This window comes from Ixodes scapularis, unplaced genomic scaffold, assembly GCF_016920785.2.
Source record: "Ixodes scapularis isolate PalLabHiFi unplaced genomic scaffold, ASM1692078v2 PGA_scaffold7__128_contigs__length_106722199, whole genome shotgun sequence".
NCBI classification, from domain to species: Eukaryota; Metazoa; Arthropoda; class Arachnida; order Ixodida; family Ixodidae; genus Ixodes; species Ixodes scapularis.
The window spans coordinates 89,410,362-89,482,450 of NW_024609882.1; the positions used below are offsets into that span (position 1 = coordinate 89,410,362).

Consider the following 72,089-nt stretch of genomic DNA (forward strand, 5'->3'; position numbering starts at 1 on the left):
AATAACCGGATTATCAAAATACTCTCCGGGATTATCGTAGTAGACATGCTTTGTAATCTGTTACTGCTGAGGGTTCGCTGATACTGGAAGCCTAGGTTGCGGAGAGCGGCGCGCTTGCCCAAATGTTCGATCACACGCCCCTTTATGGACGGTTTTTGGTCCATGTGACCATGTTCACGCTGCAATATCTCGTTAAATAACCGGATTATCAAAATACTCTCCGGGATTACCGTAGTAGACATGCTTTGTAATCTGTTACTGCTGAGGGTTCGCTGATACTGGAAGCCTAGGTTGCGGAGAGCGGCGCGCTTGCCCAAATGTTCGATCACACGCCCCTTTATGGACGGTTTTTGGTCCATGTGACCATGTTCACGCTGCAATATCTCGTTAAATAACCGGATTATCAAAATACTCTCCGGGATTATCGTAGTAGATGTGCTTTGTAATCTGTTACTGCTGAGGGTTCGCTGATACTGGAACCCTAGGTTGCGGAGAGCGGCGCGCTTGCCCAAATGTTCGATCACACGCCCCTTTATGGACGGTTTTTGGTCCATGTGACCATGTTCACGCTGCAATATCTCGTTAAATAACCGGATTATCAAAATACTCTCCGGGATTATCGTAGTAGACATGCTTTGTAATCTGTTACTGCTGAGGGTTCGCTGATACTGGAAGCCTAGGTTGCGGAGAGCGGCGCGCTTGCCCAAATGTTCGATCACACGCCCCTTTATGGACGGTTTTTGGTCCATGTGACCATGTTCACGCTGCAATATCTCGTTAAATAACCGGATTATCAAAATACTCTCCGGGATTATCGTAGTAGATGTGCTTTGTAATCTGTTACTGCTGAGGGTTCGCTGATACTGGAAGCCTAGGTTGCGGAGAGCGGCGCGCTTGCCCAAATGTTCGATCACACGCCCCTTTATGGACGGTTTTTGGTCCATGTGACCATGTTCACGCTGCAATATCTGGTTAAATAATCGGATTATCAAAATACTCTCCGGAATTATCGTAGTAGATGTGCTTTGTAATCTGTTACTGCTGAGGGTTCGCTGATACTGGAACCCTAGGTTGCGGAGAGCGGCGCGCTTGCCCAAATGTTCGATCACACGCCCCTTTATGGACGGTTTTTGGTCCATGTGACCATGTTCACGCTGCAATATCTCGTTAAATAACCGGATTATCAAAATACTCTCCGGGATTATCGTAGTAGACATGCTTTATAATCTGTTACTGCTGAGGGTTCGCTGATACTGGAAGCCTAGGTTGCGGAGAGCGGCGCGCTTGCCCAAATGTCCGATCACACGCCCCTTTATGGACGGTTTTTGGTCCATGTTAACGCTGCAATATCTCGTTAAATAATCGGATTCTCGAAATACTCACCGGGATTATCATAGTAGACGTGCTTTGTAATCTGTTACGGCTGAGGGTTCGCTGATACTGGAACCCTAGGTTGCGGAGAGCGGCGCGCTTGTCCAAATGTCCGATCACACGCCCCTTTATGGACGGTTTTTGGGCCATGTGACCATGTTCACGCTCCAATATCTCGTAAAATATTCAGAATATCAAAATACTCTCCGGGAATATTGTAGTAGACCTGCTCTGTAATCTTCTTTTACTGCTGAGAGCTCGCAGATACTTGAACGCTAGGTACCTGAGAGCGGCACGCTTGCCCAAATGTTTAATCACACGCCGCTTTATGGACGGTTTTTGGCCCATGTGACCATGTTCACGCTCCAATATCTCGTGAAAAATTCAGAATATCAAAAGACTCACCGGGATTATGGTAGTAGACCTGCTCTGTAATCTTCTGTTACTGCTGAGAGTTCGCTGATACTTGAACCCTAGGTACCTGAGAGCGGCGCGCTTGCCGAAATGTTGGATCACGTGCCCCTTTATGAACGGTTTTTGGTCCATGTGACCATGTTCACGCTGCAATATCTCGTTATATAATCGGATTCTCAAAATACTCTACGGGATTATCGTAGTAGACGTGCTTTGTAATCTGCCACTGCTGATGGTTCGCTGATACTTGAACCCTAGGTTGCGGAGAGCGGCGCGCTTGCCCAAGTGTTCGGTGACACGTCCCTTTTTTGACAGTTTATGGCCCATGTGACCATGTTCACGCTGCAATATCTCGTAAAGTAATCAGAATATCAAAATACTATCCGGAATTAGAGAAGTAGACCTGTCATACAATGTGCTGTTACTGCAGCGAGTTCGCTGATACTTGAACCCTTGGTTACTGAGAGCAGCGCGCTTGCCCACATGTTCGGTGACATTCCCCTTATTGGGCAGTTTTTTGTAGTAAATGTGTGCTAAGAATGAATTATGAACATCTATCATCAACTATATATAGTAATATTAATTCATTTACTGTCATCATGCGCGAGAAACAGCTTTTTACTAATCCAAGCAGCCCTGAATTCATATCGAGAGGCCTGTCTTTTGTTCTTGTATTGACCAGGACACTTCGTACAATTGACGGATCACGAAGAAAATAGTACCAAGGTGTAGTTAGAGAACTGGAGCTTATAGTACCGTAGAGAGAAACTCGATAAATGGAGTGGTTAGCTTGTAAATCGATTTTGAACGAAAAAAAATCTCTGTATATCTCCGTACTCTCATAACGATAATGAATTCGTTTTCCGATTGCCAGTTGGCTCTATTTATTCTAGGCTTACAGCCTTTCAATTTTGCACGATGGTCGAAAAGTGTAGTTATAAAAAAGTTCGCTGAGAGCAAAATATTGCGCCGCTTAAAATTTCGTGAAATAAAAAAAAAATCTAGCTCGTCCGATTAAGTTACTGGTCGTCCCGCAGCCGATAAATGGCGCAAGTAGCGTTGGCGCGCTCCTGTCCAGGACTCTTGGGTATGCTCACGTATTGTAGGCATGGCAACTGGCGGGCTTTAGTTTGGCGGCAGGCTCGGTTCATGACGCACTCCGCAATAAGTTCGCAATATGCCTTGTTGCGATTCGGTGGACTGGACTCAGAGTCCGGCAATGCATATTCCTAACAGCCGAACTAGAAGTTGATCAGGCAGCGAGACTTGATGATGAGTACGCGAGTGAATGACAAACGAGCACGCACAGAAGAATCATTGATTAGAGGACAGCTGCCTTTGTCGCTGATCAACAACCAAGATGGAGAATTTTTTCTCCCCAGCCAAGGTTGAGAAAAGGCGCCTGTACTTCCAAACTGTCAAAAAAAAAAAGGAAGGTCGAAGGGGAAACAAGTAAGTCCAATAGTATCCACGAAACCACTTTCGATCCCTCTTTCCACTTGGCGGAAAACTGGGTTAGCGGATTCTCAGAATGCAACAATGCGTGCATTCGGAAGGACATAAACGAAGCGTTCGTGAAAACCGTTTTTTGTGATTTCTCTAAAATCGTTCATACAGGTAAAGCGAGCGAGCGCAGCTCGTTTAAGTACGTTCCCTGCATGCTTCTTGGTGCTTGGGTAACTTAGCAATAGGTCACGTGACCGCACCAAGCGTTCGCCTCACAATCTTCCGCTGACGGCAACACTCTAGCTTCAGACAAATGATCGAAAATCCCAATGGCGTTACCAGAAGTTTACTAGCTCTAAAGATAACGTGTCACTCAAAGGCAACGTGAAAAAAAAAAATGCAGACAGCAGGGCACGTAAAGGCGGGCGTACTTTGGGCTATCCATTATGCCTTTTGTTGGCACTCGGAGACTGCGTTTTCCTCGCGCCTTGCATCCTGCTCCGTGTTTGGTCGCTTGCCTCTTAGTCTGGAATCGGTTCAACTTTGCCCTGGAATCTGACAAATTCTAGTTCCACAGGTTATTCCAGGTGCAATTATTTCCGAAGGTTGAAATATATATTTAACATATTCACTACAAGATAATGAAAAATGTAGTTAACATAGAGTAGTAAATACTCCAGACGAAGTGCATTTGCAATGTACCAGAACGCTACCAAAACTATTCGAAATACGGTATCTTGTGTAGAGAATTTGAGATTAACGGCAGGTCTGGAATGTCTGTGCTTGTTTTTACGATCAGTACCATCTTTTTTTCTTTTTTTTTTCACCTTTCGTTTCCGAACGTAATATGCTGTGTGCCACACGAAAGGCCCCCAGGTGTTTCTGGACACATAAAATAAAGAATATTAGTAATAATAATAATATTATCAGCTGTTTTTGTCTCCGAATATTTTTATTTTGTAATAATTCATTGTTTTTAAATACACGTCTGATTCACATTGTGACGCATTTTAGCGTGTCCAAGTTTTCAATTTTCAGCAGTTGACTGTCAGCGCAGTCCGCACATTGAGAGGCCACCACTAAATTGTGTATTCAGTTAAAACTAGAGTCGTGTAATGCTTCCTTGAAACCTTCTCTATTTTAGATCATGTATTTTTGCTCCTGACGGAATAAAAAGCGGACATACATTGACGAAGTTTTCTTTTTTTAAATTGAGATGGTGTTTGTTTGTCTTCCTTCTTATCCATGTTGAATTAACCTGAGACTGGGGTAGAGAAGAAACATCAAAACGTGGAAGGGACAGAAAATAGACAGGACGACGTCTCAAACTCAGCTAACTGGTTTATTTGTTCGTTCTCACAACATTAAAGTATGAATTAGATTCACCAGCCTGTCATTGCTTTTCCACCTCAATCGTACTTTTGAATATTTTATTCTGAAAATTTGCGTTTTTATTTCGAAACAAATGCGTAACTTTGAGTTCCATTCCTGCATACTCACAGAAGATATTAAAAAGTTCTTTAGGGGCGTTAATTTTTAGGAAATTAGGTCACTCAATTAGGTAATTAATACCTGAGACGAATGCGACTTTCTCACACGGTTTCTCACCAGTCTAATTCTTGATTTCCTTACCTCGGAAATATTGGAGAACATGACACCTTCGCATTCTTCTCCAACTTGATAGTATTCGTCGGAGCTAGTAAGCCTGACTTCAAAGAACACAGCCGCCAGTGTAACCGACACTGCGAGCGTTTTGTTTCCAAACAGGGAAGGTTCACTTTCGATGTAGTCCAGTGAGGTCACCTGTGCAAATGCACCGAGTTTGAGATGACGCTCAATAAGAATATGAAAAAAAAACGGCGTTTACACCTTGTCCCGAAACATTGACAGTGGTTCATAAAATCCATAACTCTTTCTGGGTTAAAAATCGGTATGAGGTATACAATATGGGCGCTGGGTATTCAGAATTTTGTTTTTCGCATGGGAGAAGAGTACAAAATATTTCCATGAACTGAACACACATTAATTGGATATCTCAAAATTTATTTTGTATCTAAACACCCAGATTTTTTTTTCAATAGTGGACAAGATACACTCGCAGAAAAAAAGGGTATATTTTTACACCCCCTTTCTCGTACACGACACTCCAAAACGTTATTTGGACGTACAGCGCGCTGACATTGAACAGAACGCTTCCGAGGTGAGTGACAACGGTGAGGTGTACCTTATTAAACAACTAAAGCACTTATCAAAGACAACAGAAAAACACTGAGGTCTTGTAGTAATACTGCCGCGAGCGCTGCTGACCGAGAAGGCGGCGCGCCCGTGGTCTAACGGTTTTCGCGCGTGCTTTCCACGCAGAAAGCCAGGGTTCGATTCCTGGCCGCGGAGGCGCATTTTTGTTGACTCAGTAAAGTAATGTTCTGGTAAATTCGAGAACCATGTTGGGGGGGCTTGTTCGAGGTCACAATGTTCTACACGCCGAACCTTCTACGCCGATTATTCCAGAAGCCCACAGGTGTACACAAGGGGCTTCGCGTGGTGATTTGCAAGCAGTCTCGCCCCAGCGCTCGAACCAGCTGTTACGCCGACTTCGACGCCCGCGACGCTTTGCTGTTTTCTTCTGTTACCTTTTTGTTTTGTTTAGTTTCGGCACAAGTTCGTCCCTATTAAACGTTTCAGTTTCTCCAGTTATTCTTTGTCTCCTTGCGTGTTTATTCGTGACATTTTGGTGGAGGTGCGGGGTAACGCATGTCCCTGCAGCTTACCCCTCCGAGGCCCCGCAGTACAAGTTCGACAGCAAGCCCCCGACGTCCCGACGAAGACACTACACTCTTAGAAAAAACGGAGTCCAAAGGGAGTCACTGCTTCCATGACTCTCTTTGACGCTTCACGACTCTCTTAGAGAGTCAATTCTTCGTGTGACTCTGTTTTGACTCTTCCCCTTCTCAACGGGAGTCACATGTCAGCAGCATTTGCCCTACCGAAAAAAACAGTATGAATGCTGCTTCGCGGCGTCCATCCGGCAACCCAAGCCCCACCGTTTCCCTATGCACTTCTAGAAAGGGAGTCCGACACCATTTAGTTCAAAGCTTTGTCGACATTGTATTTTCAACAATTGTGAAAAAAATAATTAAAAAGGAAAGGAAAAAAAACTAATGCACAAAGTTTCGTCGACATTCATTTTTCTCAAGAATATTTGTAAAAACAAAAACAAAAAAAACGTATATTTATTTTTTGCATCGAACCTGGGTTCGCTCCGTAAGAAGCGGGCACCTTTCGACATAGCTACACCTGCGAGTACTCGTTTTGAGAATTCGTTTTATACGAGATTCAACAAGTTTCGCGTCGTGCACATTATTCGAAACCGAATCCTGCGTCTGCATTTTACATATTTCTAGAACTGTCGTGGGGTGCGTCTCTGGGAGCGAGTGAAGGTGCAGCAGCTTATTCAAGACTATACTCCGTTTCATACGTAGCATGCAACGCAGTCAAAGCTAGCGCACCGAGAAAAGAAAAAACTGCGCGTCTAGTGGGTTTGAACCACTGCCGCCGAGACGTCGATATCGCCAGAGCAGCCCTACCACTCGTCCATGAAACGCGCCCAGGAACACATTTTTTTTTCTGTATTTTCATGCGCACCACTTCAGTACCTTTGACCGCTATGCACGCTATGTATGAAAATGAGTGTAAGTGCCCATTTTGAGAACCACACCACCACACTGCGAGTTGAAGCAACGCCGAAGGCTCGCGTCTCGCAGCGCCGCCTGTTGAATAACCATTCGAAGAGTTTGCACACTGTGAAGGTAAGAGCGCTCACACCGAAGAGCTCTCTTTACAACGCCTACACACACACACAGAGCTCACAATTGAAGGGGGGCCACTGAGGTTTTTGAGAGCCACTGATCGTAGCAATCGCATTCCAAAGACGCCGCGTTGTCGTAGATTGTTTTTCACCAGCTAGGTCCTGTAGGGATGAGGCCAAGGCCAAGGCTGGGGGATTCATCGCCGGAAACGTAAAGGAACCAAGCAAACGACGTGAAGCTCGCGGAAGCGGTTCGTGGGAGCCGACGACGTCCAAGCCACGATCCAAGCAGCCCTAGTAGCAGCCTTGCTTCCGAGAAGACTGTATATTATTTCCGGCGGGCACACAATACTCCGACAGCATGCTTGCGGCTGATGTGGATTGTAGGAGGTGGCTAACAGGACGACCAATGCACAGAAAATAGGTTGAGCACAACACAGCACGCAACGATTGTCGCCGCCATGTTGAAATAAAACCAAGCTGAGACAGGCCAAGCTACAGTTTAGTATACGACGAAGCTGAGACAGGCCAAGGTTCAGTTTAGTACACAACCAACATACTTCATTACAAAGAATTAGATAAATGTTTAAACAAATTGTTTTACGTTTAAAAGTTCTAATGCATGTCGATTAAAACAGAAACATTCACGTTGCGTCAAATGAGTTTCGTCGTAACCAGCGAACGTCGCCGCGTCGGCCGCGACGCCATCGCCAGCGTAACCACAATCAAAAACAAAGCAAGCTGCAAACTTTCGGGCAGTTTGCGGCCTTTAGCTGCGTTTAGTGCCTTCGAAGAACGTTTCCGAAAAACAAAAAGTGTCTCAGATGTCGCCGTGCCCATGGACCGAGCTGTGGGTTTTGTGTCTACTTGGTGAGTACTCGTCTATTCGCTTAACTTTTTCAGTGCTTTCTTTTCGGAGCGTTTGTAAAGTGTCCTTGTGTGTGTGTGCAGGAAGCGTGAAGGCGAACGCGGCGAACGTGTGGGGCTCCTTGTCGCACACGTGCTTTGCGCATGGGATGACCTTCGAGCTTTTCCCGAGGAAGTCCCGCAACCGACCTGTCACCACGGCCTGTCACTGAGCGAGCAGTCAGATTGCGGGAACGCACACAGAGGCGAAGGTCCCACCGAAGCCGGAGGGGGGGACGGGACTTCGTAAGTGTATCGGGAGCTTTATCTCGTGGATCGGCGGACAAGGCGAGTTCTACAAATCGGGTGGCGCCTTTGTACGGCTGTGGTACCACCTAATTAGGCGGTGTGTTTCGCAGAACCCATGACTGCTATGGTACCCATTATGTGCTGGCGCTCGAATTTGCACCCCGTTTGTTTTCACTGCGGGTGTTCGAAATCAGGTTCGTTTCTCTGCATTGTTGATGTTGCTTTCGAAGAGGTCTTTTTTTGACTAGGGCACAAACATTTTATACAAAATGCTGTATATGTTGCAGTTATTTGGTAGCCCTCTGGCTGTAGTGTATTGTGAAGGTTGTGGGAAAAAACGCGCATTGAGTAATTACAAAAAGATATACCGGGTGTTTTTGCGAAGACTTTCAAAAATCCTAAAAATTGGGGCGATTGAAAAAAAAAGAAACTCTCTTCGGGAACAAACTACGAGCCACGGCGGACGGCAGGAATTGCCAACAACCTACTAATTAGCCAGATAATTAATTAAAACTTGTTAATTAACTTTTTAATTGGTGGAAATAGACAAGATTCCAATGAGAAAGTTGCTGAACGTTATCGAAAACCACTAAATCAGTCATTTTCAGAAAGACTTTAAGCGCTTGAGAAGAGTAGTAGCGCACTAAAATTACCACTCGTGGAGCAGGTACAAGGCTGGGGCTAGATAAGAGGCGGAAAAATCGCGCGGGCGCCTTACCGCAACCGCTAGCATTGTACCTACTCCACGAGTGGTAACTTCAGTGCGCTACTACTCGTCTCACGCGCTCAAAGTCTTTCTGAAAAGGACTGATTTAGTAGTTTTCGATAACGTTCAGCAACTTTCTAATTGGAATCTTGTCTATTTCCACCAATTAAAAAGTTAATTAACAAGTTTTAATTAATTATCTGGCTAATTAGTAGGTTGTTGGCAATTCCTGCCGTCCGGGTGGCCAGGGCGGCTTGCATTGCATTTGCTGCGCGATTAAGGACTAATTTGGCATAACACTTCATTGGCCACAAACTACAGCAAACACGGTGTAAAGATCAGTTCAGAACGGGAGCCACTTCGCGCTGCCATACCGCCAAATGGCCAAATCGCCAGCCAAGCCCGCACCGAAAGCCTTCGGAACGCTCGGAACCGGTCGAATCCTCGATCCGGTATACGACCGCAGCGCCGCCGCGTACATCCGGGGCCTTTCTACGCTCGCTGTTCGTCGGAGCCTCATCCCACAAGCCTTTTCTAGTATGCGCCGTTTTTTCCGCCGCTTGGTGGCGGGTTTGTCGACGAGTCTTTTCTTGTTTCCATACTTTATAAACGGCATTTGTTTCTTTTCTGATCTAAATTACCAAACAAAAACTACTTTCATACATAACTAAAACGGTCCGCGACACTTATATTTTGTATTTCGACTAAAAAAAAGCTTTTAGCGGCTCTGACCAGTGGTAAACCCAGGACCAAAGACGTCACATATTGCGCGCTTTCGGCGATGCCGGTCGCCCTCGTAAATGGAGGAGGTTTCCGCATCTTCCGGTTAAAATATGACTTACTGATAGTTACTCTCTCCGTGCCCGCTGGCTTGCCCGAACCCCAAGAGACGTGGAAACCGCAAAGAAGGTAGGCGCTTAAATATGATTGCAGGGCCCCTTTAACAAAATGGTATGGGCGTCCCTTTCCGGAGGTACATGGGGGACAGCGGGGCTCGGTATGGGACAGAGTGGCTGGACGCTGCGGGGCGTCATGTGCAACGGGGCCAAGTAGGTTAATAGTTTTGTAATTAGCAGCGGCATACTGTTGCCGCGAGGCGGCATGAATGTATGTGGGGGGTTGGTTAACGAGCTCCCCAGGGATACATGCGCTGTTCGACTTTCTTTCGGACGGCACTTGTAGGCACGGGTGGAGTGCCGTCGGACGGCACTGTAGACAGCCAAAAAAACAACAGAAAATGAGGTGTTTTAAACAACTTTCTTGGAGAGATCATGAACTGATTTTTCAACTACTTCGTCAGCTTTCCTCCTCAGTACATAAGGAGAGTGAGAAACCATGTGGTCGTATTTCACTGAAACCCAAAGTTCTGCCAGCAGTATGAGAGCCGGCATGGACAAAGCCCTACATAAATTTCACACTTCACATTTTTGCAAGTGCTGACAACCATGAAGGGAGCGACGGGACAAGCGATGGCGACCCTTTTAGCTAGGGGTGTCGCGAACCGGCCGCGGTTCGAGTTCGCCCAGGTTCGACTTTTTCGAACTTTTAGTGAAAAGTTCGGCGAACCTTGTATTGAGGTTCGACTCGTGTGCGCATGCGCGACAGACTGACCAATTGGCTTCGGATTGGATGGTGATGGCTGAGGGATGAACCAAGGGCAGCGCTGGTTGGTTCTTTCAGTTAATACAGTACAAAAAAATAAGTTATTAGCTTCTTCAGTGATAAGAATTGATTTATTTTAATTGCAACTGTTCATAAAATAAAATAACGCATTGCATAAAAAAAATTCTCCAAACCTAGACATGCTTGTAACAAGGTCTGGCCACAGTGTCCACAAAGTCGAACCGGTCGAATCTGGTGAAAAGTTCGAGGGTTCGTCGCACCGGTACGACTCAGTCGAACCCCGAAAGTTCGACCTAAAAATCCGGTTCGACAAAAGTTCGCGACACCCCTACTTTTAGCTATCGCTCAGCCGCACGATGAGGCACACTGCATGAAAGCAACTGGAGCAAGCGACCAATGTGATGAGCGACGTTTTCTAGTAATACATGGACCGAGCAGCGTTACAAGCGATATTCTGTAAAGGGCTTCACCCTATGCCTACTGAAGACAACATGAATTTAATAAAGTCATTGGGTTTTAGAGACAGCGAAGGGAGAGTGAATTTTAAGACTGTAGAGATTACCAAGCAAAGATTAAGTGAATGGTGGCAGAAAGCGAGAGAAAACTAGGTATTTTCTTATTAACTGATGGCAAGGGGTTTCATAGCGGTGCGGAGTGAATATAGATTTCACATATAAATATTCTAAGCTTAAATGGTGAAACAAAATGGCTAGGTGGCACAAGCTACCGCCCGATCCAAAGGGCTCAGCCGGATTCATCCATCTATCCATCCGTTGTAAGAGGTTTTAAGGAACCCAGTTTTAAGAGGTCGCAAGAGTGTGAACGGGCCTTTAGAGAACCATGCAGTGAACGGAAAACTTAACAGTTCATGCGTTCCTGGCATTTCATCAAGTTCTCGGCAGGCCTCTTCACGATGTATATTATGTGCATTACTTTGGTATTTGTTGATTTTTCTGGAAACAGGTGCCAGCAGGTAGGGCATAGACAATGGTAATTATATTCGTGCATCTGTACAACTTTTTTTGTTATTTTATTTTAAAGCTTGCTATTTTGTTTTGAAAGAACTTCGTGGTTCCCATGGCGAAGTTGCAAACATGATATTGGTGCGCTCAAAACCAGTCCAAGGTCAGAACTAATGCCAAGGCATCTAAAAAAAATAATGTGACCAGAAACAATGTCATTTATTATGTTGTCAAGCTAGGCCTCGCAAATGTTAGCCAAATCGGGTCCACTAATGCCTACCCATGTAAGAGGGTGTCTTTAGTGCCCATGCTTGTTGTTTAATTAGACCTTGAACATGATTCCTTACTACCTAGGACTTGCATTACGAATGAGTTTTCTAGTTAACGGCGGTGTTCCTGTTAACAAACCATTGTATTAGGTCGGTAGAAAATAAGAGTGAAGAAGTGAACTTTGGTCTTTAATGGCAAGTAGGTTCATATGGAATCATTTTTGCTTCAGTGGAGGCTCAAGTATGCACGACACTGAAGGGACTTTCCTTTCAGTCGACGCAGACAAGGGTACCACAAGACCCAGCGAGGGAAAGAGAACGGGACCTCTTCGTGTCAACGCCTTGCCACCTGCGTGGCTGTGCTCCGAACTGTGCAGTTGTTGCTGAGGTAAACAATTGGGCGATTTGAAAGTTTTGCGTTTTTGCGGATAGAAAAAACATGACTCACTTGCATGCCTTGCTGTAAACAATCCAATGCAGCACTGAAATTTGTGAGTTGCAGATAATGTCACAGGTAGGATAGGTAACCTCTGCATTCTAAGAGTTCTGTGGACAAAGGGGCTGCCCAAAGATTACACAGCAGGATGGCGCCCCGCTACAGAGCACCAATATATGTCGTACCATAGCCTCCTTTGTACTGACAAAACCTGGCAGATTGCCACGAGAAGCGGTCGCCGAAATGGAAAAGGTGGAGTGGCATACAACGGAGAAGAGTCTCGCCGTAGCGGACGCGAAACACGAAAAAAAGTATGCTTTGGGTCCTCGCCACTGCAAAAGCTGTGTGCTGACGTCCAGGTCTTGCGAGGAATGGCTCTTTAATGCTTTGTGCTACCAAATCCTCACGCTCCAAAATCTGTGACCAGGCACTCTATGACTCCGTCGTCGAACTGGCAGGCTTTGTGAGTTTAGAGGTGGTATGGTCATACTCTAATCCACTTTACTCCTTTTTTTTTTCAGGGGGAGGGCATCTTTTTGTTTGCATTCTTAAAAAAGAGGGTTAGAATGTTATGATTAAATTGGTGTGGACAACCACTAACAAGCTCTGTTTGCTGTCGTCAGGGCCTACGCTATTCTTATCAATTCCAATCTTTGCAAAAGAAAAGATAGGGGAAGGGACAAAACCGGAGGAAAGTTGTGCCGTTTGCGTGGTCGATGTAATTACTCATGCTAAAGATAAACCACATGTAACTATGGTTGTTTAAGATAAATGTGTTTGAAAGGGTGTCTTTGCTATGCCAATCTGTAAACATATTTTTTTTTAAAGCTGGAGACCAAGTGACAGAAGTATCATCGCTGTCTTCTCAACTGGTTATTTCAATATTTTATTAGGAGTACTTGGCCATGACTTAAAACAAACCAAAGACCAGATTCGGGCTCATGTTGGCCTTAAGCTGAATTTTGCCAGAGAAGTAAATGCTGAAACTAGACAACATAATTCAAAGCAAACTTTCTGCAGCGACAAAGAGTTGGTAATAGTTACTGCAAGAATAGAGGAAGCAGTTTCGGGGCAACGGTATACAGATTGGACCTATGAGAGCCTAACCAGGCTTTTTGCTCTGGAACTAGACAAAGTTCAGAGTAAACGAAAGGGGAAGCAAGAACATAGACCAAAAAGCTGGTGGGACAAAGAGTGAAGCAAGCGATACAAAAACGTCAAGAAGCCTCTAGAGAACACAGGTATTCTAAGCGCAGTGGGGATTCAGAAACGGAAGGAAAGAGAAAATGGGACATTTTTATAACTTGTCGCCGAGAGGCATCCAGTTTGATCAATGCGAAAATTCAGAGAAAGGGTGAGGAATGGATGAGTAATGTAAGCAAGAAAGATAGGAACGCAGCTAAGAAGTTTTGGGAGCACTTGAACTCACCCGGTGAAACGACGCAAGCTAGACAGAGGTTCATACCCTCGCATCAGGGAGATCAATTAGAGGGAGATGATGCGGTACGATATATAAGAGCAGTGATAGAGGAGAAATTTCGGGAACGGGTACATGTGGAAGATAGGAGAACCGAAGGAAGTAGCAGTCCAGCTTGTGATATCGCGGATTTTGGACAAAGAGAATGGGAAAAGGCAGAACGAAGAGTCCCTAGTGGCACGTCGACAGGCACAGATGGGATCCCAATCAAGCTGGTGAAGAATTTGGGTCCTAAATCTAAGGCAAAACTAAGGGATGTAGTGAGCACTATGATAACAAAAGGAAATATTCCAAATGAATGGAGGTTTAGTAGGATGAGTATGATATATAAGGGAAAGGGAGGCTTAGTAGGATGAGTATGATATATAAGGGAAAGGGAGATAATTCTGATATTAGGAATTATCGCCCCATAACCGTGACACCAGTTATTTACAGGTTGGTAATGCAGATTATAAAGAACAAACTGGAGGAATGGGTAGATTGCGAGGGCATACTGGGCGAGTTACAGAACGGGTTTCGGAAACAAAGAAGGTTGGAGGACAATATATTTTCTCTAACACAGTCTATAGGAATAGTTCAAAAACAAAACAGACAGCTCTGGCTGGCATTTCTGGATATCAAGGGTGCCTATGACAATGTGAACCAAAGGAACCTTTGGGACATACAGGAGAGCTTAAACCTAGATTAAGGACTAAAAGCCCTATTAAGGAACATTTACAAAGATAATAAGGTGATTATAACATGGGAAGGAAAGGCGACGGGGAAAATAGAGGTAAGACGAGGCCTTAGGCAGGGATGCCCATTATCGCCTTTGCTGTTTATGTTGTATCCGAGAGGATTGGAGGATAGACTAGAGAAGAGTGGGCTTGGATTCGACCTTTTGTACAGTAAACTAGGCCAAAATATTCAGCAATCCTTACCGGGATTGATGAATGCGGCTGATATAGTACTAATGGCTAACAACAGGACAGAGTTGCAGGAATTAATGAGCATCTGTGGTAAGGAAGAAGAGGAATTAGGTTTAGAATTCAGTAGTGAAAAATCAGCAGTCATGATTTTTAACTGTGATGAAGTTGAGAGGCTGAAAACACAGAATATTACAGTTAAGAGAGCTAGTAAATACAAGTATCTACCCAGGCCGCACAAGGTGTTGGGCCAATATTGGAAGAGCATTGGCAAAAAAGGTCCAATGATGGTCCACTTTAGCCAATCTGCACCCAATGTTGTCTATGCCATTATATAGCATCTTCAGTGATGGCCCAGCTTCTCCAATGACCAACCAATATTGGAAGCACATTGGCATAAAATGGGCAATCTTGGCCTGTCAGTTCCATTCACTTGCGAATATTGGATGAACACTGGCAAAACATGGACAATGTTGGCCTGACAGTTCTATTGGCTTACGAATATTGGATGAACACTGGCATAAAATGGACAATGTTGGCCTGTCAGTTCCATTGGGTCGTGAATATTGGATGAACACTGGTATAAAATGGGCAATCTTGGCCTGTCAGTTCCATTGGCATGTGAATATTGGATGAATAATGGCGTAAGCCGGACAATGTTGCCCTTTGAGTACCCTTGGCTTGCTAACATTGGATGAACACTGGAATAAAATGGTCAACGTTGGCCTGTCCGTGCCGTTGGCATTCCAATATTTGATGGGGACTGAGAATGGGACACTGTTGGCTTGTCTGCAGCATTGGCTTGCCAATGTTGGATAAACACGAGCTTATAATGGTTACTGTTGTCCTGTTAGTACCATTCGCTCATCGTCATTTCAAAAACACAGTGGCATATAATGGTCAAAGTGTGTTAGTCTCACAACACCATTGGCTTAATAGTGGAAGCATGTTGAAATAGGCTGGTTTTGGCAAATTTCGTTTTACCCCAACAAGTTGAAATTGCTCGAGCGATTGTCAATTTAATTTTATTTTTTCAAGGCGCGATTCAGGTGCTTTTCTACAAAGTAAACAAGACAATAACAACGTACAGAACTTAATGGCGATGTTTTGATCCTTCACTGTGCATACTAAGGAGTCGCGAGCGATATGGGCTCATCAGGACCGCCCACTGGGAAAAAAAAAAGAAGAATCGATGTGCGCGTTATAGTCACCATAATACGCTCCGGGCGCTGGTGGTGGTTAAACGTTTTTTTATTGATGAAAGGGTTATGTCAAGGCTTCTTGATAAATATCATCTAGCCTTGATGGGTTAGGGAATAGGGTGATGAGGGTAGGGGAATGGGAGGAAGTTAAATGATTTGAGGAAGGCCCGCCGAGCATACGTAGCCCAACAGAGAGGTTAATATTTGTTTCCTATTGACGTTGTCACTGGCCGGTCTTGTCCATTCTCGGTAGTTTGTGGGTCTGGCTTCCGCGGGCAGTTCGTGTATGGCAGCTTGTCTTTCCTTGCTGGTGGCCTGACAGTCCCATATAAGGTGCTGGCAGGTAGCAGGTACGCTGCAAGTTTTACAGAGCGGGTCTGGGCCGGGATCGTTCGGTGAAGTAGGCTTATAAAATCGAGCACGCCATACTGCGGTCAGGGCTGTGCATGTCTGGAGCCTTCGGATGCATACCCTCTCCCATCTGGTAAAGCCTGGTGGGATGGGGCAGTCGTCCATGGGCAGCAGGGATGCCAGTCGTTGTTTCCTGGCTATCCGCTCCATCTCTTTCTGTTCCTCTGGGTCCGGTGCCACGGGTTTCTCTTTGACCGAAGAGGAGGCGAGTCCTTGTGAGGGTACGTCATCTTGTAGTCTAGCCCTCGCGGCCTCGTTCGCCTCTTCGTTTCCTGGAATTTCCATGTGTCCCGGAATCCATGACAGTTCGAGCCGCCTTCCTTTAAGACGTAGTGTTTTTGCTAAATTCTTGATTTTTCGTGTAATATTGTTCTTGCTGCCTATGTGAAGGCATTCCTTAACCGCTTCCTTCGAGTCGGTGAATATGTACAGGTGTTTGTTGGTGCTTTCTACATGAGCTTCAATTGCTAACTGGATGGCGAGCAGTTCTGCTGTTTTTGTGCTGAGTGTTATTGGTGCGAGCTTACTCTCTTTCTTGGAGGAGCTCTCTGCTAACCAGGCTACGGCCGTTCTCCCGTCATTGTCTCTAGCTGCGTCCGTATATAGGATTTCGACGTCTTCCTATTCCCTAAGTCTTCCGAGATCTTCGAGGTGTTTTTTGCTGCAGCTGCGCGACGTTTCCTGTGTCCTTCACCTTGATTCATGGGTATAGGTTTGAGGGAGACGACAGGTTCGTCCTCCCACGGAGGCTGTGATGGTTGGTTGCTTGGAATGCACCACGTCCTTCTGCCTAGTTTTTCTAGTATGATGCGTCCGTGCCATGTCTTCTTCAGCCTGTTGTACTGACTGATCTTCATTTCTTGTGCGATCTCTTCGATGGTGTTGACCTGAGCTGCTTTGTGCAGTTCCTTGATGGGTGTTATTTTTGGCAGGCCTGTGATTACCCTCATTGCGGACCTGTTGAGAACCTCGAGTTTCTCTCTTTGCGTCGCAGTGAGCCTAAGATAGTTTATTCCGTACACTGCTCTGGAGACGAGCAGTGCTCGGTCTAATCTTCGGAGCAAATCCTCCTGACATCCCCATGATTTGCTGGTAATCCGTTTCAGTAGGTTGAGTCCGTCCTTCCACTGAGCCTTAATTTGCTTCTGCCAGCTTGTAGCTCTACCGTCTTCGTCGAAAGTTAGGCCTAAAACCTTGATTCTGGATTGTGGTTGTATGGGAGCACCGTTAAGGAATAGCTGGATGTTATGCTTGCCTCGGGCTCGTTTGCTAGTTATGGTCATATAGGCATGCAGTCTTTTCGTTAGATATCTGCAGTCCCGTTTTTTCATGAATTTGTCGGTGACGTTTAAGGCTTCTTGAAGTATGGCCTGTTGTTTCGAGGCGGTTCCTTTAATAGTCCATAATGTGACATCATCAGCATATATAGTAAATCCTAGGTCATCGATCTCTTGGAGTTCGAAGGCCAGGTCCGTCATAGCCATGTTAAATAAAGTGGGGGATATTACCGCCCCTTGGGGGACCCCGATGTGGTTAGGTTTGGGGGTTCCTTTGATGCGACCTATGATTACATGAAGCTGCCTGTCCTTCAGGAATGCCTTGATGAAGTTAAGTATGCGTCCATGTAGTCCTCTTCTTTCCGCTGCGCGGATTACTGTGTCGTGAGGTATTGTGTCAAAAGCCTTTTTTATGTCGATGGCGACCATCGTTCTGGGCTTTGCATTGGCAGGGTTTTCGGTCATGTCCTTGTGTATAAGCGCCAGGCTGTCTTGAGTCGAGAGGTTGGGACGAAACCCCGTCTGGTTAGGGTGCAGTTTCTGGTGTGTTTCGAGGATCCATGTGATTCGAGCTAGGACCATTCTTTCCATAAGCTTGCAGAAGTTCGAAGTGAGAGAAATTGGGCGGAGATTCCGGAGGTCGGATGGAATTTTGCCTGGTTTTGTGATCGGAAGGACAGTGGATGTCTTCCATTCTGTCGGAATGATGCCCTCTTCCCAGATCCTGTTGATCCAGTCTAGAGGGTCGGCGGTGTCCTTCTCAGGCAGGTTTCGTAGCGCCGCAACCGTAACTCGGTCTGGCCCAGGTGCCGTGTTCGCCTTTGCTTTGGCGAGAGCTGCCTGCAGCTCTCCCATGGTGAATGGGAGATCCTCGTCGGTCGGTACTGGGATCTTGCTAGGCTCATAGCAGTCCGCTGGGGGTGCAGTTGTTGGCTGCGGAAAGAATATGACTCCCGCGAGTTCTGCAACCTCTTCTTCCGTGAGTCCTAGACTGAGGGCTAGGTTGCCGCTGGTACCTACAGATCTAGTTTTACCCGCCATGCATTTGTACGTGCGCCATACTTTCTTCAGGCCCGTTTTCTCGTTGAATGAGTTGCAGTGTGACCTCCATCTATGCCGGCTTAGCTCAAGTGTGTAGCGTCTGGCTCTGGCTGTGGCTAGGTTAAGCTTGATTCGTAGCTGTTTAGAGCTCTTCTTCTTCCGGTAGCGTTGTAGGGCTTGAAGCCGACTTGCCCATAGGTTTAGGAGATGGAGGTCCGGGGTTGGGGCGTCGTCTTTTATGTTATAAGTTTCCATGGCTTGCTCGAGTGCCGTCTGGATCTTTTGGGCTAAGTCTTGGCCGGGGAGGTTGGCGATGACTTTTCGAAAGTTGTCCCATTTAACGAAGTGGGTCTTCCTCCGCGGTGATGTCTGGTTGTGTAGTTCGATGTGAATCGGAACGTGGTCGCTGCCCATGGAGTCTGGCGAGGCGTGCCAGGACATTCGGAGCCCCTTGGAGGCCCATGTTAGGTCCGGCGACGTGTCGGCCTGCGAAGGGTTTTGGGATATCCTTGTCGGCGTGTCTTTGTCGTTAAGTACGAGATTATGAGTCTCGCACAACTTCTTGATGGACCTTCTTCTCCTGTTCGTCGTTTTGTATCCCCACATCGTGTGTCTGGCGTTAAAATCGCCACAAAGAATTGTTGGTGTTTTGTCCGTTAAAAGTTGGTCGAGCCATTTGCAGTCTTTGTCTTCCGTTATAGTTGGTCTGATATAGACATTAAAAACATTCAGGGTCTTGCTACCGATCTTGATCTTGATGCCGATCACCTCTTTATTATTATCGCTGATATTTGACGTGTCGATTTTTGCGTGGTGTACTCCTTTATGAACCAGTGTTGCAGCTATACCATAAGAACGGGGCGTGGCTCCTTTGTGCCTTGTTATGGTGGGCGTTGTTAATGTGACATAGCCCGGAAGTGTTATGTTCTCACAATCCGCCTCTTGCAAGAGAATCATTGCTGGTTTTTCTACTCTCTTGTCTTGAAATCGAAGTTTAAGTTCCGCAGCTTTGGTTTGAAATCCTCTGCAGTTCCATTGCATGATCCAAGGCATATATTTCTTTTTGTCGGTGTGATTGCGTGTCTTCTGATGGGACTGATTATACATTGAATTTGCTCAATAAGGTCCCTAACATTTGCTTCATTTCTTTTATTGAAGTTTCTACGGAGGTCATTCTTGCCTCTACCTTGCTTTGCCAGATGGCGAGCTCTACGGTTGCTGAGGGTGTTTCTGCCTGTTTGTTGGATGGCATGCCAAGTACCACCGGTGCGCCAGTATCGGTGAAACATAAGGGAGTGCTCCATGCTCCCTTACTTCGTGTGGTTGGTATCACTGGGGACGGGCCCGGGGCTCCTTTTGTGGGGGCCGGTTTGTTTGTTTTGTTCTCTTGTGGAGGCGTGACTGTGTGCGTCATTCGCCTCTTCGGCGGAATCCTGCGCTTGGGACAATCATTGCTGGTGGCCACATGAGAGCCTCCGCAGTTGTGGCATTTGGGTTGTAGCTCGCAGTCGCTGTCCTTGCTGTGGTCGTGTCCACACTTGTCGCAACGGCTAGTTTTATTGGGACAGACATCTGACTTATGTCCGATTTCGTGACAGTTGAAGCAGACTACGGGTCGTGGTCTGTACGATGATACTGGGTAGGATTCGTATAAGAAACGTACGTATTTTGGAATGGACCTGCCTTCAAATGTGATAAGGACGGTCCCGCCGGATCTGCCTATCACTCTGGCCGCAACAATCTTATTTGTTCGACACATGAGGTCTTGCATGAGAGTTTCGGGCGTTTCCTTATTGTCGGAGCCGTGCAGATAGATCACTCCCTTGACTTGATTGCTAGCCATAGCCATGTAAGGTGTGACCTCATACGTCTTGTCATCCTTTTTTTATTTCTCCGATGGAGAGCAGCTTACTTGTGATGAGTGGATTCTTTGTGGTTATTGAAATCGTGTTGGATTTCTCGCTCATATGTACCGAGAAGCCATCCTCGTTGCGCACGCCGGTCTTCTCAATAGCGGCACAGATGTCTCTCCCGGTTAACCTATATACTTCGGCCTTACAGTTTGGCTTGAGCACAACTGTCTGGGTGGGTGCAGTGCGTGATTTAGTATTCTGCGCATTGGCTGAGCTGCGGTGCTTGCGCCTACGAGAGGGCCGCCATTCACCGTCGTTGCCTTTGTCTTCATCCGTTGGTGTCATATTGTTTCCAACGTCGTCGTCTTTCTCGGGAGGATTTGCCGCTGCTTCGCCTTCGGAAGACGTGCTCGATTTGCTTTGAAGAAATGTTTGAATTTCTTGCTTGTGAGCCATGTACTCTTTTAGCTCTTGCTTGAGAGACATGAATTCTGCTACCTCTTCTTGGTTCTGCAAAAACGCGTTGAAGGTTTCTCGCAATTGCTGAAATTCAAGGTACATCTTCCACTCTGCTGGGTCCACGCTCAGTGGTGATTGCGCTGAGCTTTGCATCGCTGCGATGTTTTCAGTTGAGGGTGCCGGGTATGGATTCCTGGCTGCCTGGTTCATTACCTGCGTCTTTGTGAGGACGCGGATCTTGCCATTGAATGCCCTTCTCGGGGTGCAGTTCGGGTTCAGGGAGGCCTGGTCCTCAGCGTCCGCTGGTGAAGCGGGATACCCGGCTACGGCGTCGTCCAGGGTTGACGATGGGGTCCGGGGTGGAACCCCGTGGGGTTCGGATTTCAGCCGAACGAATGCTGGCTGGGGTAGGAAGTTAGGCCTAGTGGAGCGCTTTTCTACCTGCGACCTGCGTCGGCCATCGCGCTATGTCGACTTTATGATCGATTTATTATGTCGACTTTATGATCTCGACAGAAAAGCTTCGTACTCTGACTACGGGCTTGTGGGCTTCACCTCGTGTCAGGTGAAGAACTTCTTTGCGATTGATTGGAACAAGACACTATTCTGAAATGTGGTTTTACAATGACGGCTCTATGACTTTACGGCACTACTGGTGCTACAATAAGAGCCCTAACACCTCCTACATGGCGCCAAGGCACTGATAGCAGACGACAATGTTGGTTTGATTTAGAGTCTAGCCCCTTTTTTCCGCATTTGATTTATCACTGTCTCTTTTCAATTTTGACATTAGGCTCCGAGCGGATTTCAGAGCTTCGTGTCTGTCAGTCCTTCTCCGTCCTCTTGCTGTAGAGTTTATCATGTCTGAGCAATCTCTTCTACATTGGTTTTTGGAAACCCGGATAGCAAATTCCAGCAGAGAGAAACGAAAGAATTCGAGAGAGAGAAGTATGAAGGGGAGGGGTCACGCCGACGGCCTCGGAACTAACGTCCCTGAACGGCTTCTCCTCCCATTTTCCCCACGCCGTCACTAATCTCTCCTTTGTGGGTGAAGTGGACTCGACGACCTTGAGAAAGGAGGAAACTGCGCATTCCTAAGCTGACAGTGCCGGGGAAGCTACGCGCCGGCCGGACCAGTCATCACCTGCACCGCTCTCTGCGCGTGCATATAGGAGAGAGTGTGATCACGGGAATAAAAATAAACCTGAGATTGGTTCACCGAACTTTTTAGCTTCCTCTGCACTCTCAGCTTAGGGGTGATGGAGTCCAAACCGCGAAACACACGCACACGCGCACATACGGACACACAAGCGCACAGAAAGTGGGATCGCGACCACCAAGGCCACACGATAAGGCAACGACTGGAAGGCGGTGGGGACGGTCTCCTCAATTTCCAACACGCGCATCCGCGAACTGCAAGTGGGCAGGTGCGCTTCTCAAATTATGCATGTTTTTTTTTATTTTTATTTTATTTTATTTTATTTTATTTTTTGGCAGAAATAGCTTTTTTCTCGAAGGAACAAGAATGGCAAGATAATCATGCTGATACCAGGACACCGTGGGTCCGTTTCCAGGTTGTCCGAGTGCATTTGATTGCTTAGCAGACTGCTTTTATCGGGCGAAGCGGCTCGGCATCTCCGCCATCCATGGGCAAGGACGGTGGTTCTAGAGTTCCTATCACCAGCAGCGCATTTCGTCTTAGTGCCAAGTGCGATCTTCAACATGCGGATTGCCAAGACCATGGATATTCTTTCGGCAGCGCCTACATACCGGTGATCTTCCTTTGTTGTGGGCATACATGTGACCACTAGGTTCGACCGACCGAAGACACCACGGACCGCTTTCTCTTCCATGTGAGTGACAAGGAGAGGTCCTCTTGATTATTGGGGATGGGTATTCTTGCTACGCAATGTACGTTTTGTCACTTTCCGATGAATTTGAACCGTGTCGGACTCTTGTGCCAGGGATCTCCGACGAGTTCAACGCGGAATCCACAGCGATCGGCCCGAAAAGCCCTGTACAGCGCTATTTGTAGTGCTTTTTATTCTAATAGACCGCGAGAGACGTTCTGATTGGTTATTTCTGTGCTCGAAGTTTTTTTTTATTTCATTTTTCTTGTTAAAATACGGCTGTCATTTTGGCGGAAGATGTGTGCTGCAGTAAAAAGTCCTCCAGGTATGTCCAAAGCCGAATACCACAAATCGTTGGGTAGTGCTTATTTGACAAGGTTCGGCTTGTTGGGTGCAAGTTGAGTGTCAGCTATGTCACCGCGCTCTGCGAGTGTAATTGCCACTAATTTTCTTTACACGGCAAGCTATTTCATATGCGTAATTTTTTTTTTGAATTCTTGATTGATTCAAGCATAAAATTTTGTTCAACTGTCATGTTCTTACCAGTAGAAATATCGGTGTGATCTTAGATGGCGAGATTATAATTCTTAAAACTTCTTAAAGCTAGATGAAAGGTTAAGGGACGCCATGATGTTGCAAGATTAAAGCTAAGCAATTGATAAAATAACCTTCGTACCATTCGAATTTTTTTTTTAATCACTATAAATATCTGAATCTAGATCGATCGAGCTTTGAGTAAGGACAAGTCGGACGAACCAAACAATAGTAAGCGCCTGGGCCGTCTTGCTAGAAACAGCGTCTCAGCCGAGACGGGGGAAGAGAAAGCACTGTCAAAGCCAGCGTACGAGCTGAACGGGACTCAAACCTCGACTGAAGACGCTCGCGCGTTCCAGCCTTTACAGTGCTTTCTTTCACCCAGTCTGAGCTGAGACACTGATTTCAGCAAGCTGGCCCCGGTGTCTTACCTGCGCATCTATTTATTTTAGAAGGCAGTACTAAGTTTTTTATATACTAAATAATGAAAAATAATTCACTGGAAAAGGAACTTTATCATATAAAAAAGTAAAAATAAAAAAGTCCGTAGGCTTTTCTGAGATTTTATACTTGAAGAGCAACTGAACCGATTAATCGAATAGTTAATTAAAGAGCACCGATTACTAATGAAGCTATAGTATATATCAGTGTTGCGGAATGGGCACCCCCATTCCATTCCAATTCCATTCCGGGGAATTAGAGTTTTCGATAATTCAATTCCCTTCAATTCTTAGGAATGGAAACACTGAGCCCATTCCCACTCCTGGAATGGCTGAATCGTTCCATTCCATTCTTTTAATTCCTAAACATAAAAATTGGCACTTGACAGCTACATTTTGTTGCCGGCATAAGCAGCATAAAGCTGACATTATCAAATGCAGAGACAATTGCAAAAAAAAAAAATGCTAAATTCCTCAAAAAAGCACCGATTTTTACTAAGCGGACCGCTGGTGGCAGAAAGTGTTTATTTAAAATGTACTGCAAACATCGAGAAAACCCCTTGATATGTCGATGCTCGTTTAAGACATCAGTCTCGCGACCACGTGGCTCGTAACAGACAACAAAACTTAAATACACTAATTTTTTTTTTTTGCAAACTTTTTGCCATTTGTCTTCTAGGACATACACGTACGGCCAGCGTGTTTGCTTGATAAGAGCATAAAAATATCCAGTTCGTGCCTGGCGCAGAAATAAGCTATATTAATGTATTCTTTAAATACCTGCACAGCAACACGGCTAGTACACTGCTGGAAGCGACTCCATGCACAGCGGCAAGAACACATCCTCTGACAAAATGCAACCTCTGCGGTGCAGCACGAGGGACCGTGTAGACCATGTCACGAAACCTGTTTTAAAACGCACAAGTTCACGTTTGCTTTACGAATCTCGATATTTCTTATCATATTCAATTCAATTTTTCGGCTGGTTTGCCTGGCCTTTTCCACCCTTCGCATACTTCTCATGTTTCCTCTTTCGATGGCGAATAAAGTTCGATGATATACGCCGACTGCACCGTGTATAATTTCGTTGCAGAACTTTCAGCGTGCAGCTTGTTTATTTTCTTCGCGACTAATGTAGAAAAATGTCTTCTACGATGCCATGACTCGATCTGTATTTATCTTGTCTTCTCGACCGAATTGTGATGTTCCTCTTCGCGCTGATCGAGTGGCGGGTTCAGGCAGCAGGCGGTACCAACCAATTCATTCTTCTACCTCGGTGTCGGTTGTTCGCGTTGTGGCGACGGGTCGGGAAGTCAGCGTTGACAAAGCTCTTCACATCAAGATACAATTAACGCGGTAATACCGCACCGTTCGAATTGACATTCCCCGTGTTTTCTCAACAACACCGTCCAACTGACTTCTCACCGCCTCAAATAGGGTCCAGGACAAGGAGCACGAATGCAGACGGGACAGCCCGATACGCGAGGAAGCCAAAACCTCAGTGGCAGCTATCACCCAGCATTCCTTCTCAGTTGCCCTCACAGCATCGGTCGCGCCTCGTCTGGCACGGGACGATCTTTCTGCAGGTCTAGTCAGTTCGGTCACACCAAGAGCGGTGAAGATAGTCTACTTCACCTTATGATGGACCTCAACCATTGCCTCAACAAACGGCACGAGAGCTATCGAAAGTGCTTTCTGAGTGTCGCGTGACCCTGCAGTCCCGCTCGCGGTACTGGATTGCCTAGGGTGATTCGTAGCGTCCACAGCGGTCCATCGCAAGGTGAAACGAAGTATGCAGAGAATAAAAAGTCAAAGGAAATGAGCGGGAATCCGCTAGCTTGCTTGTAACCCCAACCCACTAAAATATATAACACAGAAAACAAGCATCGGAACAAAGACCAAGTAATAGGCGGACCTAAACTACAAATGCAGTATATAAAAAAAAAACAAGCCTCGGAGCAAAGCTCAAGAGGAGAAGAGGGAAGTGAATCTCTCTTTGTTTTGATGCCGAAGCAAACCCACATTTCGCACTTCAAAGGAGTGCGCAAGAATAAACGTGGAAGTCAGCAGGGTTGGCTGCCTGCTAAACAACGCGCCTCGAACTATAAGAAAACAATACCTGATCATCTTTCGACGGCGCCCGAGCCAACGAGTTATCAGAGCTCTGCGAGTTATAGGAGTCGCTTCCGCTCCCAGATCTCAGTCTGTGCGCGCGCGTTGTTATGAATGGCCCCGGACCAGACCCTCTCGATCTAAACCACCCGGCACTGGGGAACCCCCTTGAGAATCGTCGCCATATGGTTCCGGTCAGTTGAGATTGAGCCCGGAAACGAAGCGAGCGGCGACAAAGGGATGGCTTTCGACGGAGGACCACCGTGTTGATGCCGCCACACCTAGGCGCGAAGCTGGGCCGGACCCTTACTTCTGGCGGGGATTACACTGGCCCGAAACAGGGTCACCCGACGCAGGAACCGGGGATTATTGTGCGAAGATTCCGGATGACGGTGCGCCAGCTGCGGGACCTCCGTGAGGGTGTGTTCAGCACGGATCATCTTCGGACGCCACTTGCGGTTGTTCCGGCCCAACCCTTTTCGTGCCACAAAGCCGCCTAATGGAGATATCGGCACCACCTCGGCCAGCGTCGTCTCCCAGGCGGAGAGTGGACCCTTTGTTGTCGCCTCCTCGGCGCGGCATTCGAGGGCGGGAGTGACTCAGCGCCGGGATGTGATGTCCGGCCGCTACTACGCTGTGCGCTTGTGCGTGCAAGTGGGCGGGGCCTGACCAGTTGGGGAGCGGCGTCCTGGACTAGAGACGTAGGGAAGGGGTACCTTATAAAAAAAGCGGTTTTACGCGCTCTCGGTGTGTTCTCACGTTGTTCTCATGCCGTACGGCAGACTGTACATAGAATGTAAATAAACAGTTTGAGAAGAGACACCCTGGCTCGCTACCAACTCTGCCCGATGTCCTGGGCGACGCATGGCTCCAGCGGAGATCGACTACATGGACAAGTCCCGAGTCACAACAACTGGATGGCAGCGGTACGATTCGACTCCAAGCCGCGGAAGAGACCTGATGGGAGCGACGGCACGGAACCTGCGGAGTTCGGGCTGCGGCACCGGTGAGTGTTCGACACTTTTTCTTTGAGATTTACCAGGATTTGGATGTCAAAGAGTAATATTTAATCTGGTTCTGAACGTCTACCTGGAAGAAAGAAAAGGGCTACTTCCAGGTGTGTGATAGGAAAAGTGACTTACACGTCAGGTATCATGGATCTTAAGGCACTACGCAAACCAGATCTAGACGCAATTTGCCTAGAGTTGGGGATCGACATTGCGGGCCTGAAAAGAAAGCCTCAAATTATGGATGCTATTCATCGGTCGGGTGCTGACGGAGACGAACTGCAGGAGTGTTGGGAGTTTATTCAGGAACGCGAGAAAAGAGAGCAAGAGGAAGAAAGGAAACGCGTGGAAAGAGAAAAGGCGCAGAAAGAGTCCGAGGAGAGAGCAATCGAGAAGGCCAGGATCGACCTCGAGCATGCACGGGCAACTGGGAAACCAAGTGCAGTGGGGCAGCAGGGCTGGAAAATGAAGAATCTTTTGCAGCCCTACAAGGTTGGTGAGGATATAGGCCTATTCCTCGTCAATTTTGAGAGGGCTTGCGAAAAGGCAAGTTTCTCTCGGGAGTCGTGGCCTCAGCGCCTCTTGACGTTGTTGCCGTGTGAGGCGGCGGACGTGGTAGCCAGGCTGAGTAGGGAAGACTCGGAGGACTACACAAAAGTAAAATCGGGCCTCCTCAGAAAGTACAGGTTGTCCGCCGACGCTTTTCGCAAGCGATTCCGCGAAGTAAGGAAGAAGACCAGCGAGTATTATCCTGAGTTCGCGTACAGCCTGAAGTCGAACTTAGAGGAATGGCTAAAGGGTTCCGAGGTTTTTGGGGACCATGACAAGGTGGTAGAGTGCGTCTGTCTGGAACAGTTTTTTAGTACCTTGCCCGAAGAAACCCGCTACTGGGTGCAGGACCGGCCTGACGTGAAGACGGTACAGCGAGCGGCGGAACTCGCTGAAGAGTTCAGCTCTCGTCGTGGCGTGCTTCCCGAATGGCGCGGTCGCCAGCACAGAGACTCCTCGAAAGGGATCGGTGCGGGGTTTAAAGGGACCATGAAATGACTTTTTTACTTTTTCCACATAACTTTTACAATAAAGCGTCAATGTTCACTGAATGCCGAACAGGCATCCGTTTTCGTCTCGGTTTATTAACTTCTACACAAAAAATTAATGAAATATCGACTTTTTCTTGACCGCAAAACAAGCCGTGACGTACGATGTTTCCGGAACCGGAAGTTCTCTCTGCAGTAGGAGATGGGAGCGTTAGCGAGTTGGGGTGCGCCGGTGGGTTTTACTGCGCCGATGTCACCGACGTATTTTCTGAATCGGCGCCTCTCATCGCCGCATCGCAGCTGAACGAAATTCAATGAGATACGTTGCGCTATAGCGACAGCATGGGACTAGTCCCATACGCCGGTATGCCTGTTGGGAATTGCAGATGGGAACAATTTGCCGCGGCGTTTTTCGCGGTCTCGGAGATGCAGGAGCGAGCCGACGTTAAAAAAGATACGTTTGAACTGTCAGCAAGAGCCACGTAAATACCTGTTCACACTCGGAGCGGACGCGCGCGTTTGATGAAGTGCTGTATTCGCGCTGTTGGTAAGCGCTTCGGGACCGATCTTTTACAATTGCAACTCGATACTGACGCGACACTCGGCAAAGAAAGGTTGGACCGGTATTGCACGTATACCTCCCACGAACTGTTACAGCTCGATAGTGACGTGCAGTCTGTCAGAATAAAAATGGCATACCAATAACAAAGTGTACATACCGTGCTACGAAGGTAATCCATACAGCGTTTATTTCAGCTCTATATCACACAAAACAAGGAGAGGATCGACGAGGGTCCCTTTTCGACGAGTGTTCGTCAACACTGCCTCGGAAAACAAGGGGAAGAGATTGACCTCACCTCTTAACCTAAAATTGAGGTCAGCGATCAAACTATAATACGGAAGGGTCCACAAGGGTAGCGCGGGCATATTCCATTCAGTACGCCAGCCGGTCGTAGGCAGACGGTCTTGCGACGAAGCAACGCTGCGCCGAGTCGGAGTGCCTGCTAGGCCTATATTCTGAGAGTTTCGTCGGAGCGGGATTCGCGGCTGTTGTCGCTCTTCTCGGGTGTTTGTGGATCCAGCGTTCTTGTTCGTCGTGGTTTGTTTTAAGTACATTTCTTTCTTGCTGCTTGAAGTCGGCACGCGCGAGATGAACACGTAGAAAAATAAACGTTCAGTCAGTCAGAGTTTTGAGAGGAAGGAAACCAAAGGAAATAACCGTTCTGAACTTGGCCCTGCCCTACTGCGCACGCGCAGTAGTTGCTTCGTTTACCACACGATAGATGGCGCTTGGCTCTCAGCATTCTCAAAATTTGGCAATTTTCGCCACACATCTCTAATTATGCTACAAAATGTGGATCTAAATATTATTTAACAAAACTTTTAGGAAACATTCGCCGGCTATTTATTGTTAACGATCGCGGTGCTGGTGAGGTAGGCTCTTACCCAATAGGCGATGTGGATTCGGCTGACGTGCACCGATTCTGCGTATGCATCGTAGTGAAAAGGCAGAGCTTTCGAAGGAAAGAAGTCGCAAAAGAGTCCAGTTTTCTTTTAAAAGTTCTATAGCAAATAATTTTTTTTGGCTCCCTAGTCTTGTGTTTTTGTGTTCCTTTTCACACCTTTTACGACGTGCGGTGGATGAAATTCGATTTTAAAATCATTTCATGGTCCCTTTAAGGACAGGTTACGGCAAGGGAAAGAGAAGGGTAGCCACAACGGTAACGCAGATGGGGCGGCGAAGGAGGGCGAAAACGGAGGAAAGAAACCTGAGGAGAAAGGGCACGGGAAGGCGTTCGAGTCCCGAAAACCTTCAGTATGCTTTAGGTGTCACGAGCCGGGGCACTTCGCTGCCGGGTGCCGTAACCACGAGTGGTGTTTTCTTTCGTAAGTGAAGACGATGAGAACATGCGTCTCTTAGAGCCCTACATGCACGACTTGGTGGTGAACGGTAAACCTTGCAAAGTTCTCCGTGACTCACCCGCTACAATGGACGTGATTCATCCGTCCTACGTAAGTCCATCTGACTTTACAGGCGAGTGCGCCTGGATTAGACAGGTCGTTGAGGAGAACAGCGTATGTCTGCCGATTGCCAAGGTCAAAGTGGAGGGGCCTTTCGGGGAAATAGAAGTAGAAGCCGCGGTATCAAAGTCCCTGCCCGAGAGGTACCCTTACCTCTTTTCAAACAAATCCGATCAGCTTCTGAGAGAAACGGGCCTAAGATTTGGGGAAGGAGTTGTCCAGGCTTTGACACGTTCCAAGGTGCGCGAGCTCGCAGCTAAGCAGTCGACCGAACACGGTAGTGAGGGCAGTCGGGACGAAAAGCGCAATGGGTCAACTACTTGTGACTCCACCGAGATCCCTGAAGTGATTGAAGTTGCGCCCAGAGAGAGCAGTGACAGTGGGAGTGATCCGGCTGAGGATCAGGAACAAGTAGATAGATCAACTCCGCAGGAAGAGGGACATTTTCTCTCGCCTCACTCATCGAGTTTTCGGAGCCTGGTGGAGGTGGACAGAGACACTTTAGCGGCCGAACAGGCGAGTGACCCCACCCTGGGTAACATGACGAACCACACTCAAAGGGAGGGAGTGGCTAAGCGGAACGTTTCGTTCCACACTCGTTCTGGCGTGGTTTACCGACAGTACAGGGATCGCAAAGGGGTCAGTTATGACCAGCTAGTAGTTCCGACAAAGTATCGCAGGGACCTTCTCTGTCTTTCGCATGGTAGCTCTTGGTTGTGTCACTTAGGCGTAAAGAAAACCAAGGCACAATTGCTACAGGAATTTTACTGGCCGGGTTGCTTCAAGGAGGTAGAAGAGTTTGCGCGCTCGTGCGATGCCTGTCAACGCGTTGGAAAGCCAAATGACAAGCAAAAGGCGCCACTGAAGCTGGTACCACTAATCACCGAACCGTTCCGACGTCTGGTGATTGACGTTGTGGGACCGCTTCCGGTGACCGATTCGGGATACCGGTACATCTTAACCATGCTTTGCCCCGCGACTAAGTTTCCGGAAGCAATTCCCTTAAAAGAGCTTAGTTCCGCCGGGGTAGTTGACGCGCTTCTGTTGGTGTTTGCTCGGATAGGATTTCCGGCAGAGGTGCAAAGCGACCAAGGGAGCGTTTTTACTAGCGCCCTGACCACGACCTTTCTAGAAAAATGCGGAATTCGCGTAGTTCACAGCTCGGTTTACCACCCTCAGAGCAACAGCGTTGAAAAATGGCACTCAGTTCTCAAACGCGTTCAACGCGCGCTCTGTTACGAGCATAAGAAAGACTGGGAAGCCTGTCTGCCTGCAACGATGTTTGCTCTGCGGACGGTCCCGCATGAAACTACTGGGTTTAATCCCGCTGAGCTGGTGTACGGGCGATCCCTGAGGTCTCCCCTCCGAATGTTACGTGAGGCATGGGAAGGCGAGGGCGAGCAGGTGACGGTAGTGGCCTACGTTTTAGAGCTCCTTGATCGCATGCACAGCACTAGAGAGTTAGTAGAGGCTAACATGAAAGCCGCGCAGACGAAAGCCAAACTCTATTACGACAGAACAGCCAGACGTCGCACGTTCGCCGTAGGGGACGCGATCATGCTGCTCAGGCCCACTAAGAAGAATAAACTAGAAGTTCAGTGGGAGGGGCCAGCTGAGGTAGTTGGAAAGTTGTCTGATACGAACTATGCGGTGAAGATGCCTGGCCGGCGTAGGGAAGCCAGGATATTTCACAGCAACTTAATGAAACCATACCGACAACGGGAGGCAGTAGTCAACCTAGCACTAAACATGCCCGAAGAAGTCGAAGGAGACTTTCCCGCGGTCGGTAACGAGCCAGGAGGTGAGTCTCTCCAGCGAATGCTGGAGAGAGTAGAACGCGAGACGGAGTTAGATCCAACACAGGTAGCCGAACTCCACGCGCTGGTTAATGAGTTTCGTGACTGTTTTGCGGATAAACCAGGGAGAACCAGCCTAGTGGAGCATGACATCGAATTAACGACCGATACTCCGATCCGTTCCAGACCTTATCGCGTCTCTCCTAGGCAGAGAGAAATCCTAGATCAGGAAATAAAGCGAATGCTGGAGCTAGGGGTCATCGTACCAGCGGAGAGCGACTACACCTCCCCGGTAATCCTGGTAGAGACTCCTGGGAAAAGTCCTAGACCCTGTGTGGACTATCGAAAACTAAACGCCATAACGCGGGACCAGACTTACCCAATCCCTAATATTGAGGAAAGAGTCGAACAGGTACGCGCTTCACTTTCGAGACAGACCACTGCCCACTCACGTGGCTCCATAACATGTCCGCAAAGAATGGGCGTCTTCTGAGATGGAGCTTAGCTCTACAGCGGTATAATTTTGAAGTAAAGTACCGAAAAGGCAAGCTAAACGGGAATGCGGATGGGCTTAGCAGAGGCTTTGTCGCGTAGGTTGAAATTCTTGATAATGTTGCCTTTTTCTTCTATTTTTTTTTTTGTTTTCTTTTGCGTGTGTAATATGGTTCGATGTCAGCCTGATTTTGATGAAATGCATCATCATATGACTTTCTTTGAGATCAAAAATGAATGAAATAATCGCCGGGTTTCCGAGGCGGTATGTTCTTCTTAACCTTTACGTTTGGTTGCGTGGTATATATTTTCTAGATATTTTGACGTATCAGTTACGGGGTTGATTGTATTCACAGTAGTGGTCTTAATTGTTTGTTCTCGCCAGCTGGTAAATTTCACTCGTGGAGTGTTGGGCACTGGCTGGGGTTACGGCTTCGGCTTTTTTTTGCGGGTTCTGTTATGCCTTCGACAGGTCTTCACCCAAGTCTGCTCCAAACGGGGCAGTTCTTCGTTCGCCAAAAAAGTCTACGGAGGAAGCGGAACTTCCTGGACTCTTCGGAGAGCAGCGGTGACTGCAACCCCTTCGAGTCCACTACCTGGCGGCGGAGGAGCTGCTATGAATGGCCCCCGGACCAGACCCTCTCGATCTAAACCACCCGGCACTGGGGAACCCCCTTGAGAATCGTCGCCATATGGTTCCGGTCAGTTGAGATTGAGCCCGGAAACGAAGCGAGCGGCGACAAAGGGATGGCTTTCGACGGAGGACCACCGTGTTGATGCCGCCACACCTAGGCGCGAAGCTGGGCCGGACCCTTACTTCTGGCGGGGATTACACTGGCCCGAAACAGGGTCACCCGACGCAGGAACCGGGGATTATTGTGCGAAGATTCCGGATGACGGTGCGCCAGCTGCGGGACCTCCGTGAGGGTGTGTTCAGCACGGATCATCTTCGGACGCCACTTGCGGTTGTTCCGGCCCAACCCTTTTCGTGCCACAAAGCCGCCTAATGGAGAGATCGGCACCACCTCGGCCAGTGTCGTCTCCCAGGCGGAGAGTGGACCCTTTGTTGTCGCCTCCTCGGCGCGGCATTCGAGGGCGGGAGTGACTCAGCGCCGGGATGTGATGTCCGGCCGCTACTACGCTGTGCGCTTGTGCGTGCAAGTGGGCGGGGCCTGACCAGTTGGGGAGCGGCGTCCTGGCCTAGAGACGTAGGGAAGGGGTACCTTATAAAAAGATCGGTTTTACGCGCTCTCGGTGTGTTCTCACGTTGTTCTCATGCCGTACGGCAGACTGTATATAGAATGTAAATAAACAGTTTGAGAAGAGACACCCTGGCTCGCTACCAACTCTGCCCGATGTCCTGGGCGACGCATGGCTCCAGCGGAGATCGACTACATGGACAAGTCCCGAGTCACAACAGCGTGCATTCTACAAACCGTCGCAACAACAACAACAAAAAAAGCTGGACAAGAAGGACGATGAGGAGTTGTGCATGGCGGTTTCTTTCTTTGCCGCTCCCTTTCCTTTTGCTTGGTGCTTGGTTTCTCGTTTCGCTCTCCTGTAACGCCATCGAAGCCCGACGCCTGCGCGTCCGTGAAAGGCGCCACGCTACCCCCCTTTCCCCCTTTGCCCTTTGCTTTGACGCTTGTTTTTTGTGTCGCATTTTTTGGCGTATAAGTCTCTTAGGGCTCCACGCGGGCTGGAAGTTTCCCGCTCATTTTATTTCTGAGCGACTGACTCGCTGACTCGCTCGGTTTAGCTAACCGTAAAGAGTAAGAAAAAAAAAAAAGAACCGTGCCCATTCCATTCCCATTCCATTCCGCGCAAAAGGCACCTAATTCCATTCCCACTCCATTCCCCTCAACGTTGCCGCCATTCCATTGCCATTCCATTCTGGGGTCGTGAAAATACGGAATGATTCCGGAATCATTCCAACTCCGGAGTGGCAACTCCACAACACTGGTATATATATATATGTTTTATTTTGATATTCATTATTGACAGGCGTAAGAGAACTGAGAGCCTCTGAAACCCTTCACCTGAATCCAATCCCCGCTTCTGTCTCTTTCAGAATCCTGTGGTCATGCCCCTGTGTGGTATCCCCTTTCTCGCCCAGCCCTCTGCCCTGTCCACTACCGAGCCTGTAGCCGACCCTGCCACCGAGTCTGACCAGGCCCCCGTGGCTGCACAATGTTTTAAATATATTTATTCGATCTAAATAAATTGTGAACTGTCAAACGTTATGAACAATTCATTTGCATGCTTTAATGATTTCTAATGTGCCCAAATATGGCCAAATTGCCGCATTTATTAGATTTTAGTATGAGAAAGAAAACGGTGCTTCAGGAAAAAGGGAAAGATACTTGCTCGGTTCTCGGCACTGTTTTTGTGACACTGGTTAGAACACTGGCTGAAAAATAGCATCTAATAATGTCATAGACAATGGATGCAAAACTTTGCCAGTGTATTAAACTGGATGCCAATATTGGAATAGCCGATATTTAAGCCAATGTTGGAAGAGCCAGTGCGTAAGGCGTTGAATGCCAATGTTGGTTCAGCCAACGGTGAAACTTCTATGCCAATATTGGATAAAAAAGCGGAAACCACGTTGGTCCAACGTGGGCTAGAACGTTGGAAACCAGTGGTCCAACATCGGCATCAATGTTGGACCACCATTGGATCGGGTAGCGTTTTCGAAAATGCCAACGTCAGACCAATATAGGAACCATTTTTTGCCAACATTGGGCCAACGGGGGTCCAACAATGGTGTGCTGCCTGGGTAGGAGTATGGACATGTGATGGTGCAGAATATCTCAGTGAGCATGAAAAGTATATAATAGGTAAGGGCAACAGAAATGCAGCTGTAATGAAAAATAGAGCACTTTGGAATTACAACAGGTATGAGGTGGTGAGAGAGATTTGAAAAGGGGTCATGGTGCCTGGCTTGACTTTTGGAAACGCAGTGCTATGCATGAAATCCGAAGTGGATGCAAGACTAGAAATAAAACAGCGCGGATTAGGTAGACTTTCATTGGGGGCACATTACAAAACGCCAAACCAACCCTATTGGAAAACCCCAATATAAACAGCGTATTATGGATATTGGTAAACAATACATTTTTATTGTATTGCTATACAATATAGACAGTGTATTGGAAAACATTACATTTATTGTATTGTATTACAATAAGGATTTGTTATGGGATTCCAATATCCATAATACGCTGAAAATATTGGAATCCAATACCGTATAAACCCTTATTGGATCCCCATGTGTCGTATGGGGATCCAATAAGGGTTTACGATTCCAATATACTCAGCGTATTATGGATATTGGAATCCAATATTTTATATCGGCTACCAATAAAACTATATGCGAGCTGTAATATCACGTTCAGCATGACATTTCTTTGCAACGCAGTCTCTTCTTGTGTGTATTTCTGAGTGATAAAATAAAAAGTGTTGTTGTTGTCAAATTATGAATAAAGAAGCAAAACACTGGGCTTATCCATACGAAATATATTTAACATATTCCTGAACTGAAGGATCTGGCATTTACTGCAAAAGAAAGTTAATTGTTTAGGACCCTCATTCAAAAACTTGCTGTTTGAAAACAGAATGTGAAATCCTCACCTTTTAATGAAAGCAGCACCTGCTAGCTGTAGCCATATAGAAACTGCAAAATAAAAATTTGTGATTAGTTCGCAACAAGTAGCAATCCTTCACTAAGCCGGATAGATACAAAATGATGTCTGCGTTTAATTGTGGAAAAATAAGCTTCCATTCCACTGCCACGGATCATTCTGAGCTCCGTCAATTAAATAGACCTATGGGCTCGTCTGGCTTCACAGTTCCTGCTTTGCACCTAACTAAAGTATCTGGAATGCTCACCTTTGAGGAAAAACAAACTGGTGCTTGCTTGCTTGTAGGCCATGGAAACTGGAAGAGAGATTTGGGATTAGTTGCGTTCAAGTAGCAATTACATTGAGTAGCCCCGTAAAGTACACTAAGTCGAAAAGATTAAAACAATTACATGCGCAGGACATAGATAACCTCTTGCAACGTAACTGGGCATACGTCAATGTCGCTCGCGTGTATTACAGAAAAATAAGCTTCAATGCACGAGCCCCCAGTCGTTCTGAGCTCTGTCAATTAAAAATGCTGTACCGGTCGTCTGGCTTCAGTATTCCTGCTTCGGGAATCTGGAATTCTCACCTCTGAGGAGAAGCAAACTGGGACCTGCTGGCTCTTAAGCCTTGGAAACTGTCAGAAAAATTTGCGATTAGCTGCGTCCAAGTACCAATTTCTTTGACCAGCCACCTACAGCACACTAAGCCAGATAAAATCAAAATTACATGTGCGTGACATAATATGCCTCTTGTGACAAAACTTGGCACATGTTTTGTCGCCTACAGCAACACTGAAGCCAGACAGACAAGCGATACGGCATATTTAATTGACGGAGCTCAGAACGACTGGGGACGATTTCACTGAAGCTTGTTTTGCTACAATACACGCGTGTAGTGCAGCAAAACAAGCTTCAGTGAAAGCGTCCCCAGTCGTTCTAAGTTCCGTGAATTAAATATGCCGTACCGCTTGTTTGGCTTCAGTATTGCTGCTTCAGAGCAAACTAGAAAATCTGGAATCCTCAACTTTGAACGAGAGCGAACTGGCACCTGCTGGCTTGTGGGCCGTGGAAACTGCAAGAGAGATTTTTGATTAGTTACGTACAAGTAACAATTTTTTTCGAGTAGCTGCCTACAGCACATTCAAATTACATGCACGGGACATAGATGCCTCATGCGACGGACCCCCTTCATCCTTGTATTCCATTAACTCTGCTCACCTTCACCACCCGCCTTCAATTTCTGCGCTACTTCTTTAATCTCGATTCCCTGGTTCCCAAAGGCCATGCCATGGCTTGTGCCAGTCACAGGTCTGTCAGCTCTGCAACTGGCGCCATTGTGGCAAAGACGCCGAAGCACCTGGCGCTTGATGTGCTCTTTTAATATTTTGAGCATTGCTGAAAACAGGTGGATGGGTGTCTGGTAGGCCCTTTGATTAGTTGCGGATCGTTTCGAATCAGAGGGTAGGCGCTTCTGCGATCTGAGCGCATGCTCGGTATTTAACAATAGTTGAAATTGAACTCTGCAGGAATCTTCAATCATAACAAACAGAATGTGCATGCCAAAAGGCTTAGCAATTGAAACACTCACCATCTATCTATTTTCGTTTCTTGTCCGCAAGAAGCTGTCGTATATGTAGCCTCCCTTGCTTAAGCCGCTCCTCCCTAGTGTCCCGGTTGGGTCTCGTCCTGATGAATCGTCGGTGGAGACCTGAGGTGCAGTCAACATCAGATTAGACCTTTTGAGACAGAACCATATACTTGCTGGGAGGAAGTACACCCAAACGAATTTTAGCCATGTCATTCATAGGGAGTTTTAAAATGAAAGGCCTGACGTAAAATGAGACGTCAATACCCTATTGAAAAAGGCCAATATGAACTCGGCTTATTGGAAATATTGTATTCCAATGAAGTTGATGGAAACCAATAAAAACTTATTGTTATCCGATTAACCCAATACGCACGATGGGAATTCATATCGGAGCACAATATCCCGATATAGTATGTGGTTATTGGTACACAACAGGATATTGGAGCACAATATCCCGATATAACTTGCGGTTATTGGTATACAACACGATATCGAAGCACAATATCCCGACAGAACTTACGGTTATTGGAATAGAATACGACACCGCGTGCATATTGGTGACCGACATGAACATACTGTGCGGCCACACGATATATAAATATCGGTCGTCGATCACGGGCCCAAAGGAGAATACAATATCGCGTGGATAAATCTCAGAACGAATTCCAAGTTACCAACATGAATTACGTCGGCATATACCGCGGACTAAGAGGATACGTAACACAGTATTGATCGCCCGTGAAGCAACATGTGGATATCGGTACGCCCACATATGCGACATCGCGTGAATGATATCGTAGAACAGCAGGAGTTACCATACGGCAATACGAAAGAGAACGATATCGGAGGTGGATACACACAGAACACAAACGTTCCGCGTTGCAAACACATTCACATTGATCGAAAGCTCAAGAGTACGTACGGCACACAGTACACAGAGCCTCGAGCGCTTGAAATGCTAGACAACCACCAAACCATTCAGAATAACTAGCTGGGACACCCGCGACCTACCTTTCAATGAGAAAGCCCAATAACGACGTGCTCATTGGAGTGATCGTTTTCAAACAAATGTTTATTGCAGTTTTAATGCAACAAAAGTTTGGTTACCGATGTTGAAACCCAAATCGAACGCGATACGTGACAATGTCAGTTCGCACGATAAAATAATGAAGATTAATGGGCTTGACAGGTCACGTGCTTCTTACCCGCACATTTATCGATATTGACCCACCTTTCTGGGTAATCCTACGTCGTACACAAAATCCACAACCACACACGAGCACATTTCACCCACCACTCTTCGTCGCCTGTTTCGCAAGATTCACTCACTGTAAGAAACGACGGGAAAAATACGTGCATTTGCGCCATCAAACGATACGTTACAGACTCGTTTTATGAGAAAAGTTTCCATCGTCAACCCGCGCGCGCGAAAGCTCGAGCCGCTCGAGCGCTCGAGCTTCGGAGGCAGTTCGAGTGGTTCGAGTTCCGAAGGGAGGCGAGCCGAGCGAGCCGCCGAGTGGCCGAATCCGCCGATCGAGCCAAGCCTAACCAAGCCGCCGAGATTAGCGACCGCGACCGCGCCAACCCGGCGAGACAGCGAGACAGCGGCGATGGCGGGACCGACGGATAACGGCTCGTCAAGTTCGTCGCGCACTTTGCTTGTGGATTCCAAGTGAAACCAACGCACTTTCAATCGCTTCGAAAGGTACGTATAGACGACTTTATTACTTGCAGCATTGAGTGCTTTGGTATACACAGATCAAAGTGAACACTGAAGGACAGAAGGGATCATGAGGTTTTGAAATCGCAGCTTATTTGAACGCATGCGTCCCCTGCTGAAAGCGTCTGGCTGTGCTCTGTTGCAGACGTCATTTCGACTGCGTGTACTCTGATGTAACTTCAGTCAGTGTTTACACTCGGCTAGCTATCACTCGGCTTGTTATCTCATGTGCGAAATAGACGTAGAAACCAGCGCCTCGTCTCTTTCGGATATTCAACCTCCAGCCCCCTGGCTCCCAGCGTGCTTACCGGCGCAAACCGTTCGACGTGTTGGATTCGTGGGCTCGTTCGAAGAGGCGTTGTTTAACGCTCGCGAGTCGCCGAAGTGTTACCGGAGCTTCTCTTTACGAAAGTCGCGATCGACGCTGGGCTCTGAGCTCGTACTTTTTTCTTCCCTGGTAGACTAAGAGTGCCGACCATTCATCTGTGGTGCCGACTGGCGCCGTACGAAGTTGAGAAAAGCTAGCGAGTCTGTCAGATTTTCGTGACGCCGCCCAACTGCTCTGCTACCGGCTGCGCTCAAAGAATAAGGTAAAAAAACAAACAAAAAAAACGCGTTTTTTAATTTTCAAAAAAAATATTTTTTTTGTTATGTTTTATTTTAGTCGCCGCAAAGTAAATCGCGGCCGTACGTCGGTTGACTCCCGATTACTGTCTCTACATCGTAGATTGTCTCACCACAATGGTGCCTCGTTGGTGTGATCTTATTCTGATATCATTACATCTTGCTTTTTCATCTTGGCACACTTCTAGACGACCTTCTACACGTTGCACTCCTTGTCGACATGTCGCTGGTGTTAGAGACAAATCTGAAGTCGCTGTTTGCTCACTCCTTGGTGCACATATTTCATGTTCAACATCAGGTATCTGAAGGAGGCGCCATGAAACCCTGGAGTTTGTTTAGAGGTACCTCAACACACTGTATTCAAGTGTCGTTTTGTGTGTTATAGTTTCCTACAAAACCAAATTGCACTTTGTTCGTAATATACCCTATAACTGTTTGCTACAATTAAAGTTGCTATGAAACATTGGCCACGAGAGGTGACTCGGCCAACGCAGCCTGAAAATTCCTCGCATAATTTTCTTCATGGGTCATTTTGGACATTGACAAATTTTCTTGTGAATAATGAGTGTTATGCACATGAGTTCTACTTTTCGCACAGGTACTTCAGTTAAATAAACCCCAGCAAAGGCAGCAAGACAGTCTCATGGGGTCACACCAAGGATAACTGCATTCCTGCTCGAGTCCCGAGTCTTGTCACCAAACTTCACTGAACATAATGGTACATTCCGTTTCCTTAACTTTTTCTTCTGAAATGTTTTTTTTTTATTTTTTTTATTGTTGCTTTTTTATTGAAAAAGGGGTAGTACAACGTTTAAATGCCCAATGTTTGTTTTTTTCTTTTTGTAAAATGTGTAGTACATCGTTTAAACACCCCTGCGTTCATAAATGGTCCCTGTACCAGACAATAGGGTGCCTTATACTCTGTTTCATACTTAGCGTGCAACGCTGTGAAAGGTACTAAAGTGGTGCGCATGAAAAAATAGAAAAAGTGTTACTCCGCGCGTTTCGTGGAGGAGTGGTAGAAGGCGCTGCTCTGGCGATATTGACGTCTCGGTGGCCGTGGTTTGAACCCATTTTACGCGCAAAGTTTTTTGGTTTTTCTTTTTTCTTTTTTAGACATACTTTTTGTGCAAGATTGTGCGCATTGACGAAGTGCATATTTCAGTTCCTCCTAGAGCACTGCACGGGCCGGAATTTCTAGGCCCAGCCCGACCCGGCCCGGTAGAGACACGGCCCGGGCCCGGCCCGAGCCCGACAGAATTTTTAATTTCTAGGCCCGGCCCGACCCGGCCCGGAAGAGACACGGCCCGGGCCCGGCCCGAGCCCGACAGAATTTTTAATTTCTAGGCCCCGCCCGACCCGGCCCGATGGCTGTAGCCCGAAACAACCCATTCCTGTTTGAACCCGTCCCGTTTCGACCCGTTCCCGAAACGAGCTCCCCATTTGAACCCGTCCTGTTTCGACCCATTCTTTAAACGCCCTTCTCATATGAACCCGTCCCGTTTCGACCAGTTCCCTAAACGCCCTTCTCGTTTGAATTTGTCCTGTTTCGACCCATTCCTATAAACGCCCTTCTTATTTGAACCAGTTTCCGAAACACCCTTTGCGTTTAAACGCGTCCCGTTTCAACCTACTTTTATAAGGCCCTGCACATCGAAACCTCTTCGCCAAAAGTCTCCATCGTTCTAAGCCTGGTCTGCGCACCTTTTCTGTTTAAGAATATGTTCTGAAGTAGCTTTACATCTCAACGCGTTGTTAAAATATACAACCCTTTCAGGCAAGCTTAAGTTTAATATATTCCTACTTAACCCCTTAAAACTTTTTTTTTCAAGATGGTTCCCAAAACGTGCAAGCGTGGAACGGAATATGTACACTGCGCGACACTGATACCGCGAACACGACGTTGGCTCTTTTTTCGAATTTTACATCGAAATGGTGTTAGTAGGCACCAAAGTATACCGCTTAGGTCTGTGGCCCAGATGAGCACTTCTAAATACATTAATACTTTTGAAAACAGCGTTTTGATTCTATGAGATAAACATAAAAACACGACGATCGCTTGTTCGCGCTAATATAGTGTCGCGCTCTGTGCAATAAGGGAGTCTTACCGCCGAATTCAGAAACCTCACTCAAACTACACTCAAACTGAAGGGCCCCTCCACTTCCTCGAGGAAGGCGCGAGGGCCGGCGCTGGACAATCGCGACGGCGGATCCGTCCTCGCGATTGGCCAGCGCCGGCCCTCGCGCCTTCCCCGAGGAAGTGGAGGGGCCCTTCAGTTTGAGTGTAGTTTGAGTGAGGTTTCTGAATTCGGCGGTAAGAATAACGTACTCAAGCACTTTAAGGCAAGCTAAAATCAGCATCGCCATAGGTTTTACATCGCAACGCTATTCTTATGGTACCCAAAGCGCTTGCGTACGTTTTTCTAAATCTTCCTAATAGAGAACTAGATATTTTTGAGAGCGATGAATCAGACAGGTTGACAAGCATATGACTGGGACTTTATTTTGTTTACAATTTATAACACTGAACCCTCGCTCACACGGAAAAAGCTTGAAGGCTTTCTAGCTTCAAGACGTATTTTAGTTATTATTTTTAACGACGCTGTAGTGAATTTGCACTTCGCTTTTTTTTTTTGTATTCAATGAACCTAAAAGATTAATGAGCAAACTTCTTGCTATCAACAATAATTTATGATTTACGGCACAAGATTGCCCAGGCACGGCCCGGGCCGGCCCGGGCCGGCGCGGCCCGAGAACTTTTTTATTCAAGCCCGAGCCCGGCCCGGGCCCGTTGAAAATACGTGCTACCCGGCCCGGGCTCGGGCTTTCGGGCTGGCCCGGGCCCGTGCAGTGCTCTAGTTCCTCCTTCTTGATTTTTATTTATAAGTCGCCGAGAGGCCAGATTTCTACCATCTGGTCTGCCGCTTTGCAAGTGTTATTTGCCTCCAGCACCGAGTTATATTTTATTTCGTGCAGCGTGGAATGAGGAATCGCCCTGATAGCGGCCTTGTCCCAAAATTTATAATAAAACGTTAATCGACAATAGTTGTGGCCTGTACAGTTTATTTTGAAATAGCTGTCAAGGGTAGGAATTTCCCTCTCGGAGCACTTGAGATGCACCTTCAGGCGAATGGCGTTCTGTGTGAACTCGTCATGCTTGACGGTCCCCGTGCTCGAAACTTTCACGTTGCGAGGTCTTTGCTTCGGGGACGCCACCTTGCCAGATGGGCACTGCGCCTTGCACTTCGCGACAGTACAGGGCACACTCCAGTGTCGTTACTGGCCGTCTCCAGGACTTCACGACCGAATTCTCCGGGGAATGTGTTCTTATACTCCCGTACACATTGGCGATCATCTGCTTGCACTCTTTCAAGATTTTCGCACAACGAATCTTCGAAAACATCCGAGCAGGAGAGGTACTTGAGCTTGCTGCATAAGACGCCATCTTCTCAAAACCAGCTAGTGCCACACACCCCGAAAACCCACAGCGGCTGCCACACGGATGAACACGAAAACAATTTAAGGTGGTTTACATTATCTTTTCCTTTTTCTTGAAAAACATTTCTGCTCCGTTGAAATCATGACGCCACTATCAGTTACTAGCCCCGAGGAGACACATTTTCCGACTTTTAAAAATTTTTTTGCAGGGGACGCACTACCTTATGGGGCGAACATAGGCACGGTCAGCAATGCAAACCGGTGCGCTAGCTTTGACTGCGTTGCACTCTATGTATGAAACAGAGTATAGGATCGCTTCAGACGGGGCAACCTTTCCAGCAATTTTGGGGCTGCTGGCGGGTTGTTCCCTAGTTTTCCCTAGATCGACACGAATTGCTGAGATTGGGTCCGGCTCGAAGCGGACGAGCAACTTTGACTACTCGGAGATGTTTGAAGCGGCAGCAGCCAATCAGGAATGCAATATTTTCACGTGACACCCCTGTGGTCGTGATGATGAGAACTGAGGACTTAGTTCAGGTTTGAAATGGATCATTTTTGAAAATAAACTGTTTCAAAAAGATGAGTTAGTATTCTCAGCGCAATTTAAAGATATAAAAACATGTTTTTAGGATATAACTGTGCGTCTAAATACTGTAAGAAAAATAAAATTTCATGATGATGATGGCAAGTCGTAGCAATTTGGTTGCTGCATGTGAACGCGGGCGGCCCGTGTTGCTGGTGTTGCGACATGAAGTTGCTGGGCGAAATTGTTCCGTCTGAAGCGGGCTTTAGGGAACTGAATTCAAAGGCCGTGGAGCTCTGGGTGCAAGCCCACGTGGAAACATTTTTTTTTCTTTTTTGCCTTTTTTAGTATTTAAATAGATATATATATATATACATATATACTTTTTTTAAGTTTTAACATACAGATGCATAATTTACACACTAATTAATTTTCAGACGCGCTTTTATTCACACCCTGTGGCTTTCTAGTGCTTGCAATAGCTTCTCGGTGAGCTAATGCCAGCTCTGCAAAGGGAGAGGGATCTTCCCACGCTTTGCAGGCTGTAAAGCTGTGGCTTGCACAGCTCTAGTGTGTCACACCTCGCTCACTGGCTCCATCGCGAAGCATAGGTGCTTCATGAGTCGCGACACACCGTAAGCCCAAAAAACGGTCGGGTGGCAAACCTGGGACCATTTGTCACTGCACTCAGCTATGGTATGGTGGCATGGTCGGGGCATGAAGCAGGGGTACAGCTTGGAAATGCTGATCTTGATGACATTTTAAACACATTTTTCATTACTTTTGTGTCGAGTTGTCAGCATTCTAAAGGTGAGAAAGCAAGCAGCAGCGACAGCAAGAAAAGAAAAATTTAAGACCGCTTTCACCAAGAATCAATTACGAGCACTAGAAAGGCATGGCGTGTAAATAAAACGCTTCTAAAGGTGAATTAGCGTATAAATTAAGTACTTGTGCCTCAAAAATAAAAAAAAAACAATGTAAATATAGTTATAAGGATAAAAATATACACCAGGAGGACTTAAACCAAAACTGCATTCTGTAAGTTTGAAATTTGACACCTTAAACCACTTGGTCACCACCCAATTTTATTTCCAGGTCGTTCATCGGGGTATATGAATTTTGTTTGCAGATGTCGGCTGCAAGAGAGATTGCCTTATTTTCATTTACTTTACTATTCCCACCAAATATGACAAGTGATAAAGAATAGAACCTCGTTTGGTTGGCCGAGGCACTGTGCTTGCATCAAGGCAAACTAGCCTGTCTTGCCGGGTTCATATTTTGTTTCATCACCTGTTTAGGATTCTGTTGTCGCTCATCAAAAGAAGAAAAAAAAAACTGACTAATTCTGACTTATTCTGGTGTGCAGGTACCCTTGGCAGTAAACTCTGCTAAATGGGGCAAAATATAGATACTTTTTTTTTAGCAAATATGCATCGTTTTAGCAAAATGAGCTACACTATTTGACTAACGTGAAACAGAACGAGCCTCTCCACTTGGGTCTTTTTTCATCTCTCGCAGACACTATTTCCTGCTTTTTCTGGTTTGTATCAGACTTTTGTATTCTGTCCGGCCAAAGCATCTGTGTTACACTAAGACTGGGTTCTTTAGGATATCTACAGGTATTCTTCGCAGCAAATGGCTTCCAATCAGGAACACGAGTTTGTTCTCGGCCACCGAGGGCAAGTATTTTCAAGGTGAGCTATTGCCCGCCTATATGAGTTCTGTATTTCATTCCTCTTGAATGCCATAACCTATGTGTAGTGGTCTTGCACTAGTATTTTGTTGTCTCTCTTCTGCAAAAGCACCCAAGTTTAATTAAGACCGGGTTCTTTCTTACACATGCAGGTCTTGGTGGCAAGAACCAGCCAATCAAGGCCAGAAGTTAGTTTTTACCGCGCATGGCAAGTGTTTTCAAGGTGAGTGATTGATGCCTATCTGAGTTGATTGTTTCATTCATCACAGACACTCTATTTCCTGTCTGTATAGTGGCCTTGTTTCAGGCTTTTGTGTCTCTGTCCGGCCAAAGCATCTGTGTTAGACTAATCTTTAGGATATGTGCAGCAATTCTTGGCAGCAAGTGGCTGCCAATCAGGAACACGAGTTTGTTCTCGGCCACCAAAAGCAAGTGTTTTCATGGCGTGCTATTGCCCGCTTATATAAGTTTCAGCATTCATCAAGGAGCGCAAAATCAAAGCCCGGGGGTTGGCCATTGCAAAAACGTTGACTCGGAAGCGCATAGGGAGAAAGCTTTATAAAAGTATCCACCTGCTTCTACAAGACAAACCAAAACTAAGAATGTGGGTTCCATTTGAAAAAAAAAAAAAAAAAAAAACACAACATTGTCGGCCCGAATTAACTCGGGGGCGGCACTGAGCAAACAAGCCACGGTACGAGTATGCTTGGTTCAGGCGTTTGTAAAGGTGGTAGATGACTCTGTGTTTTCTAAAAAAAAATATTTTTTTTTCTAAAAGTGTGGTGGTCGAATATTCAGGGATGGGCATTGAGTCGGGATGTTAAGGTAGAAATTTCATCCACATGCCGGGATTCATGTGCCTTGTCCCCCTAGCGAGCGGGACAAGGCCTTCAAAATTTTGGGTTCGCAAAAGGGGTGCGTCAGTATTGACGTCTCATTTTACATCATTCGTCTCAATTTAAAACGCACTATAAATGACATGCCTGAGATTTGTTTGGGTGTACTTCCTCTCAGCAAGTATATGGTTCTGTCTCAAAAAGGTCTAATCTGATGTTGACCGCTCCTCAGGTCTCCACCGACGATTCATCAGGACGAGACCCAACCGGGACACTAGGGAGGAACGGCTTAAGCAAGGGAGGCTACATATACGACAGCTTCTTGCGGACAAGAAACGAAAATAGATAGATGGTGGGTGTTTCATTTGCTATGCCTTTTGGCGTGCACATTATGTTTGTTATGTTTCAAGATTCCTGCAGAGTTCGGTTTCAACTATTGTAAAATACCGAGAATGCGCCCAGGTCGCAGAAGCGCCTACCCTCTGATTCGGAACGATCCGCAAATAAGCAAAGGGCATACCAGACACCCATCCACCTGTTTTGAACCGTGCTCAAAATATTGAAAGAGCACATCAAGCGCCAGGTGCTGTGGCGTCTTTGCCACAATAGCGCCAGTCGCAGAGCTGACAGATCCGTGACTGGCGCAAGCCATGGCATGGCCTTTGGGAACCAGGGAATCGAGATTAAAGAAGTAGCGCAGAAATTGGAGGCGAGTGGTGAAGGTGAGCAGAGTTAACAGAAAACAAGGACGAAGGGAGTTCCGTCGCATGAGGCATCTGTGTGCCGTGCATGTAATTTTGAGTGTGCTGCAGGTGGCTACCCAAAAAAATTGTTACTTGGACGTAACTAATCGCAAACCTCTCTTGCAGTTTCCATGGCCCACAAGCCAGCCGGCGCCAGTTCGTTCTCGTTCAAAGGGGAGGATTCTAGATTTTCTAGATTGCTCTGAAGCAGCAATACTGAAGCCAGACAAGCGGTACGGCATATTTAATTGACAGAACGACTGGGGACGCTTTCACTGAAGCTTGTTTTGCTGCAATACACGTGTGTATTGCAGCAAAACAAGCTTCAGTGAAAGCGTCCCTACTCGTTCTGAGCTCCGTCAATTAAAGGTGCCATACCGCTTGTCTGTCTGGCTTCAGTGTTGCTGTAGGCAACAAAACTTGTGCCCAGTTTTGTCACAAGAGGCACATTATGTCACGCACATGTAATTTTGAATTTATCCGGCTTAGTGTGCTGTAGGTGGCTGGTCAAAGAAATTGATACTTGGACGCAGCTAATCGCAAACCTTTCTGGCAGTTTCTACAGCCTAAGGGCCAGCAGGTCCCAGTTTGATTTTCTTCAAAGGTGAGAATGCCAGATTACCGAAGCAGGAATACTGAAGCCATACGACCGGTACAGCATTTTTAATTGACGGAGCTCAGAACGACTGGGAGCTCCTGCATTGAAGCTTAGTTTGCTGTAATACAAGCGGGCGACATTGACACGTGCCCAGTTACGTTGCAAGAGGATATCTATGTCCCGCGCATGTAATTTTGAATCTTTCAGACTTAGTGTACTTCACGTGGCTACTCAAAGTAACTGCTACTTGGACGCAACTAACCGCAAATCTCTCTTCCAGTTTCCACGGCCTACAAGCAAGCAAGCACCAGTTCGTTTTTCCTCAAAGGTGAGCATTCCAGATACTGTAGTTAGGTGCGAAGCAGGAATAGTGAAGCCAGACGAGCGGATACGTATATTTAATTGACCAAGCTCAGAATGACCTGTGGCAGTGGCATTGAAGCTTATTTTTCCACAATCAAACGCAGACGTAATTTTGAATCTACCCGCTTGGTGAAGGATTGTTACTTGTCGCGAACTAATCACAAATTTTTATTTTGCAGTTTTTATATAACTACAGCTAGCAGGTGCTGTTTTCATTAAGGTGAGGATTTCACATTCTGTTTTCAAACATCAAGTTTTTGAATGAGAGTCCTAAACAATTAACTTTCTTTTGCAGTAAATGCCATATCCTCCTGTTCAGGAATATGTTAAATATATTTGGTATGGATAAGTCTAGTGTTTTGCTTCTTTATTCACAATTTCACAACAGCAACATTTTTTTTAATTTATCACTCAGAAATACACACAAGAAGAGACTGCGTTGCAGAGAAATGTTGCGCTGAACGTGATATTCCAACTCGTTTTATAGTTTTATTGGTAGCCGATAAAATATATTGGATTCCAATATCCATAATACGCTGAGTATATTGGAATCATAAACCCTTATTGGATCCCCATACGACACATGGGGATCCAATAAGGGTTTATACGTTATTGGATTCCAATATTTTAAGCGTATTATGGATATTGGAATCCCATAACAAATCCTTATTGTAATAAAATACAATAAATGTAATGTTTTCCAATACACTGTCTATATTGTAGTGCAATACAATAAAAAGATATTGTTTACCAATATCCATAATACGCTGTTTATATTGGGGTTTTCCAATAGGGTACTGACGCACCCCTTTTGCGAACCTAAAATTTTGAAGGCCTTGTCCCCTAGCTAGGGGGACAAGGCACATGAATCCCGGCATATGGATGAAATTTTTACCTTAAAATCCTGACTCAATGCCCATCCCCGAATATTCGACCACCACACTTTTAGAAAAAGATAACTTTTTATAAAACACCAAGTCATCGACCACCCCTACAAAAGCCTGAACCAAGCCTACTCGTACCATGGCTTGTTTGCTCCGTGCCGCCTTGAGTTAATTCGGGCTGACAATTTTTTTTTTCAAATGGAACCCAGATTCTTAGTTTGGTTTCACTTGTAGAGGCAGGTGGATACTTCTGTAAAGCTTCCTCCCTATGCGCTTCTGAGTCAACATTTTTGCAATGGCCAACCCCCGGGCTGTGATTTTTGCGCTCCTTGACAAATGCTGAAACTCATATAGCAGTGATGTGATTGGCCTAAGCCGTTTTGGAGCAGAAAAAGTGGCCTTTGGAGCAGCCAAAACAGTGTTTTGGAGCAGCAAAAGTAGCTTTTAAAGCAGATATTCTAATAAAAATAAAAATATTTGTTTTAAATGCTGGACACGCGAAGAGAATCATGCTCGCCGAAATAAACCAATTATGGTGAAGTTCGGCCACCTGGGAGTCTTTCAAGATGTAACTGAAATGCCAATGACATGACACATTTCTTTTTGCTTTTCGAAGCATTCTGCAAGGCTGGAGCAAGCTTTGCTTTAGCTTAGGGTAGTAATGAATGTCCAATTTCAATGTCTCCAAAGAAATATTGCGACATCCCACAAGTGTTCAGTGCTGTAGGCATTGCCAAGCAATTCCGAAAAACTGGTTGCCACCGTTTTACTGGTTGCCGACGTGCCAGATTTTCGTCAAAACTAATTAAATGTAAAACAATGAATTGCAAGCGTCCCGGCTGGTGCCTCTGTTGTGCAATTATGTTCGCATCGTTGGTTCACGTGCACGTGAGGGCAATTCCTGCAGGCTTGCAGGTCACGTGCTTCGTCGCGCGAGCGAGACGGCTGTTCGATCGAAAGCGAAACCATGCCTCTCCGCTCTGCCGCCAACTGGTTGCCAAAAGTCTATGCAAAATGTAACTGCCCAGCATGCGACAAAAAAGGGTCCAGCGCCGCGTGCTTGCAAGGCCGGCAGGTGAGGTATGAGATAAACACAGAAACAAAGAACCTGAGCGCATTGATGCAAGACATCGCGAGCCAGGGTCGCTTTGTGCAACGACTGAACTCGAGACAAACAAGCGCGCTCTGTGGGTTCAGCGTGCAGACATTCCCTTCTTTGCTTCAGCTCACTTAAACTTTTCTTCGCGACACATTTTTCACGTACCGGGGTCCCTCTTGAAAGAAAGCCCACCAAGAGAAACCTAGGTAATCAATACTTCGACACAGCAGTCTTTGAGCTAGAGAGGGATTTTGTAGCAGCGTATGTTTTAAACAAGAACATGAATGTTGATGAACATGCGGCGGTCCTTATGTTTCAGTTTAGGAAGCTCCATATCTCCAACGTCTTGCGGCCGTTGATTTCAGGAGCGAGAGCTTCAGCTCAAAACGTAAATCCCGCCGCGCCGAAACATAGTTTCGTTTCACAGCGTCACGTCATGGCTGGTACCCAGCACGCTAGCGTCGCAGCACACACACACACGCCGGCAACTATCGTTAAAAAAAAGCGAGACGAGACTTACGCTTACGAGACGACGAGACATGAAAGGAGAGACGGCATGGCGGAAAAAGCCATGCAAAAAACCATGGACGATTGATGCAGGGTATTTTGTGTAGGGCGGCCATTTGCGCCGCCTAGCTCATGCACGCTCAGTTACGGTACTTAGTTTAGTTTCGGTTTTGAAAGGCGACCAAAATTGGCCTTTTGGCGCAGATTACCCATATTTTGGCAAAATGTAGCAGGATGTAGCAGGGTTAGCTCCTTGGCGCAGTTTGGCGCAATTGGCACAGCCATCACATCACTGATATAAGCGGGTAATAGCTCACCTTGAAAATACTTGCTCTTGGTGGCCGAGAACAAACTTGTGTTCCTGATTGGCAGCCATTTGCTGCGAAGATTACCTGCACATATCCTAAAGAAACCAGTCTGAGTGTAACACAGATGCTTTGGTCGGACAGAGACACAAAAGTCTGATACAAACCACAAAAAGCAGGAAATAGTGTCTGCAAGAGATGAAAACAGACCGAGGTGGAGAGGCTCGTTCTGTTTCACCTTAGTCAAAAAGTGTAGCTCATTTTGATAAAACAATGCATATTTGCTAAAAAATGTATAATAGATATTTTGCCCCACTTAGCAGAGTTTACTGCCAAGGGTACCTGCAAACCAGAATAAGTCAGACTTAGTCAGTTTTTTTTTTCTTTTGATGAGCGACAACAGAATCCTAAACGGGTGATGAAACAAAATATAAGCCTACCAAGCCAGACTAGTTTGCCTTGATGCAAGTACAGTGCCTCGGCCGACAAATGAGTTTCTATTCTTGGTCACTTGTCATATTTGATGGGAATAGTAAAGTAAATGAAAATAAGGCTATCTCTCTTGCAGCCGACAGCTGCAAACGAAATTCATATACCTCGATAAACGACCTAAAAATAAAATTGGGTGGTGGCCAAGTGGTTTATGGTGTCAAATTTCAAATTTACAGACTGTGTAGTTCTGGTTTAAGTCCTCCTGGTGTATATTTTTATCCTTATTAATTTTATTTACATTTTTTTTTGAGGCATTAGCACATAATTTATATGCTAATTCAACTTTAGAAGCGTTTTAAGAATACTCCACGGCTTAATAGTGCTCGTAATAATTTCTCATGAAGAGCGGCTTTCAATTGTTTTCTTGCTCTCGCTGCTGCTTGCTTCCTCACCCTTAAAATGCTGACAACTCGACACAAAAGTAATAAAAAAATGTGCTTCAAATGTGATGAAGATGAGCATTTCCAAGTTGTAAACCTGCTTCATGCCCTGACCATGCTACCCAGGGCCGTAACCAGGGGGGGGGGGGGGGGGGGGGGGTTAGGGGGTTCTGACCCCCCCCCCCCCCCCGAAATTTGTTTTTGGGTACGGCCCTGGTCGGTGCACTTGCAGCCAGCCGATTTTCATCTCCACCTCTGCGCACGCGCAGTGGCGCCGGTCGGCTACCGGGTACCAAACCGGGTCTGGTTCTCCGGTTTGCTGCAACTCTCCATTATATGCCACTGATGCACATGATTCATAGGCGAAAATAAGACAATAGACACTTTCAGAATGGCCGCCGTTGTCCCCGAAACCCCCCCCCCCCCCCCCCCCGAAATTTTTTTCTGGGTACGGCCCTGATGCTACCATACCATAGCTGAGCACAGCAACGAATGGTCCCATGTGCTGTCCCCCGACCGTATATAGCCTTACGGCGTGGCGCAACTCATGCAGCCCCTATGCTTGATGATGGAGCCAGTGTGCGAGGTGCGACCTGCTTGAGCTGTGCAAGCTACAGCTTTACAGCCTGCAAAGGGTGGGAAGATGCCCCTCCCCTTGCAGAGCTTGCAATAGCTCAGCAAGAAGCTATTGCAAGCACTAGGGAGCCAGTGTGTGAATAAAAGCACTTCTGAATGTGAATTAGTGTGTAAATTATGCGTCTATACGTTAAAACTTAAAAAAAGTATTATTTATAAATATAAATATATATATATATATATATATATATATATATATATATATATATATATATATATACTGTAAACGACTTAATTTTCGCGAATTTCGCGAATCGCCTACAAACGCGAAAAATACGTCCCGCGAACAACTCGGGCAATATGTAAACACTACGGAAGCTTAGCTCGGTTCGCGAAAATTAGAACCCGCGAATAATTTCAAATTTTCAGCTTTGGCCCGATTCGCAAAAATTTGAGCCCGTGAAAATGAAGTCGTTAACAGTATACTAAAAAAAGGCAAAAAGAAAAGAAACGTCTCCAGGTGGGTTTGAACTCAGAGCTCCACTGCCCTTGATTTCAGTTCCCTAAGGACCACTTCAGACGGGGCAACGTTTCTAGTTATTTTGAGGTTGCTGGTGGGTTGTTCCCTAGGTTTTCCCAGATCAGCACGAATTTCTGAGATCAGGTTCGGCTCAAAACAGACAAGCAACTCTAACAAACTGGAGAAGCTTGAAGCGGCAGCAGCCAATCAGGGACGCAATATTTTCACGTGACACCCCTGTGGTGGTGAGGATGACAGCTGAAGACTTGGTCCTGGTTTGAAATGGATCATTTTGGAAATAAACTTTTTCAGAAACATGAGTGAGTATTCTCAACGCCACTCAAAGATATAAAAACACGTTTTTAGCACGTAGTTGTGCGTCTATATAGTGCAAGAAAAATCCAAATTCATGATGATGGCAAGTCATAGCAATTCGGATGCAGCGTGTGAACGCAGGCGGCCCGTGTTGCTGGTGTTGCGACGTTAAGTTGCTGGGGGAAATTGCCCCGTCTGAAGTGGGCCTTAGGCTCGCTTCCACCGTTCATGCTCAGCGAGCAAGCCTGCTTCAACCGTTCACACCTCAAGGCAAGCTGGACAGCTACAAGCCACCTAAATGTCTACCGCCGCATCCCCGGCCAGGTCGTGACGCGACATAACTTATTAAAAAGCTTGCTGTCACTGCCACAACCGGCCAGAGTGAAGTCGAGAAAGAATCATATAAATCATTTCGTAGCTTTCTTGGAACGACCCGCCTCAAGGGAGAGTCGTCCCTCCGCCCTTCGTCGATTGCTGGACTGACGCAAAGCAACTAGCCGTCTTGGCCCAGCAGTTACAAATAATAGTGCTCATTAACTCGCCTGCCAGCATTCCAGGAGCCAACCGCAATTTCTGCCAGTTTACCCGACACCCGCTGACAATCTTGTCTGCCAGTGTTCCCGGTGTCAACTGCCATTTCTGCAATCTTTCCAACACCCACTGACAAAAACCCATCTGTACTCTAGGCCTCGACAAGCGCTTACTTGCCTACCGCATCACCCCAAGCCTAAATCCTAAATCTGCAATGAGTCCTGGCTGTTTCCCCTCCTGCCACTCGTTATCCTGCCTTCCAGCGAACATGCCGTGACTCTCCTCTGCCTCTGAAGGCAACTTCCTTACATCTTAAACGCGCTCCCCGTCTCTTGCCAACCACTAATCTGGGGTACCCGAGAAAGCGGGTCTGCAACCTCGTTCTTCGAGCCCTTTAGGTACTCGATTGGAGGAGACACCTGCTGAGCTCTGCCGTGAGACAAGTCGCCAAAATTCCAACATATTTGTCTCAACGGGCATCGTTAGCGTTAGTGAACAACCCGCTTAACGAATCCGTGAGACTCCCTGGGGACGACTAGAAGCAGAGGCATATCGAACGAGCCCCACGTTGGATTTTCCATTTTTTTAGTTTCTTTATGGAGTTCGCTTAGCTACTAATAATCACCGCCCAATTGGTATGCGCTCCGCCTGTCACCCAGGGAGTGACATACAGCAACGAGACGACAGCGAATAAGTTGACTGTACCTCACGGTTGCCCGTCGTTCGGAGCCGGCAGTCCAGGCACGCCGACCCTTGTTGTCGCCCGTCGATCAGAGCTCACAGTCGGAGTCAGTGTACAGGCCTGCGGATCGTGCATGCCACGCCAGCGCTGCGTAGACTGGCTGTCCCGGGCTATCACTGCTCGAGTCTCGCTGTGGAATCACCCCGGGATCGTCATGGCCTAGGCGTGATGGCCAGGACTCGCCGTTTCTACCGGTCCGGACTTCAAACCTCGCTGGTGGACCGCTCCGGGGTTCGGCATGGGCCAGGCCAGGCAGCCCGGCTCCGATGTTCCTGCCCAGCTCCAGCCTCGCTCAGCACGCACTGTCTCGCGCCAGCTCGTGACTTCTCCGCCGACCGCCTGTCATGCCCTCTGCCTAGTCTTTCATCCTTGGCTCCCAGAAAGTTAAGGAAAGGAAATGTACCATTATGTTCAGTGAAGTTCGGTGAGAAGACCCAGGACTCGGACAAGAATGCCGTTATCCTTGGTGTGACCCTACGAGACTCTCTTGCTGCCTTTGCTGGGGTTTATCTAACTGATGTGCCTGTCTGAAAAGTAGAAGAAACATATGTGCATAACACTCATTATTCACAAGAAAATTTGTCAACATCCAAAATGACCCACGGAGAAACTTATGCGAGGAATTTGTCGGCCACGTTGGCCGAGTTACCCCTCGTGGCCATGACGATCCCGGGGTGATTCTACAGCGAGACTCGAGCAGTGATAGTCCGGGACAGCCATTGCAACTTTAATTGTAGTAAACAGTCATAAGGTATATTACAAAGTGCAATTTGGTTTTGTACGAACCTACAACACACAAAACAGCACTCTAATGCAGTATGTAGAGGTACCTCTAAACAAATTCCAGGGTTTCATGGAGCCTCCTTCAGATAACTGATGTTGAACATAAAATATGTGCACATGGAGTGAGCAAACAGTGACTTCCAATTAGTCTCAAGCACCAGCGACATGTCGACAAGGAGTGCAATGTGTAGAATGTCGTCTAGAAATGTGCAGCCAAGATGAAAAGGCGAGATATAACGATATCAGAATAAGATCACACCAAAAAGGTTCCGTTACAATCTAGGCACAGTAATGAGTCAACCGACGTTCAGCCGCGATTCACTTTGCGTTGAGGTGAAACATGGCCAACAAAATATAAAAACCGCGTTATTTTTTTTGTTTTTTTTTCTGTACATTATTTGCTTTGCGCCGTTGATAGAAGCACAGTTGGGCGGCGTCACAAAGTCACTCACTAGCGTTTTTCAAATTCGTTCATCGGCACTCATGGTCTACCCGGGAGGAGAAAAGTACGAGCTCAGAGCCGAGCCGCCGAGCGTCGATTGCGACTTTCCTAAAGAGAAGCTCCGGTAACACTTCGGCGACTCGTCAGCTTCAAACAACGCCTCTTCGAACCAGCTTCGAACGAGCCTGACGCGCCCGCGAATCCAATGCGCCGAACGGTCGCGGCAGAAAGCACGCCGGAAGGAAGGGGGCTGGAGGCTGAGTATCCGAAAGAGACGCGGCGCTGGTTTCTACGTCTATTTCGCACATGAGATAACAAACTGGCAAAGCTAGCCGAGTGTGAACAGTGACTGACGTTACATTGGAGCACACGCAGTCGAAATGACGCCTGCAACAGAGCACAGCTAGAGGTTTTCAACAGGGGACACATGCGTTCAAAAAGGCCGCGATATAAAAACTTCACGTCTCCTTTCTGTCCTTCGCTGTTACTTTGATCCGCGTACACCAAATCACTCAATGCTGCAAGTAATAAAGTCGTGTATACGTACCTTTCTAAGCAATTGAAAGTGTGTAGGTTTCGCTCGATGCCCACGAGCACAGAGTGCGACGAACGCCAATCCCGCCGGCAGAGCGACGGCGCCGGCTGGCCGGGTCAAGCCTAGTTCACATGCAGCGATTTTGGCCCTAAAGCGGGTTTCACATGCAGCGATTTTGGCCCTAAAGCGGCGCGATTTCTGCCGTCGCGGCGCTCGTGCCGCAGAATTGCTGGTGCTGGCCAGAGCGCCGCGACGGCAGAAATCGCGCCGCTTTAAGCGGGTTTCACATGCAGCGATTTTGGCTCTAAAGCGGCGCGATTTCTGCCGTCGCGGCGCTCGTGCCGCAGAATTGCTGGTGCTGGCCAGAGCGCCGCGACGGCACAAATCGCGCCGCTCTAGGGCCAAAACCGCTGCATGTGAACTAGGCTTTAGGGCCAAAATCGCTGCATGTGAAACCCGCTTCAGCCGGGTCGCCGGGTCGCGCAACCGACGCCCGCGCACTGCGCATGCTCGGCTTCTCGGCTCTCTCAGCTCTCTCGGCCGCTCTGCTGGCTCGATAGTGAAAAAATTGTAAGGGTGTAAGGCTGGCTCGGCAGCACGCCGACTCGCGGGCATCGCGGGCTCGCCGGGCTCGCTCCCTTCGAAGTTCGAACAGTTCGAAGTTCAAACTGCTTCCAAAGCGCGAGCTTGCGCGCGCGCGCGCGGGTTGGCGATGGAAACTATCTTCTCGAAAAACGAGGCTGTAACGTATCGTTTGATGGCGCAAATGCACGTATTTTTCACGTCGTTTTTTGTACAGTGTGTGAATCTCGCGAAACAGGCGACGGAAAGTGGTGGGTGAAATGTGCTCGCATGTCGTCGTGGATTTTGTGTACCACGTAGGATTACCCAGAAAGGTGGGTCAATATCGATAAATGTGCGCGTAAGAAGCAACTACATGCACGTGACCTGTCAAACCTATTCACCCTCATTATTTTATCGTGCGAACCGACATTGCCACGTATCGTGTTCGATTTCGGTTCCAACACCGGTAACTTCGAACATATCGTGTTTGATGTGTTTCTCGCCGTCGGTAACTTCGTATTGATACCGTATTCGGTCTGGTGGTTGTGTCTCAACACCGATGGTTTCTTGTTGTATTGCGATGTTGTGTTGCAACATCGAATTGTATCCCGGCACGTTGGGTTTATCGTTTGGCGATCAACTTTTGTTGCATTACAACTGCAATAAACATTTGTTGGAAAACAATCACTCCAATGAGCAAGTCGTTATTGGGCTTTGTCATTAAAAGGTAGGTCGCGGCGGGTGTTCCGGCTATAGTTATTCTGAATGGTTTGGTGGTTGTCTAGTTTCAAACGCGCGAGGCTGTGTGTACTGTGTGCCGTACACATACTTGCACTGTCGATCAATGTTAATGTGTTCGCAACGCATCACGTTTATACTATCTGTGTATCCGCACCCAATATATTTCTCGCGTATTGACGTGTGGATATGCCAACGTAATTCATGTTGGTAACTTGGTATCCGCGCTCTGAGATTTATGCGCGCGATATCATATTGTATTTTCCTTTGGTCCCATGATCGACGGCCGATATTTGTATATCGTGTGGCCGTACAGTATGTCCATGTCGGTCACCAATATGCACGCGATGTCGTATTCTATTCCAATAACCGTGTATTATATCGTGGTATTGTGCTCCGATATCGTGTTGTATACCAATAACCGCAAGTTATATCGGGATATTGTGCTCCAATATCCTGTTGTATACCAATAACCGCATACTATATCGGGATATTGTGCTCCGATATGAATTCCCATCGTGCTTATTGGGTTAATCGGATAACAATACGTTTTTATTGGTTTCCATCATCTTCATTGGAATACAATATTTCCAATAAGCCGACTTCATATTGGCCTTTTTCAATAGGGAGGGAGTACAAGGAGACATGGATGGGCGTCTTTTGAGAGCAGGGAAGTGGTGAGCAAGATAGAATTTGAGGATCGGTCGAGGCAAATGGATAGGGACCAATGGGCACGAAAGGTTTTCAGCTATTTATGCATGAGGAGTATAGACACAAGGTGGAGACAGCGCACTAGGAAATTAAGAGGAAAGTTTTTAGGCTATAGTGGAGATACGGAAGAGCAGGTCTCAGTTAAGAAGAAAGTTAAGGCCACAGGAAGAGGTCGGTGGTTAGACGGAATGCAGACAAAGACGGCTCTGGAAAGCTATAGATTAAACAAAACAGTTATTGCCAAAGAAAGCATTTATGACAACTCTACGGGAAGCTCGTTGTTTGAGGCGAGGACGGGTGTTCTGCGAACCAGAACATACAGAGCGAGGTACCAGGAAATGGATACAGTGTGCACTGCTTGTGGAGAGGAGGACGAGACGGCTGAGCACTTGATAATATTCTGTAAAGGGCTTCACCCTATGCCTACTGAAGACAACATGAATTTAATAAAGTCATTGGATTTTAGAGACAGCGAAGGGAGAGTGAATTTTAAAGGGGCGGTGCAATGATTTTAACACTGAACGAATGTGCAGCTTGTATTTTTTATATTGTTTACTTCGGCATAAGTAAGAGAAAAAGTGCCATCATACCCCAAAATACCTCTATTTCGCTGCGTAATCGCAAAATAAAAAACGATTTTTTTTCACATCCTGCGGCCACATGGTGGCCGCAAATGGAACCTGTGGTGTCACGTCATTCGGAGTGGTTTTTGTAAGTGACAGTGTTAGGCAATTGTAAGCTTGATTTAAGGTTAAGTTTAAAAAATCTTGTTGTTTAGGCATGCAGAAACGCCTCAAAAGCCTAATATTGCCGCTAAAAGATTTGTGGCGCCATCTACCGCAAGTCAACCAAACCTGCCGTCGCCGTCATCCGTCGACGCCCGAAGCGCCTACGGCGGCTACACGAGCAACCCGGACGTTTTGTCTTTCCCTCGATCGACGGAGTGCGTTGGTCGTGGTATCGTTATTGTTCCTGGTGTCTCGACCTCGATTTCGACTGCCCGCCGCGTCGACTGCCCGCCGCACAAGTCCAACTGAATTACTATACGCAAGCATCTTGCGCTCGACGTCGCTCAGGCCGTCCGCCCATGCCGCCATGTTGGTCGGGAATCGACGGGAGAGCGGCGAGCAAGGAGGATAGAAGCATAGGAGAGGGCATGACGACAGCCGTGTAGCCTCCATAAGCCATGCTCCCTTGACGCCTCGACTCTTTTTCATTTTCCTCCTTACCCTCCTCACTTACCACGCCAACGTGACCACATCACGTGACCGTCGCTAGCCTTCGTATAGCTATGGGGTACTAGAAGACACCACGGGCCAGCCTTCGATCTGATAAAACCTACCGGACGGAGCGCGCGCAAGCCTGCAAGGTATCCTACAGTCAACCATCCATCTCACACGTGACATGTCACGCGCACCAATAGCCAGAGAGATCTGTGGTCACGTTGGCCACAACATCGTTTAAACTTTTTATGACTAGGCTTCACCAATATTGCAACGTGCCCTCTCCTAGTACTTCTAACCTCCTTGGCGGCGAGCCTGGCGAGCCGGCGAGCGCTGGGGAAACGGAAGCCAGAAGCACCCAACCGGAAACCAACGCCACTCCGAATGACGTCACAGGCGAAGCTGGTGCCGCTTCAATGTTGAGTTGAGGGGTGCCAGAGATACCAATTTCTTTTATTCTTTTTTTATGAAAACTAGGGCAAGCAGGAAAGAATAGTTTTCGGTCCTTCGTTTCATATGTGCCCGGGATCAATTCCCGCAATTAATTAGCCAAAGTCCGCAAATTGTTGCACCGCCCCTTTAAGAGTGTAGAGATTACCAAGCAAAGATTAAGTGAATGGTGGCAGAAAGCGAGAGAAAACTAGGTATTTTCTTATTAACTGATGGCAAGGGGTTTCATAGCGTTGCGGAGTGAATATAGATTTCACATATAAATATTCTAAGCTTAAATGGTGAAACAAAATGGCTAGGCCCTTACAAAAATTAACAATGAGTTTCAATTGAGCTTCTAATGTGTTTTCATAGAGTCAAATGAAACTCATAAGAAACTCATCATTAAATGAGTTTTATCATTACCCACTCTATATCTATTCTTTTGAATTTACTCATTACAAATTCAAGTGAGGTTTATCGTTACCCAATCAATATCAATTCTTTCGAGTTTACTCATTACAAATTCAAGTGAGGTTTATCGTTACCCAATCAATAGCAATTCTTTTGAGTTTACTCATTACACATTGAAATGAGTGTCATAAAAAAAAAATCAATAAATCTACTCCCTACTGCATTGCACCCGAAACAAATAGCGCGTCGGTGCTAGTTCTGATATACAGATTTATTTCCTGTGCTTAAAATAATAACTGTATTCACTCCCTTTTACTCCTAAAGGCTTATTCACACGATGTATCTCTTCAACGCGCCACAGTTTAGCGAAACCAAGATTTCGCGAAATCGGCCTGTTCACACGTGGAGTTTGACGCGCGAAACCTGTGACGTATTGACTCACGAGAATTCCGCCAAACCTTGTCATCTGCACCGGGAATACCAAGCGTTTCGCATCAAAATGATATGAAGTACGCACAGTGTGAAGGGACAGCCTGTTTTATTAATGCCACTCAATGAATTTCGTCAGATTCGGCTCACTGGGTTTACTAGTCCTGCCAAACCCGGGAAAAACCGCGAGATGATCTCGAAGCATTTTAGCCATTTTTACACCGCTAATAAAAAACGTTATCCCCAGTCATCATGTTTATATACGGTGCTTGCACCCGCCGCGACTGTTGACGAATCTCCACCGCGCCCCCAATCCGTACTGTAGGCGCCGTTCACACACCTGCAACCGAGTAGGACCAAGACTCGTCGCCCGTATGCACTGCTTCGCCGCTTGTCGCATAGGGGCTTGTCGCTCGCCATGTTTGTTTGTTTCCTTTCAGCAAAGCTCGGATACGGGATCGGCCAAAAATCAGACTCCTCCAAAAGCTCGCTCCTCCTCGAAGGTCAGACGTCATAGCGAAGTCGAGCGGCCATTGGCAGCGTCCGCGTTTCTCCTTCGGGTGATTGACGGGCGTCGGTGAGGTTTCAGCGAAAAATTGCTGCAGAAGTGAGAAACACGCGCCACTTTTTTCGGAGGCGCGCCACTTTTTTCGGTCGAGTTCAGACGGGGAATCTGTTTCTCGAAACCTAGCTTTGCGCCACAAGATTCGCCAACACGATGCATCATGTGAACAGACCATAAACGGCTCTGGAACAGACCAGAGGAACAGACCTATTTACAGCGCCCCACTACCGCGATTTGGTCAGTTTCGGTTTCAGTATTGTAACTTTACTGGTTTCGGTTTCATATTTTAAGGATCGCGTCTTCGACGCCCCATCGGTAGCAACACCAGTTCTTTGTTTTTTTCTTTTTCCGCCATGTTTTCGCCAGTTTTGCCGACCGTTGGGTGAGTCGTGGGATAGAAATGGCCTTTAGACATGGAAATGTGCTAATTTAATCACGTTTATCTATCTGTGAAGTATCTCTTGTGATGATTATGTTCAAGAAGAGCGCGGAAGACCGAGGACGCGACAGAACGAGCAACTCAACGCAGTTGGTAAGCATACTTCTTTGTTTGCATTGTACGCGTTGAACGAGAAGTGAACATTATGGAGTTTTAAGCGCCGTTCACACTCTTGCAACCCACTACGACCGAGAGAGACCAGACCGGTTTTTAAGCCTCTTGCGACCTCTTAAAACCGGGTGCGCTGCTGCGGAGTTGGTCCTAAGAAGTCGTCAGAGGCTTAAAAACCGGTCTGGTCTCTCTCGGTCGTACTCGGTTGCAAGAGTGTGAACGGGCCTTTAGAGTAATCTCGTGGCTGCTGTGCATGCGGAGACCCAAAACAAGCTTCGGACTCGAGCTTTGGGGCCCGTTATTTCTCGATAATGGCGTGGGTACCGCAAAAGGCGGCGCCCACGACATCTCCGTTGATCGCGTCTTCGACGCCGTCGCCCGCTCGGGAACTGCGTGAGTCGCACTCGGCGCCCGCGGTCGGTATGGTCGAAGCGTTTTCAAAACGCCACGGATCGCTGGATTCACAGCTCAGAGCTATCGAGGCGCAAAGCTATCGAGGCGCGTGTACTTACGATCGTGGCAGACATCTAAGCATGCCTGGGTAGTGGATCGTCTGGGCTTCGTAAGTACAACCAGAGTCCTTCAATGCTCTGGTACAACAGAGCAGCTTGGCAGTGACAAAAACAAAACATGCGGCATTGAGTATAAAACAACTATAAAAATGTTACTCTGGACAAAAAGCTTGTTTAATTTTCAAGATTAAACGTTCTAAATTCCAAATAAAAGCTGTCGCGACATCTTGGTGGCGCTTTAAGCGCGAGACGCTTGCGTTTTGGGGGGTACCCCGGCAGAGAAACGCTTTCTAAAACTCTTCGCCGCAATCCTCGCTATTTTACCGTCCGTAACGCGCGGTAAAGTAGCGCCCGATATTCTAAAACTCCCTATTTTCTCGGCACACGTTTTCTCGTTAAGCTAGAATTTTTTTTTCTTTTTTTAACTAGTTGGGTTTGCTTTATTTGTCCTAATGTTTGGTTCTATGTGTAGCGTAATGAAAAGTTGCCACTCATTCTGTGTATGGTCCAAGAAATTGTAGCTTATGTCAACAGAGCATGTATTGAATTCCTAATGCTACTTTCACTCCGTTGCTTTAGAAAATGTCTTATTGGTTTAGCAGTGTATGGATGTCATTCAACTATAAATTGATTACATTGATAATACTTCATTACATTTCAGAAGTTAGACTTCCTTGGAATTCGCTTCATGCAGAGCCAATATTCCTTTTCAGTCAATATGGTTGAAGAGGATATCCATCTTTTGTTTTGAAGTTATGGAAGTGGATTGGATTGTACTGTTAGGACAAACTTCGGTCCCCTGGCTTTCTAGAATTGAACTGGGTTTACATTTGTCGGTTAGATTGATAAAGCAGTTGTTCCTTTTGCCTTTTTTTTTCTCTTTCATTTTGCAATTGTGATGTGATAAAGCCGAGGGCCGCAGTTATTCCCAAATGAAGCAGCAGCAGTGTGTTCCCAGCTTGCGTCACTTCGATTCATTTCAAGGCATGCCACGAAATGGATGCCTTTATTCATACACCGTTGGAACTCGGACTGACTTCAAAATGCAGTTTGACACAGTGTTTAAGTGGTATGGGACGTGTGTTGAATGACCTATGCGGTTGTCACAGGTTCGTGGTTGGTCAACCTGAAACACTCCAAGTCCCACTTCCTTCTTCTTGTCTTCCTCTTCCCATTGGTTTGAAGTTCGGCCGGCATTATACTCTGTTTCATACTTAGCGTGCAACGCTGTCAAAGCTACTGGCGCGGGTGCGTGGCTTTATCTACGGTTTTGCTTGCGCGAGAAGGCGTGCAAATGATCAACGAGATCAAGCCCCACGCTCGCGCCAGTAGCTTTGACAGCGTTGCACCCTAAGTATGAAAGGGAGTATAATCTCATCCGAGCTCATGCCTTTGGCGCTCAGGTAAACATGTGCGAGAATCGCAATTGACCCTCCCCCAAACCACCCTTAAACAGAACAAAATGACAAAAAAGACAAAATTTGTGACAGCGGTGTTCGAGAGAAACTGCAGACGTTTATTACCCTGCCTGAAACTTTGCAAACATTTCAGTGTGGTTGCAGCTGTGAGGGTGAGGTGGATCTAATATGAAAACTGGACCCTGAAGCGACGCCTTCAGGATGCCGAAAATAATTATGGTAAGTTAGAAATTATCCCACTAGTATACTTCCTAAATATTTGGGCCGGGTGTCGGTTAAAAAATTTTAACCCAGTTAATTTGTCACAAATTTTCAGGCATAATATCTTGAAAAGAATGAAACTGCAGATGTTCCAAACTGTCTGAGGTAAAGCAGCCTTGCAGTGCACCAAGGTTTACACTGAACATACTTTTGTGTATTGTCCACGAGGTGTAGCTCGTGCACTGAAGTTTTATGAGTTAGTTTCTTCAATGTTTGAACTTTCAGCGTGCCAGCTGGGTAGTGTGTAATTGTTTTTTTTTTTTTATAGCGCAAGCAATATCTTAATCCTGGCGGCAGGAAGATTCGGCTAGCAGTTGACATGGTTGGACAACGGTGTGCATGCTTGCTTTCTCTGAAGCGGTCAATGAAGCGAAATAACAGCATGTGCGGATTGTCCATGCATTTAATTTTTTGTTTGTTGTTTGTTTCAGACTACATGTGCTCCCAGTACAAGGGGGTGGCCCTCCAGGCTCTGACGACCAGCATGTCGTCTCTGCTCTGCTGTCGAGGGAAATTTAAAGGGTAAATATTGCAGCTGCAGTTTTTTCTATTCTTTCCCTGCTACACTTCCTGCAAATTTCTGTGCATACTTGGTCTTTTTGTTTTCATGGTACTGTAAACTTTTGTTATAGTCCGTTGCAACTATAGAATAGCACAAGCCCCTCCCACAATTCCCTTTGCTCGCCATGATTGGCGGTGTCCTCTTGGCTTTCCTCCTCTCTAGTGTGTGCTTATTAAAAAGAGTGAAGGGCTTTGTGGGAGGGGCTTTGCTATTCTAGAGTGGCAACAGAGTATAGCATGACCTCAGTTAATTTAATCATTTCGAAGAGTCCTAGCGGGCACCCATGTATTTTTATGGGAAGGACTGGGTGTCATCTTTTGAACCGAGAAAATGACCCTACAAATGGGAAAGCACGGGCCTTCTGCTACAAAATTAACCGAACCAAACTTTGTTTTCAAGATCAGACCGGAAAAAGTCGACTCCTGTCTTATAAACGGCGAGTAACAGAAATCCTGTGCTAGTCTCGCCACGTTAGGAAGCTAATGCTATGACCCCAATCTTGATTTCTTTAATGCTTGTTATGGCTGTTTTCACATCTGGTATTTTCACTGTTCTTTGGCCAAAAGTGAGTGGCAGGTCACCATAGGTTTCCAGAAGAAAGCGGTCGCATATGCAGAAATTTCTAGCAACGGTGTTTGTGGAGAATAACATAGAGAACGAAAACAGGACGACACGTTTCTCCAGCTGGCAGCATACATTTATTTTGACGCCCGTCACCGAACGCGACAGTCACCGCGCAGAGTTGGAAGGGTTGAGGAGGACAGAGAAGGAAGGGAGGGTGGGGGTGGAGAGAGGAGGGAGATGGAGGGAAAGAGAAACATGTTTTTAGCCGGCAGCGCACGCCGAAGTCAAAAAAGGGGGGGGGGGGGGTAATAAGGGAAGTGACCTTGAGGAGGGAAGGGCGACCCTACTTCAAAGGCGCCTACGTTTGTCGCAACTCCGGACGCAGAAAGGAAACGTCGGCGTCGGAGAGACAAAGCGATGGGGACCCGATGTTTTGCGGTGAATGGCGCATAGCGAAGGCTTCGATAATCTCGCGGCCGTATCTTGACCTGTGTGTGCCCACTGTCGTGGTGGCCGGAAACTCTGGTTCGCAGGAGGGGCAAGAACCGACGTGCTGGGCAATTGGGTGCAGGGAATGGAGGGATGGGTTGGAAGCCGCCTGTTGTACCTCGTTGGCGTGCTCCCTTAGGCGGTCGTTTAGACATCGGCCTGTCTGGCCGATGTATTGCGCGCCGCACCCGAGCGGGATCGAGTAGACGCTGGCCTGTCTACAAGGAACGAACTTGGTGGCGTGTTTTTTGGAGCACGGCTTTGGGGCGGTTGGGTTGTTGACCTTCCTGCAGAGCGAGGAGAGCCTGAGGCGACATGAAAAGAACACCTGCGTGTCATGTCGGAGTGCTAACGATTTGATTCTGTGGGAGACGTTGTGCACGTATGGAATGCACGCGAAGCGGGATGCGCGTGGCCTGCTCTTAGGTTGTGTGCCGGAGGCCTGGGCAGTCATAATGCGTTTTAATCGGGTCTCAAGTAAGTCTTTTGGGTAGCCCGCTTTGACGAGGCGGGTGAGCTGTAGGGAGCAGCTCGTCGAGATTAAGTGAGAGCATGACTTGGATCGGGATGAGGTTAGGAGGTTATGAACGATTCCGCTTTTGACGTTTTTTGAATGGTTGCTGTGGAAGGGAAGCACTGGTTTGCAAGATCTTTGCTGGAAGGACCAGCAAATGCCGGAATCCTTGGGGTGAAGGCGAAGATCCAAGAACTGTAGTCCGTTCTGTGTGGGGGCTTCGCTGGTAAATTTTAGACCGAACGAACCCAACCCTTCCAACTCTGCGCGGTGACTGTCGCGTTCGGTGACGGGCGTCAAAATAAATGTATGCTGCCAGTTGGAGAAACGTGTCGTCCTGTTTTCGTTCTCTATGTTATTCTCCACAAACACCGTAACTTAACCAGCACGCTCCATTTCCACGAGTTTCTAGCAAGTTCGTAGCGCAGTGGCGCTTCGTCGCAACCGAGGAAAAACTATGGTATTGTTGGTGCAAAACATTAAGCCTCACGACTAGCAGCAACTTAATCGTGGATATACTGCACCGTACGGCATTTATTTGAGCTCTACTCCACACAAAATATTAGAGGGGCACTTAGGTATCCCTTTGTGGATTGAAAGCGAAAGCAGTGCCATTCCTAACGACACTTCCTTCTTTTTCCCCTCTATTGTTAGGAATGGCAATGCTTTCGCATTCAATCCACGTAGGGATATCTAAGTGCCCCTCTAATATTTGTTTTACATTACATCATGCGGCGTCACACATCATGGTACGTCATGTCGTCACGTGGAGTGTGATGTCATCGAACCGAGGACATATTTTTATGACCACCTTTTGGGCACATCAACGCCGATGCCGTCAAACATGATGAAAAAACAGCCTCGGATAAACAGGGACGAAGAGCGGGTAAAGACATGCCGTCTTTTGCTGTAATGGGACAAGCTTCTTTTTGAGGGGAGAGTAATGTCGCATTCCGAAGCGGCTGAGATAGCAGAGCAGCTGGCATGCCCGGCTCTCACACAGCAGCACTGGGTTCAAATCTCAGCCGTGGAAGCACATTTTATTCTTTCTTTTATTCCTCTGTTAACGTTTGGTACAACTCGGATTTTCCGCTCCGTGGAGATATAATGCTTTCGCATTAAAAAGGCACATCCAGTCAGGAATGTGCCTTTTAGTGTGGTAGAGTCGCACAGCTGCTCACCACTTTGAAAATCACTACTGAAGTATGAGAGGGCGCTAGTGATCACCAAATCAGGTTCACGCCATTCATAGGTGAAGGATCCTTTTGGGTGCACTGAAGATTTGTGTGGCATTTTTTTTCGTTGATTCATTGGCGCATCTCGCCGTTGATCGCAGTCCTGCACCTCGTTAGCTCTAACGGGCAGGATGGACAGCTCGGCAGACTCGTCGGCTGAATCCTCCGTGTGCAGTTTAGCATTGTCCTTAGGCTGCTTCAAGTAGGGATGCATGTGAACAGTGCGCAAAACACATGCCTCTTGCCCACGCTTCTATATTCGTTGCTGGTCGCAGCGAAATAGCCAAGTGATGTGCGGCCATGTTTGCCCTAAAAAGTTTGTGAGACAGACACTTTGGATAATGTCGTAATATTCCGTTGTAAGTCACACAAAAGTTGCGACAATCTTGTTTTGTTAATAAGGATTTCTTCTCGGGTTTTGTCATACGCAAGTTTTTATCGTAAGTTTGCTTTTTGAATTCGGCCTCTGATGTCTTGATCCTCCCAATAATTCAAACTTAGTGTGGCGGATCCAGACCTCCATTTTGGTGTGGGCGGAAAATTTTTAAGGATACTATTCTCCCATTCTTTCTTGTGCAAGGGGGGTCCACTCATATCAAATTGCCCTCCGAAAAGGGGGGAGCGAGGGGGGTCAACTTTGTATGGGGGGAAGGGGCCCCCCCCCCCCCCCCCCTTTGGATCCGCCACTGTTGTGAAAGCTGCAGTTGACACTCACCCATTCGGAGCATGGCTTTATGATCCGCATAGAACCCTATTACCCTTTCCTTCGTGTCCGTTGTGATTAAAAATACTTCTTCAAGATAGTAAACAAACACAAAAAGTAAATAAAAGTACACAGGGACAACAATTGTGGGCATAAAACACTGGCGCCAGTGTTTACCACCACTTATTGTCCATGTGTTTTTGCGGCGCTTGTCTACGATCATGGATCAATTGGCTCGAATTGCCATATTAATTCTGCAAGATGCTTATAAGTCTTAGCTTCTCTATGTTCGAATTTGGTAAACTTCATAAGCGGCAACATCTGCTGGCTTATCTTTGGAAGACCTTTTCAAAAGCCGAAATAAAAAAGAGTGCAATGCGGTGGCAAAACAGCGAGCGATTGATTCTCGCAGACTCGGGGGCAAAATATACTTTTGCATTATGGTGCCCCTGACAGTGTTATTAGTGCCACTCATTAAACTATCAAGGTAGTGTGTAAATTAAGTGCCTGGGTGAGCAAAAATGTAGGAATTTTGAATGTGACTTTCTGCATTTAAGGCTGGTTCACACATACAGTGCAGCGCTAACTCAGTCCTGTTAAGGCAACGAGTCACTGCAACTTCCATGGCCTGTATCGTGTGTTCTGAGGGTCCTCCTTTCATAAAGAACTGATTTCCCGGCTTGTAATACTGATTCAGCGCTGAGGTAGTGCTGCGCTGTGATCAGGATACCTTGCGCGGACATTGAAGTTTAGATAAGCAGATCAACCTGTTACTGTGCATCTTTTTTCTTTATAGGTTACCATTACAAGGTCTCCCATGGACATGAAGGCAGTACACGGTCTCCCATGGGCACGAAGGCAGTACAAGGTCTCCCATGGACACGAAGGCAGTACAAGGTCTCCCATGGACACAAAGGCAGTACAAGGTCCCCCATGAACACGAAGGCAGTGTACCGTATACTCGAATTTTGCATTTTTAATAAACCAGTTATTACTCCTTCCCACGGTTTTATGCAGGCATTTTCCGAACCTTGCATGCGTATATAGGCGAACATATAAGTAAAACACTTGCACTCACTTTCCCCTTCCCTCAAAACAACGGTTAGATCCGGACCACATGTTATGCAACCTATTGCCGTCTTCCCCCTTAGAGCCGTCTATCTAGAAACTTATGCTAGGAGTATAATTTCTAATACATTTCATTTGAAAGTCTAGATACACTGCTTTGAGTCTCTGTTGAAAATCAAATGTTATTTTCTACAGCGTTGCAATTCAGGTTTTGATGGGCCATCTCATTTGGTATATTCCGACTCGTCGGAATATACCTAATGAGATGGCACGTCAAAACCTCAAGTACAACGTGGTAGAAAAAAACATTTGATTTTCAACAGAGACTCAAAGCAGTGTATCTAGACTTTCAAATGAGATCTATTAGAAATTCTTATGAGGTGGCACGGCAAAACCGTAATTGAAACGCGGTGGCCAATAGTTTTCGTAAACTCCTTAGGAACTCGTTACAAAAAATCAATCGTTTTTCAACACAGACTCGAAACGGTGTCAATAGACTTAAATTATATTCATATGAAATACATTGGAAACTTTATGCGGTAGCTTTGTCGAAACATCAATTGGAACGCGGTGGCCAATAGTTTTCGTAAACTCCTTACGGACTCGTTACAAAACTCGTTTGCATTTCTATTGAGACTCGAAAAGATGTAATGAGTAGACTCCATAAACTGTCAAATGAAATTCATTAAAAATTTCTGTAAGGGGGTGGCACAAGCTACAGCCCGATCCAAAGGGCTCAGCTGGATTCATTCATCTATCCATCCGTTGTAAGAGGTTCTAACTTCTAAGGAACCCAGTTTTAAGAGGTCGCAAGAGTGTGAACGGGCCTTTAGAGAACCATGCAGTGAACGGAAAACTTAACAGTTCATGCGTTCTTGGCATTTCATCACGTTCTCGGCAGGCCTCTTCACGGTGTATATTATGTGCATTACTTTGGTATTTGTTGATTTTTCTGGAAACAGGTGCCAGCAGGTAGGGCATAGACAATGGTAATTATATTCGTGCATCTGTACAACTTTTTTTGTTATTTTATTTTAAAGCTTGCTATTTAGTTTTGAAAGAACTTCGTGGTTCCCATGGCGAAGTTGCAAACATGATAATGGTGCGCTCAAAACCAGTCCAAGGTCAGAACTAATGCCAAGGCATCTAAAAAAAAAATAATGTGACCAGAAACAATGTCATTTATTATGCTGTCAAGCTAGGCCTCGCAAATGTTAGCCAAATCGGGTCCACTAATGCACACCCATGTAAGAGGGTGTCTTTAGTGCCCATGCTTGTTGTTTAATTAGACCTTGAACATGATTCCTTACTACGTAGGATTTGCATTACGAATGAGTTTTCTAGTTAACGGCGGTGTTCCTGTTAACAAACCATTGTATTAGGTCGGTAGAAAATAAGAGTGAAGAAGTGAACTTTGGTCTTTAATGGCAAGTAGGTTCATATGGAATTATTTTTGCTTCAGTGGAGGCTCAAGTATGCACGACACTGAAGGGACTTTCCTTTCAGTCGACGGAGACAAGGGTGCCACAAGAGCCAGCGAGGGAAAGAGAACGGGACCTCTTGGTGTCAACGCCTTGCCGCCTGCGTGGCTGTGCCCCGAACCGTGCAGTTTTTGCCGAGGTAAACAATTCGGCCTTTTGAAAGTTTTGCGGATAAAAAAAAAACATGACTCACTTGCATGCCTTGCTGTAAACAATCCAATGCAGCACTGAAATTTGTGAGTTGCAGATAATATCACAGGTAGGATAGATAATCTCTACATTCTCAGAGTTCTGTGGACAAAGGGGCTGCCCAAAGATTACACAGCAGGATGGCGCCCCGCTACAGAGCACCAGTTTATGTCGTATCATAGCCTCCTTTATACTGACAAAACCTGGCAGATTGCCACGAGGAGCGGTCGCCGAAATGGAAAAGGTGGAGTGGCATACAACGGAGAAGAGTCTCGCTGCAGCGGACGCGAAACACGAAAAAAGTATGTTTTGGGTCCTCGCCACTGCAAAATCTGTGTGCTGACGTCCAGGTTCCCCGAGGAATAGCTCTTTAATGCTCTGTGCTACCAAGTCCTCACTTTCCAAATCTGTGACCAGGCACTCTATGACTCCGTCGTCGAACTGGCAGGCTTTGTGAGTTTAGAGGTGCTATGGTCATACTCTAATCCACTTTACTCCTTTTTTTTGTTTTTTTTTTTAGTGGGAGAGCATTCGTTTGTTTGCATTCTTAAAAAAGAGGGTTAGACTGTTATGATTAAATTGGTGCGGACAACCACTAACAAGCTCAGTTTGCTGTCGTCAGGGCCTACGCTATTCTTATCAATGTCGATCTTCGCTAAAGAAAACAAGATGCGGGAAGGGACAAGAGCAGAGGAAAGCCGTGCCGTTTGCGTGGTAGATGTAACTACTCATGCTGAAGATAAATCACATGTAACTATGGTTGTTTAAGATAAATGTGTTTGAAAGGGTGTCTTCGCTATGCCAATCTGTAAACATATTTTTTTTAAAGCTGGAGACCAAGTGTGATAAGTATCATCTGCTGTCTTCTCAACTGCTTATTTCAATATTTTATTACGAGTACTTGGCCATGACTTCAGAACAAACCAAAGACCAGATTCGGGCTCATGTTGGAAGGCGGGTCTTTCCTGCCAAACTTCGGAAACATTTATCTAGGCAAAGGTGATAAACAAATTGCTATTAGTTTTAGTGTCCCGCCATTTCTGCATGCAAAAGATGCCTATATAGGTACAGCAGATGAAAAGTTATGAGACTTTGTAGTGCAAAGATGCATTATGTACTCTTTTTTTTGTTGCTGATGATTGTAATGATTACTACCTTGTAGTAGGCCTTGTACATGAAGCATTCCCTCACATGCACACAGATGTTAAAGCAAGCTTTAAGCCCTCTCTAAATTCCATCGTGGCTTGCTTTCGTTACAACTCAAAAGGGAGCTCAATAAGACGGGGACGAGAAAGGAAGAAACAAGCGCTCACTACCAACTTGTTTATTCAGAAAAAAAGTCTTCCCTTCCTTTCTTGTCCCTGCCTTAATGTACTCTTTTCTTTCATTGCAGCCATGAAGCACCTTGCCCAGCAAAGAATTTTATAATGCTTTCTTTGACTGTACTAGACACTCTCAGTAAATAAGCCCCAGTCTTGCCTAGCAACTAGATTATGCAGGGTG

At 46.6% G+C, this 72,089-nt stretch overlaps 1 protein-coding gene across 1 annotated transcript; it reads left to right on the forward strand.

Annotated features, from left to right (window-relative positions):
• The first annotated feature begins 26,805 nt into the window (after positions 1 to 26,805).
• Positions 26,806 to 33,432, forward strand: LOC115323305. Its single transcript, XM_042286304.1, is given in 3 exon segments — positions 26,806 to 27,799; positions 29,444 to 29,657; positions 29,660 to 33,432. Coding segments are annotated over 3 exon segments (3,555 nt in total). The 5' UTR covers positions 26,806 to 26,902; the 3' UTR covers positions 32,104 to 33,432.
• The last annotated feature ends 38,657 nt before the right edge of the window (positions 33,433 to 72,089 follow it).